The sequence below is a fragment of the Mercenaria mercenaria genome, chromosome 16, assembly GCF_021730395.1.
Source record: "Mercenaria mercenaria strain notata chromosome 16, MADL_Memer_1, whole genome shotgun sequence".
Taxonomy (NCBI): domain Eukaryota; kingdom Metazoa; phylum Mollusca; class Bivalvia; order Venerida; family Veneridae; genus Mercenaria; species Mercenaria mercenaria.
In genome coordinates, this window is record NC_069376.1 from 54,030,052 (window position 1) to 54,100,070 (window position 70,019).

At 34.8% G+C, this 70,019-nt stretch overlaps 2 protein-coding genes across 5 annotated transcripts; one reads left to right on the plus strand and one right to left on the minus strand.

Annotated features, from left to right (window-relative positions):
* Positions 1-6,500: 6,500 nt before the first annotated feature.
* On the plus strand, positions 6,501-33,578 carry LOC123540586 (T-cell-specific guanine nucleotide triphosphate-binding protein 2-like). Of its 4 annotated transcripts, none has more exons than XR_008367884.1 (8): positions 6,501-6,610; positions 18,954-19,071; positions 21,469-21,593; positions 22,972-23,115; positions 27,643-27,711; positions 28,927-28,995; positions 29,412-31,261; positions 32,152-33,578. XR_008367884.1 is itself a non-coding variant. In XM_053527105.1 (7 exons), the coding sequence occupies exons 3-7, from the start codon at positions 21,482-21,484 to the stop codon at positions 30,569-30,571; spliced, it is 1,554 nt and encodes a 517-aa protein (XP_053383080.1). In that variant the 5' UTR covers positions 14,520-15,070; positions 18,954-19,071; positions 21,469-21,481; the 3' UTR covers positions 30,572-31,783. The 4 variants fall into 4 exon arrangements, 1 of the variants encoding a protein (XP_053383080.1); XR_008367883.1 differs by lacking the exon at positions 6,501-6,610 and adding an exon at positions 14,520-15,070; XM_053527105.1 differs by lacking the exons at positions 6,501-6,610; positions 32,152-33,578 and adding an exon at positions 14,520-15,070 and having other exon boundaries at positions 29,412-31,783.
* A 4,482-nt stretch (positions 33,579-38,060) lies between these two features.
* Positions 38,061-41,146, minus strand: LOC123539880 (vitelline membrane outer layer protein 1 homolog). The gene is made up of 3 exons (XM_045324662.2): positions 41,024-41,146; positions 38,958-39,080; positions 38,061-38,309 (listed from the first exon to the last, which is right to left on the minus strand). The coding sequence occupies exons 1-3, from the start codon at positions 41,144-41,146 to the stop codon at positions 38,061-38,063; spliced, it is 495 nt and encodes a 164-aa protein (XP_045180597.2).
* Between the last annotated feature and the right edge of the window lie 28,873 nt (positions 41,147-70,019).

Here is a 70,019-nt window from a genome sequence, read left to right on the forward strand (position 1 = left end):
TATCTTTTAAAAAGTCCATCATATTCTGTTGGATTCCTAGTCATGTTGGTATTTATGGAAATGAAGATGCTGATACTGCAGCAAAGAAATCACTTTCATTAAATCAATCTAAATTGAAATTACCATATACTGATTTTAGGTCAAATATCAACAAATACATTTTAACTAAATGGCAGTCCTCGTGGAACAATGCTTCGTTCAATAAACTTCGTGAAATTAAACCTACTTTAGGTGAATGGCACCAAGGAAATAGATCTGTTCGCAGGGAGGAAGTTGTTCTTTTCTCGTTGTCGGATAGGTCATACTCGGTTGACTCATTCGTATTTGCTGAACAATGAAGATCAACCTGAATGTATACCATGTCAAACACCACTTACTATTAAACATATTTTAATCGACTGTATAGACTTCGATCCACAGCGCAAATCATACTACAATGTTGAATCTCTAAAAGAGCTGTACGAGCAAATTTCAGCCGACAAAATTTTGCAGTTTTTGACAGAAATAGGTATATATCATAAAATCTGAACCTTATTTGATTATTAATCACCGCTTTTATACTTTTTAATGTTTGCATTTGATTTTTTACACTATTTATGTATTTACGCTTTTACTTCAATGGTTTTATTTATGCTTTGCAATTAACGTAATCCATTTAACATTTTCTCGGCGATATGTGACCTTTTTGTGTCGATTCGCCGTAAAACCCAACTCATTCATTCATTCATTATTTATTTATTTACTTTTTTGATATACCTTAAACATTAAAACAAAGACAAATATCAAACAGGGAATGCCACGTACCAAAATCGCAGCCTCCCCAAAACGAAACCTACAGCACGCAGACGTGCACACCACAGACACACACACACATACACGTGCACACACACAAAGCCAACAAACGAGGACAAAACGAACAAACAAAGGAACACACACACACACACGCGCACACACACAAAGCCTACACAAGAGGACAAAACGAACAAACAAAGGAACACAGTGGGACACCACTGGGGAGCTTAAACCGGTTTATGGTGCGCACCCAACCTCACTCTTACCCCCACCATGTTCCAAAGACACGGGACAGTGTAAATAAAAGTAATCCCCTCCAGGTGAATCTCTAACACACGTAATGGAAACAAAAAGCATGGCATGTAAAACACAAAAATGCTCGTGTATAAAAATATAAAAAGCAAACCTTTAGAACCAAAAACGTATGTACTCAATGCCTTTTCAGAAGACAGAGCAACAAGAGAAACACCCTTAAGGGCCCGACGAAACAGGCCAGAAGACCGATATCAAAACAGTTCAGTCCTGGTAGGATTTAAAAACTGCTTATCATAGAGTCCTCCCCCTCTTCCGTCAGACACAATCAAAGAGGGAAGCGTAGTGTCCAACTGTACACGGGTTGAACACTAAACATGTGGTATGTCACAAAACAGTTGGGTCGTAACCTCTTTTAATAAAACGTTTTATAATTTTACCAAATACATTTGGAAAATTACCATGACCCAAGATCTTACTAAGTTTGTAAACCACATCCCCATAAAAAACGGGTTTAGAAATACCTTCTCGCAGAAGTGTCTTTAAATTACTATTGAATTTTAAAACTAAATCAGAATTACGATAGTAAAATTTAGCAAAATATTTACGCAATTTGTAATAACGGTAGCCTTGCTGAAGAAGTTTACTTGTAATATATAGATTACGTTTCATTGAAATGCTTGACATGACTACACGCTCTGGCAAACCGAATTAATTGAGAAATATATACCCCATAAGATGTAGCCTGAGGTACATCCCCATCCAAATGGGGAAACTTTACAATACTAAAGTTAAAATCATCCCTCTTGTCATAAATTTTGGTATGTATAATATTGTCATAAATAGAGAGATGTAAATCTAAAAACGAAGCATCAGTATCCGAATTGTTAGTTTTAATTAACTGAAGCTCCCTAGGATAAATATTACCCACCAATTGACCAAAAAACGGATTATCCATATTAAGAATATCATCCAGATAGCGTGATGTATTATTAAATGCAGTTATAATATCTGCCTGCGTATCTGGAGAAAGGCTCAACATAAAGTCTCTTTCATAACAATATAAAAACAAATCTGCGACAAGGGGTGCACAATTTGTTCCCATGGGAATACCAACTACTTGTCTAAAAACTGCATTCCCAAACCTGATGTAAATGTTGTTCAATAAAAGGGAAAGGGCTTTACAAACTTCGTCACAGGTCCACATTGTATAATGTTTAATAATATTGCTAGTAAAAAAAGCTTTATCAAAACTGCAAGCGAGAAATGTAGCATTCTCTCTGGCAAAAGTCTTTTGAATTAGGGCAGTTAGTTTGTCCTTTATTAAGTTATGTGGTAAAGTGGTATAAAGACAAGAATCAAGGCAATTTCAATTTATTTGGCCTTTATTTAGGCCTGATTATACATGGTTAGGCATCACTTCATTTGATGAAGAGTTATAATGAGGTACACAAAATCTTCAAGAAAGATAGAATATATATCATACAGCGATACTGTGAAAAAGATGGTATAGCCATACAAACACTTTTTTTGCGTAAAATACATTTGATGAAATGCTGGCGGTTCATCTTAAGATTGTCTTGTTAACAAGTTACAGTCCAACTTCCAACTTTTGCTAGCAGTCACCCGCCGGTATTTGCCTACTTGAATTTCACAAATTGTTAATCATTTCGAAAGATTAGGTTATCAATAACAAGATATAAAATATTATCAAAACTTAAGTATTTTCCCTTCTATGGCTATAATTTAAAACATCTTATGATTGACAGTCATTCAAAATTCGCGAGACTTCTACAAAAATATGATAATATATCAGGAGAGGCTGAAAAAGATCAGTACCCTTGTCATATAATCACCATTCTTGTGCAGTCATTCTCCCATGACTGGTTCTTAAACAAATGTTTGACAGTATGTGTTAACCAGGGTTCTCCATGTGATATCAGACTCATATTTTCCACTCAAAAATTTAAGCAATAAAATGAAAATTGATCTATAGGTAGCTTATAGTAAGGTATATGTTTATATTATTACTTGAAATAGGAAAACAGTGCTAGCTTATAAATAAAGTTGCGATGCAGTGAGATCAGTGTCATGGTGATAGAAAAAAAACTATTCTGAATTGAGATATTGAAATGCAACTCTGCCTTTTGGTAGCTTTAGTACGACCTTGGTACGAACTGCATATTCGCCCAGTTGGGGCAAGATCAATGTTGCCAAAGATAAAGTTTGCTCAGTAAGAAGTAAAAAATATACCAGATCAGCAATAAATGCTTCAAAATGTCTGTAACTGTTTTTTTCTCCTTAAGCTTGTTAACACAAGGGATTGCTTTTTAATTATTTTTACCATTTTTTCACAAATTTGTGGTAAATCGTCTAATTACAAATGATATAGGGTAAGAGCATTTCAGCCTCATTTAATTATCCCTGTCTGAAGGCGAAGGTATATTGTTTTGACATTGTCCATCGGAAATAAAAATGCGTATAATTCAAAAAGTACTTTAGCTAGAATCACCAACATCACATAATTATTAATTAGGACACCATTTTTGCTCACACAATAGTATTATTCCCCTTGCCTCGATAAAGTCAGTTTTTCCCCTTGATTTGGTTATGCTTTTGATTAAAAAAAATACCAACCTCAAATAATTATTAATAAGCACATGGTATTTCCTTTACTTTAAGTACTTCTCCCCCCACCCCTTGACTAAAAGCAGAGTTTTCCCCTTGATTTTGTAAAATATAAGGACTTTGTCTGCATCCAAGTGACCTTTTAATGTATCTTCTTTAAACTTTACACAAATGTTTATCAATTCAGAGCTGTGTTGCACACAGCCTGTTTGTCTGGATCACTTCAGTAACCAGCGTTATTGCCCTTGAATTGTTTTACAATCCATAAATGTCCACATAGCAAAGTAAATACATTGATGTCTCTTCATGTGGTGGTGCATGCACATCTTTCCTCAAAATCTTTACAGTTACAGCAGTGTTCAGTAATTCTCGCAAAACAAAGCAACCCATTGATGGATCTTAATGAAACTTAATACAAATATAGATCACTATAGGACAGAAGTTTTCCTCTTGGTTTGGTAGAAAATATATTAAAAAACCCGCAGCACTGTCCTATTAAACATAACATACTTACATGTGAAAATAAAATACCTTTCAAAATACAGCCTCCTCATTTTGTTTTCATTCACAAAAACAATGTTTTTGGCGGGGGATATAAATTCACTGAATTTGTTTGTTTTATTAGCTCATCTGAGCCAAAGGCTCATGAAGAGCTTTTGTGACTACTCTGTCCGTCGTGCATAGTCAGTCGTGCGTCCGTCAAAATTTCCTAAAACATCTCTTAGAAAACTACCGGACAAAATTACACCAAACTTCACAGGAATGATCTTTGGGAGCCCCCCCCCCCCCCCCCCCCCCCCCCCCCACCCCCACACACACACACATCCTTTCAAATTTGTTCAAAGAATTGAATACTGGTTGCCACGACAACCGAAAGGAAAAACTTTGAAAATGTTCTTGTTTCAAACCGCAAAGCATAGAGCCTTGATAATTTACATGTGGCATTATCTTATGGTCCTCTGTCAAGATTGTTCAAATCATGTCCCTTGATGCAAAGAGGGGTCACAAGTTTTCCTAGATTTATATAGGAAGCAACTTTACAAATCTCGTATAAAACCACAAAACCTAGGCCTTTAATATATTGTATGTAACTATGTAAAATTGCGGTCCTCTACCAAAATTGTTTAAAATTATGCCCCTTGGGTAAGAGACCCTGCCCCCGGGGGACAGGGGGGGGGGGGGGGTCTCAAATTTTTCATAGACTTATATAGGAAAAAACATTAAAAAAATTCTTGTCTGAAACTGCAAGGTCTTTGCTTTTAATATTTGGTATTTCGCATTGTCTTGTGGTCTTTTACCAAAATTGTTAAACTCATGGGTGAAAAGAGGCCAAGGCCCATGGGTGACAAGTTTTACATAGATTTATATAGGAAACAAATTTAAATATCTTCTTGCCTAAAACTGCAAGGCCAAGGCTTTTGATATTTGGTGTGTTGCCTTTCCTAGTGTTTCTTTACCAAACTTATTAAAATTATGTCCTGGGTGAAAAGAGGCCCTGTCCTGGGGGTACCAAGTTAAATATAGACTTATTTAGGAAAAAAATAAAGATCTTCTTGTCTGAACGTTCAAGGCCTAGGGCTTTGATATTCGGTGTGTAACATTGCCTAGAGGATCTCCAACAAGTATTTTCAAATTATTCCCCTAGGATGAAAAGAGGCCCCGCCCTGGAGGTCACTTTTTATATGAGGTATATAGGAAAATAGTTTAAAAAATTCAGATCATATTTCCTAGACTCAAATATAGGTACCTGATGACCCAAAGCGATTAGGGATCACTTGATTGTGACCTTGACCTACTTTCTTGCTTTTTTTAAGATACATCCTTGAAATTTGAATGACATGTACAGTTTACAATGTAGCACACCAACCTTAAAATTGTATTTCATTGACCATACATGTGACCTACTGATCTTTTTTGTTTATATTTTAGCATCAGTTTGATATTTGAAACATGTAGCTCATATTACTGCGGAGAGCGATCCAAGGTTATCATGACCCTCTTGTCTATATTCTGCATAAAATTAAAATGCTCTTGGTGGATATTTTAAGCAACCCGTCTATAATATTTTTCCGTTACAGCTTCTTTTCATTGTGAGGCTACTTTGCAAATCCGTGGCTCTGCAGCTGTATTTGGGGTGCTCAGTGCTTCTTCCAGGAAATCTGCCCTAACCTTTTACCTAATAAATGGTGAAATAGCATAGAAAGCAATCAAGCAACATAAATGCAGACCCGGTTTGATTGAGTCATTAGAAGTAATTGTAAGTGCAACAACTCTCACGCCCCTTACATCGGCTTAAGCGGAATTCTATTGCATAGATACTGGATGGACTCTAGGATCCTAAAGGACAAGAAAATAGAACAACACTGAATCCAAATACTGGGAGACTTTGCTGTTGTGAAACAATAAGATCTGTAAAAACATCCTTTGGAAACATAGAACACAACCAAGCAAATCAAATCGGTTTGATGAAGTTTATTCATAAGAGATAATGGAAAGTCAAACAACCCAAGCCCACTAGTACCGGCTTTAATGGCTTATTTATTAAACTTTATACAATAACTTCCTGATATCATATCATTAAAAGTCATTATAAAGCAAATTCATTTCAAATGGTTTAACAGGGATTTTACATTATTATTACTTCAACGGCTATGATACACACTTTATGACAGACATGTTAAACATGTTACATTTGGTAATCTGTAAAGTTAATTTACACCACAATTTTATCGTTATATTCTTTTGTGTTTTGCAATTGACAAACAAAGAAGTATTCATTTTGGTAGATCATTGTCAGTATACAACGATTTTTAGGCACAACGTTTGTGTTTGTTAAATACTTTAGATGATATAATTTATTGGACACAGAATTGAATAAGACATTTTTTGTTTGCACTTTGTAAATGCTCGGACGAAATATAAAAATGAATGCCAAAAGGTAAGACAGTTAAAATTTTACTGTGTTTTCATTTTGAATGCAGTTGTTTATGTGCAATTTTAATTCAGTTTAATATTATTTGTTTTTGTTTAACGGATATTGTACTTGTATTCATGTTTAATCAATATTTTGTCCATATTGTTCATCGGGATGGTCACTACACGGCCACACCCAAGAAATTGTGCAATGCCATCAACATTTATGTTTAACATTTATATTTTGTTTTATTTTTTTCAAAAGACATTCTATTAAATACTATAATTTTAACAACGCGTAAGTTAGTGAATCTTTTTAAAAATTGTTGAATTTCCGCTTGTAAGCAATAATAATACCAAATATAAACAACATTCTCATCCAACTTGAGAGGCGTTTGAAAGAAAAGAATAACACGTGTTCGTATCACATTATGCCCACACAATTTATTAAACAATTAATAGTTTATAAAAGCGAGTTATGAAAATGTCATTTATCGTAAGACAATTGTTATTACTATTTTTTTTAATTGTAAAAAGTGTAGTAAGCAAAAAGCGCACCTTCGTGTTATCTGTTAGGTTATATCATGTTGATCCTGGATCGCTCACCTGAGTAATATGAGCTACATAATTCAAATGTCAAATTGATGCTTAGATGCTTAAATATTACGAAAGTAGGTCAGAATGTCATATCAATGGTCACTGAAAGTCAGTTTTAAGATCGGTACGCAAAAATGTACATATCATGAAAATTTCAAGACTATATCTTATAAAAAAAGAAAGTAGGTCAGTTGGTCATATTCGTGGTCACTGAAATTCAGTTTTATGAACAGTCTGCAAAACGTAACATGTCATACAAATTCCATGGCTGAATCTTAAAGAACAAGAAAATAAGTCACATTCTTGGTCACTGTTCAAAATTAAGTTTTATGATCGGTCTGCAAAACATTATGTCATCCACATTTCAACGCTTTAACCTTAAAAACAAGAATGTAGGTCAGTAAGTCACAATGATATTCACTAAAAGTCAGTTTAAAATTGTTTTGCACCAACTGTATATGCCATCCGTATTTCAAGGTTTATCTTTAAAAAACACACACACAAACACACAAGAAAATAGTTCAGTAGGTGACATCAAGGTCTATGAACTTTAGTTTCACAATCAATCTGCAAAAATGTGCATGTGATCCAAATTTGAAGGCTTAATCTTATAAACAGGAAAGTAGGTCAGTAGAGCACATTCCACCTGACCCAGATTCAAACTTGATCTAAAGATCATAAAGATTAATTTTCTGATTAAGTGTTATAAAGATACAATCATAAATCAGGCCTTAAGAGTGTTAAAAACCTTTTCCTTCGATTTGACCTTGGTGACCTAGGTTTTGACCAAACCTGACCCAGATTTGAACTCGACCTAAAAAACATCAAGCTTAACATTCTGATAAAGTTTCATTAAGATAAAATCATAAATGTGGCTTCTAGAGTGTTAACTAGCTTTTCCTTTGATTTGACCTGGTGATTTAGTTTTTGACCCCAGATGACCCAATATCAAGGTTTTATTAAGATACGGTCATAACTGTGGCCTCTACAGTGTTAACTAGCTTTTCCTTTTATTTGAACTGGTAATCTAGTTGTTGACCTCACATGACTTAAAATCGATCTTGGCTTAAAGATCATTAATTTTAACATTATGACCAAGTTTCATAGAGATCATGCCATAAATGTTGCTTCTAGAGTGTTAACAAACTTTTCTTTTGATCTGACCTATTGACGTAGTTTTTGACCCCAGCGAACCCATATTCAAACTTGACCGAAAACTCATCAAGGTTGACATTTTTATTAAGTTTCATCAAAATACAGTCATTAATGTGGCCTCTTATGGGTAAATAAGCTTTTCCTTTTATTTGACCTTTGTGACCTAATTTTTGATCTCACCTGACCCAGATTTAAAGTTGTCCTGAATGTTATAGAGATTAGCATTTTGACCTAGTTTCATAAGATATGGTCATTAATGTGGTCTCTAGACTGTTAACTAGCTTTTCCTTTCAATTGACCTGACGCCCTAATATTTAACACACATGGCCCAGATTTGAACTTGACCTACTTTTTGACCCCACCTTACCCGGATTCATTTTTTTTTCTAAAAATGATCAAGATTAATATTTTGTCTAAGTTTCATAGAGATATTGGCCCAGTTGTTTAAAACTTTCGTTAAATTTAACGAATCGTTACGTTAACGGTCGTTTAATTTTGATTATTACGTTAGCTAACGAATTGTTAAATTTTCAGTTGTTGAAAGTGCCGTTAAAATTTTCGTCAGCTAACGAAGTGTTAAATCATTTAACGAATCGTTAAAACTTTTAAGGAATCGTTAAAAATTTAACAAGGACATCATATCCCATATACACCAGTTTTTACACTTCCTCTTATAACATTGAAAAAATGCTTCAATACCAAAAATTGTGTTACCTTTTGTGTAGCTTTTCATGTTGTCCATATTCCTGTATTTCTTGCATATAATTTGTATGCAGTCCCTCTTTCTGTTAACTAGTAATGTCACTGACACTTGTTTTTCTAGACTTTACTGACGACAGCACATTTAGTTGATTGTTGTTCTAGTTCAAATTACAAAACAACAAGTCAACACCATGTAAAGTGCCAGTAATTTTTCATGTTTTGTCACACGTTTTCGCTACCTTCTCTTTTGTTATTTTCCATAGTTTATCCACTTCGTAACCCAATATTACCTAGTTATTTGTAATACATCCACATTCAGATATAATTCTGTAAGTTATATCCAGGATAATATCCAAGAACTTTTTGTTATTCTTCCATTTTTAATGTTTACAGCAGACAAAATGTCACCTCAAATGAAGTACTGACTGGATTAACTCCCTTTGATTTTTGAGGCCCCACCTCGGGGTATATTTTTTTTTTGCTATTATCTTTAAGATAGTCAATTTGATTTGTGTCGTGTGGAAACTCTTATCACTGACCACTTGTACTTCTCAAATATTATTTAGGAATATAGAAACAATTATTTCAAGAATGACACAGATTTGCTTTTAAAATTAAATGTAAAGCAGCAGTTTATAAAACAAAAGGGAGATAATTATATGAGCCGCGTCATGAGAAAACCAACATAGTGGGTTTACCGTTCGCTAACAGTTTCTCTAATTGCAGTAGGCTTAGAAAGCGAGCAGCATCCGCGCAGTCTGGTCTCGATCCATGCTGGATGTAAACGCACTATGTTAGTTTTATCATGGTGCGGCTCATATAATTATCTCCCTTTTGTTGATCATGAAATGTTGATAAAGACTGTTTTAAAAAGACTTTTATTGAAATTAATAGAAATATACAACTTTAAAAACCAAGTTTTAGACAGAGGCGATAATCACAAAAAAGATGTAAAAATAAATAAAACATGCATTTTACAATTTGTACATAGAAATTTGGCTCTATTTTTTTCTAATTTTGTACATTTTAGTTCCTGTTTGAATATTAATTGTCATTTTTAATAATCACTCACTTTAGAAGATATACTTTAGTCTAGCAATTTAAACCAGAATTACTTCTCTAAATTAATAAGGTTTTTGAACAGAATATATTAAAAGTGAAAAATGTCATTAGATACAATCAAAGAAGTATATATAAAATTATTTTTTATAGCTCTTGGTACAATTGATTAAATGTGCATGGTCTGAAAGTGTAGCCGTGACCCTTAAGATAGGTGCCTGGGATTTACATGTGAAGCTCTGTCTCATTTTCAGGCAGAGTTTATGCTAAATAAAAATAAGAATGCCTAGAAATATTCATATTAAATTTGTCCTGCATGAACACTTTAGATCTTACATGAGACTTGACCCCCTAAGTGTTACAAGGGGTTTGAGCATAACAAATTGAGGCTATATATTTATACCAAAAACTGATAAAGATTGTTCCATACTACAATAAAAAGCTATTTTGGAATTTTGTTAAGAATGCAAATGTATAGTCTACAAAGAAAAAAATGTACTTTGCCTCAATATGTAAATTACAGACATATCTAAATACTATGAAACCAGCTTATAAGATTGAAATCTTATTCCAACAATAAAAATTTTAATTAGTATTTCCAACAAAATATATTTTTAACATTACCCAAAACCTCAGCTACATTAAAAACAATTTAAGTGTCTCAATGTCAGTCTGTTACATGAAAATTGGAACTTCAATTCCCAAATGCAGTAAAACTGCATGTTTTCAGTGATTATGACATTTAGTATTTGAATTATTTAGATTTCTCAAATGAAGTTACTTAAGGTTAAATTTTGCAATATTTGTCTATTTACAATGACAGAATCAATTTTCAACTTATTAATTTCCAGAAAACCATTTATAAATGACTTCACAATGATATCAAGTGCATATCAATTAAAGGGAGGTAATTTTACACCATACTGCAAAACATTGGGAATACAGACTTGTGTGATTGTTTTATTATTAAATGGTGGTCTAATCATCCCTTAGTGTATACAATTAATCAAATTGTTCTCTTTTATATTATTTGTAATTTAGAACCTGGTTGTAAATACAAAATTTCTCTGTCTGCCAGTAATAAGTATTACAGCCAGAATATTTAGATAAAGATTGTTAAAAGAATAAAAACCGAAACATAGAATCAGCCAAAGTAATTGTTGGAGTTAATAGAATATATTTAAATCCATTTCATTGCCTGTGATAAATATCACAAGAGTAATATTCCATGTTATGATTTTAGACAGAATAAAACCACATGGAGGTATATAAAATCATGAATTGTGAAAACATTAAATATCAAATGTAATATAGCTTTAATATTTCTGCTAAAATGCGGCTGATTTAATAATATGTGACCATAAATTTTTACCAGAATTATTATGTATCTATCAAATTATGTACACAATATCAAACTTTTTTTTGGACAAAAAAATAAGAATTTGGCATTTTTGAACTATATCATTCGAAGGTACAAAATGAAAAGATAAAAGATAGAACTGTACAAAAAATAAATAAAAAAAATTCCTAGTCCAAGTGTATGAATTTTTATTGTCTGCTTTCTTATTTCTTTTTTTCCAGTGAACAACAGACGACTCACAGTGAAACTGGAAATATGTGCCATTTTAAAATATATATTTATCATACTCTCAAATCTGTTGCATTATTTTGAGACAGTATAGATCAGACTAAACCAATGTCTATTCAGTAGGTAAAGTATAAGGAAGTAGACTGTTTGTGTAAATGTGGCACCTGACAGCATTTTACTTACTCCACCATTCATTACATTCTCTTACACATATGCAAAATAAAATTCTTTTGGTGTAATATACCTAGATGTAATGCATAAATGAGTTTGGACAGAAAAATAACTAAAATGTCCAACTTAATATTCCTTTCACTAAATCATTTGCATGCAGTACATGCAATTTATATCAACAGTTACTGTAATGTTTGTGGAAAACTTCAAATCCAAGCAGGAACTAGTTAAATACTTTGCCAGCGGACTAGCCTGTGACATGTCCAGGAAGCAGCAGCTGTGATTAAACAATGTTAAAGATTTCTCTATGTTTTATAGTTAAATTTAAACAATTTTAAACTACTATCCAGCAACTAACTAATTTCTAGCTGTAGAAATCCTGTATCTGATTTCTCCTTTTCAACTAATTTCTGTCCCCATTATTTTGCATGTCATGATCTTTGTGAGTGTAAGATTTCATAGCTTCACTATTTATGATTTATAAAATAACAATGATTTATATGTAAAAGGCCCTTGACTGCTCAAAATGTGTTTAACAAACTACTTAAATTCCGTATTATCAAAAATATATTGCCAGAATGCCTGTATATTAGCAACCTTAATTCATTTGCAAGTTCAACTTACAGCTGTAACAGAGATGTCTGGGTAAATCTAAATCATCAGACATTTAGACTGAAAAAAAGTATGATTATCAGACATTAGGTGTGATACAATAATTTAATTCACATGGCAGTCATTAAGAGTACTATTTTATATATATCTTTAAGCAGACATATAACAGCAATTTTAATTTTAGATCATGACTTAAATTTAAAACAAAAACACAAACTTTGATTTGCAGTTGTGGGGTGCTGGTGTTTAAAATGTAATAATAACCATAGTTATCATGGTTATGCTTATGCAGTATTTCTGGAGGCAGCATTTGAGTTAATAAATGAATAAAGTAATTCGGAATGAATAAAGTAACCATTTTATTAACATCTTAAGGTCATGCATATGGTCCTCTCTCAAAATTTCCTGCAACATCTGACATTGACTAGCTCCTGACTATGATATTTTTCTTTATTTTTTTTAAAGATGTGAATATAGCCAGTCTATATTATCCTAGGTCCAACATTACCATCACTTCTCTGAGACAATATCAGATTCTTTAAAATAGACTGGCACTAATTTTGTCACTATTATGGAAAACAAAAAAAAATCACAAAAATCTGAACTTTTGTGACAAATTCTTTACTATCAGTCTAGTGGCTAGCCTACCTCTAGGCATACAGACACTAAATAGAAAATGGCGCGAAAACAAATGGTAGTCGCATAATAGCAGATTCAAATAGTCCTCAGATATTTTGCTCTGAAGAGCCATTTTCCTTATTTTCTTTGCATTTATTTTGCTAAAATCACATGACAGATCTATGTTTGACATGTAGATAGCATTTTCATAATGAAATAAAAACATGACAATTTTTTTCATGGAAACTTAGATAATACACCACCAGTATAATTTGGGGTCTCATTTTTTAGCTGATTTGCAGTTTGTGTGTTTGACTGAAAATATTTTTCTTGCATCAAGCATGACCCCCACTTTTCTTTTGATTTTGATTTAGCACTGACAATATTCTTCAAAAAAAAATGTAGGTTACAGACATTTAAAATGGGTTCTGATGTGTGTTGCGGCCATTGGAAATAGGTCAATTTGATATAGAATAAAGAACAAAATCTATTTAGTGTGTTATAACCTTTAACCCTCTTCAGAACACTTACCATTAAGTAAGTACAGATACTCAACATTTATTTTGAAAGTGACTACAGTTGAACTGGTCTAAATGGCCACCTTTTAAGCAGCCACTTTTCTTAAACAGCCAATCACCTAACTTCCCAAACTGACTTCACATTCTTATTTCAACTTGTCTGAAGCAGTCACCTGCTTTAAACAACCACTTAATACTTCCAAAAAGGCATCAAAATAAAGAATAATAAATAAACAGTTACAGGAGATATACTGCCTCAATGGCTCAATGGTTATGTAAGGTGTTCAAGGACTCCGTTATTTCAGAAACTATTAACGACGAAGGTAGCGTTTTTAAGAGTTGCGATGCGTTTTTCATATATCACGCATACTTTCTTAATATATAGAAAAGGGTCATGCAGGGCCGTAGGTACAGGGGGGAGGGGATGGGTGCTGGCGGTCCCAACATTCCTAATAATTCGACCGATTATCGTAATTATCTTAGCAATTTTTTGGCAGCGAGTCAATTTTAGCTGATTTTCATAATGATGTTTCCTATGGTCCTGTCATAGGTAAAATCTTTCAATCCAAATGAAAACAATCGAAAATTGCAAAACCCAAATTTGTTAGTATAAATATGTGCGGAGTCCCGCAGATTCGTAAAATCAACACTAGGAGAATTACTGCAATGTGTCACAGTATCGCGACGGCCGCAAGTTAGATTCCAGAGTGTGGCAACTTTTAAGGCTGCATTATTACCTATATCTGAGTAATGCCCGTGTGTAATCAGTTCTGTGCGGAGATTAAGTTTGTACTAGTTCAACCCAAAGAACACTGGATAGGCTAATTGGCTACCGCAGTTAAACTCTATCCTACTTAAACTCGGTATCTGGTTTCAGAATATCTGCAAAAACATGAATTTAGTTTCATAATCTAAATTTAGAATTCCGCGAAAAATCAACGAACCGTTTTTCGGTGTAGCTGAATAACATGGATTTTGATCTATATTCTTTAGTAAGCGGGGCACGGAACAGGTGCGCGCTGAAAAGATAAACCATTTATTACTAAGTCTTAATTAACATTGAATATTACAAGGCACATATTAAATAGAGGATTTCTAGTCATTTTAAACCAAAACTAAAATGATGTATTCTAACTCTAAAACCTTTAGTAATTTATCATCTCAAGAGAAATCGAAAGTACGCTTCTTTCCCCGTTGCGTACCTCGCTTTCATATGAATGAGTGGATATCCAAATCTTTTCTGTCTGTACATCCTGTTTAATTATGATTTTTCTATGCGCAAAACATTATTACCTCTACGCCGTTTGTTGTTCCTTATTATAGAAAAATCGATTTTCAGTTACAATTAACTTCATGGAATTGCATATATTGAACAGCTAATGTTATATTACTATGGAAAAACGTGAGACACATTGCTGTAGACAGAGCTAGTAGCTGGGATCAAAATTTGAAAACATAAAATCAGGTATTTACTTAATATCTTTTGCGTTGTTTTCTTTTATTGTTGTTTGATGGTTTATTCACTGAATCATTAATTACGATTTACATGTATTCATGTTTTCTTGAGAAAACAGTTATTAAGACAGCATTTAATTTACGGACTAAGGAGTATAAAACTGACTTTTATTAATAGCATAAAATTTCGCAGCATTCGTATGTAGCAAAAGCACAAAATTAAATCTGGGAAGAACATCGGCGGGGACTGCATGATATACTCTGTGAAAAATGAACTCTGTGCCGATGGAAATTGGTGTAAAATGTCTATTTTTGTAGTTGTTTCATTTTCAAGTGTTGTTAAATTTGTTCCGGAATACTTTTGTGTGCTGTTTTTCAGATTAATATTGAGGTTGTATTGCACCACGTGGTTATGCTGATTTGCCTCGTACTAGTATTATGATAGGATTTTATTATAAAAACTTTCTAAAACGCCGAACATCTATTCCTAGCTTTGAGCTTTTTTCCTTTCATGACAAAAAGCAGGCCAGCAGCCTAAAACAAAATGTCAGTTCTTTTATGAAAACTGACCAATCCTAAACTGACTTATCAAAGTCATATTGCCCGGTAAGGCCGCGAACATCTTATATGAACAAAAAGAGTTCAATGACACGCACAGGAACAATCTATCGCAAGTAGGATATTTCATCAGTCGCTCCTCCCTAATTGCAGAAATGAGCTTAACAGTTAGGGAAACCTTGGATAATTGAGCCATCCACTTGAGTATTTACAAGCTTGTATATTTGAAACACTGGAAATATTTCAGAGAAGGGATACATGTTTTCATTCATTTTAAAGCAGAATGATCCTAATTGCTTATACAAATCACTCTCGATTCATTATTCCTGATGATATCCATCGCCGTAAGTATATGACAGAGGGGAAGCCTGATCGTTTTTTGTTTCTAATGCTGAGCGGAAAGCAATGGATTTTCTGGTACCTTTCTTAAGTCTTGATATGATGGAGCCAGGGATTGAACCCACGACCATGTGCACTCGAAGCAAACACTCTGCCACTAAGCTAACGAGGTGGAACTATGAAAGTTCAAAGGCCTTTTTTCATTGGCATATCACTGAGCTTCATCCCTGCCCTCTCGTAACAAGAGTTTAGCCATCCACTTTCTCTTTCTAGCTTTTATAAAGTTATCCATGTTGCTGAATTCTGTACATGTTATATGGCATTGCTAGTGGCTTTGGCGTATGTCCAGAGAAGGCCTAAATAGACAGTATTGAAATACTCCGAAATTCCTAAAATAGTGCCCCTGTTGCTGATAACATTCAGCATTGACTTTAGGATACACTTAACCATGTGACCATATCGTTTGGAAATCGGATCGAAAACTGCTGACGACTTCATAATATACAGATAATAACCTTGCAGGTTAGGTATAAATGAGCGGTTTGATGAATTACATGTTATACATGTGTTGTAGGTATCGGCATGTTCACTTATTTTATTTCTTTTTCTCAAATATCTATCAAATGTGGATACTGCGAAAATGACCTAGTATGATTTCTTGCAAGATATTCTAATGAATAACAAAAATGATTTGTAGAAGGAAGTACAAATAATCGCAACGCTCTTGGATCAATCGAAAAAAAAAATAAAACCGCATTACGACTACCGCCATATATGGAGATTTGCTCATGAGATGTAATGAAACGTGCAAAAACAGCTGACGCCTCAACCCGCTCATTCTCCGTCGCCGCCCCCCGCCCCACCACCTTCCTTCCACACTTTATTTCCCAACCGGTATTAGCCGCATTCTATTTATCTAACCTTGAATAAACCACGTGATAAGAGTCCAGGTATATGGTGGTATTTTACGATTGTCACATGGCAATTAAACACTTTGTATAAATTTATGTACCGACGCAAAACTTGATATCTTTTATAATACCTTCACCATACGTATTGTTGACTTTGTATGAAGATTGAATAACGCAATCTATAAGTGTGTAATAATAACATGCAAATAATAAAATCTATGGCGAAATACGAGACCCGGTGTAATTAATCATAATTCACAAACATTTGATCAATTATAAGTAACTTTGTCATTAAGGAGGTAGTATACCTTGTTATCAGCATGAATTCGAATTAATTGTACCGTAGCGATTTCTTGTATTTTCTGCAAGTTAATGTTTTAGCGGCTACCATCTCAAGTTCGTTTATCTCAAATTTTATCCAGGTTTGAAGTACATGATCCTTAAAAGGTATTTTATATTAAAAGATATGGAAAATGCGGATATTTAACACTTCTCGTGTGTGCTTTATTGATGATCATGTTTGGTGTTTTTTTATCTCGTTGTCACGTGATGTTTGCAAGGTGCTCGCTGAACGGAATTCCGTTTTCTATAAACCGGAAAACTCTTACTAGAAATAGCAGAAGAATGTTTTTATCATTTAGAAAAATACAATTTTCAACAGATGAAAAATGCATTATAAGAACTTAAATATGAAACGTAAAGGTGAAGTTCGGAAACGTTTGATATTTTAAAATCTCACAACACGATGTGTTCGATAGTCGCTTTGAAATGTATGCGTAGCTGGGTTCATGTTTCCATAGTAACGTATTTTCTCTCATTTTTTAACAGCTGTGTATGATAACGCGTTTTTCGACAGCTTCTTTGCCATTCTGTTAATGACCAACATGGAATATTAGGATACTATTATTAACAGAATACCGAACACTTTAAATGGTACGCTATTCATCTTGAGTTAAAAGTAACCGTGGCAACAGAGCTGTTTAAAGTATCTTATATCTTGTTTTTTATTGGATTTTGTTTTAGAAAATATTAAATAAAATGATCTCTTTCGTTTAATGTAGCTTCAAAACATTTGATTTTTAAAGTACGATATGTTCTAATTATCTGCATTTATCTATAGAAATTTCAGTACTTAAAATACTTACAGCAATACCCCTCGTCTGACTATTGTATGGAAAAATCATAGCGCTTGCAGTTAGTATTCTCGTGGATAGTGTTGAAATATAAAGCTGAAGCTAATTTCCTAACATAAACCAATGTCAACGCCTTTGAATTTTACGTTTAGATATATAGGTTACGGGATTCGTTTTCATAGTAATATTAATATAATTCAAGAAATCACCTTTTCTACAGAAATTTGAACAATAATAGATCTTAGGCTTAGTGTGTAAGAACCAAATTATCAATGGAAACAGAAAATAAACAGAAAGCTTGTTTATTAAAAAATAACCGTAATAAATTAACCTTTCACTCAACTATATTCCAATTACATCAGTTACCATCATCCATTTTCTTACATTCCGCATAGCATTTCGATATAACTGTATAAAAACGCAAAATATTAGTGACAGTTTAATGATTTTTTTTAATAAACTTACAAACATAATTAACTTGTCGTAAACCTTGTCGTAAATCGTCACTTAAGCTTCTGGTTGGGCATACGCACATACAAGTGTTAAAGGTATACTACCTCCTTAATCGAAATGCATTTTGTTCTAGAAACAGATCATATTTCCAGACCTCTTTAAAACATTTATTAGTCCTTGTTTGTTTGTTTGTTTTTGGTTTAACCGTTCAGTCATGTAACGGCAGGCAGTTCCTGGATTCTGTACCAGTACAAACCTGTTCACCGCAAGTAACTGCCAACTTCACCACATGAATTGTCGGAGGTGGAGGACGAATGATTTCGGACACAATGTCTTTATCAAATCGCCGCGGAGAACATACGCCCCGCCTGGGGATCGAACTCGCGACCCCGTGATCTGTAGACCAACGCTCTCCCTACTGAGCTAAAGGGCGGGTTTTATTAGTCTTTGGTATCTTAAAATTGTGCTTATGACTGTACGAAATCAATCTTCTTGATAGGTCAAAATGAGGGAGAAGTAAAGACGAATTAAAGCGACACAAGAGGTCCAAGGCGACTCTTTGCAGCGGCAGGTTAACACTAGTATTTACGTCAAAAGAAGTACATCAGGTATCACAGGTAAGCGATTCAATTTTTGCGAAGTACGATATTAGCTGTAAGAGGTATGATGACACTAAATGTAAACTTCACTGTTTAGAGCGAAGTTTTCTTTTTCTTTTGAGTGTTACATATTTCTTTGTAAGTGGATATATAAAAGATAAATCCCCAGGCTAGGCAGTGTCTTAATTCATATTAGTGTATGCAGATATTGCACGGCTGGGAATACATTGTCGAAACAACATTAATAAATCGGACATTTTTATAGGGAATAGATCTTACCGATTTTCGTCGCGGAAAGACGAAAATCGGGATCGATCTCTTTACGGTAGCATGCGGTATACCGAATGAAATACACTTAACAAAATTCCTAATTGGTCAGTTTATATTGTATTACTATTTTGTTAATAATACATGTATTTACAAGAAATTTTACATACCGACATTTCAGTAGGTACTGCAGTTAATTATTGATTTATTTATGGCGACTCACGGCCAGCGTAACCGCATTAGGCGTTTTGACCAATATTGCATATTTTGCACGTGCAGGGCATGCGCACCAATATGCACTTGTTAGTGAACATTTTTGGCATTACTGACAAAAGCCCTACTAGAACAACACATAGTAGTGTGAAATTGACACAAGAGCAACGCGCCCGGGCTGTCGGAATTTTACAACAAAACTCAAAGTCGGTCATTTCAATGAATTGTCCTTGGGTTAGATTTTGTCAAAAGAGCGCGGATGGTAGATAACCAACGATTGAAGGTTCTTGTAAACGGAAATAAAGTTAAAAATGGAAATAACCATCAAAGTAACAGCCACAAACAAATTATATCAAAATTCCTTTGAAATTGCAAAAATAATTACACACGTGTCGTAAATATGTCCCGGCTAGCAACATTCCGACAGCTCGGGCGCGTTGCTTTTGTGTCAGTTTCACCACGATATGTTTTTCTAGTAGGACTTTCGTCAGTAATGCCAAAAGTGTAAACGAACACGTGCATGTTGGTGCACATGCCCTGCACGTGCAAAATATGTAATGTTAGTCAAAACGCCTAATGCGGCCTCTTTGGCTGTGAGTCGCCAAAAATAAATTAATAGTTAGCTGCAGAACCTATTCAAATGTCGGTATGTGAAATTTCGTGTGAATACTTGCATTATTAACAGAATAGTAATACAATATAAACTGACCAATTAGGAATTTTGTTGAGTGTATTTACTATTAAATTGCAAAATGTGACCTTCCGGCATGTGCTTAGAGCGCTTGACTTCGGATGTTTTGGGAGAAATCGCCTTTTCCTTCTGACTAATAAGCGTCCACATAACTTGTCCCAACCGTAACGTCTTGCACATCAGTACAAATATGGGCAGTGTTGTTTCTATTGTAAAATCCTCCTTTAAAATGGTATGGAATCGTTGCTGTCATCGGACAATTCTTTTCAAATCTTATGTGATGAGTTGATGTAGGGTCGATTTCGGGTTGAGGCAATACCTTATTTCATACATCTTATTATAAATTACATTAATAATTTAATGTCCTTTTATCAGCAAATTATTTTGTCTTCTTAACTTTATTAAATGTTCTTTCTAATTATGTGAAATAGCGAATTGGTTCCGTGCGGTGAATATTTTAAACGTATTCAAGGTTATTAAAGGTATAGTATACTAAACCGCATATGTATTGTTATCATATTCAAAACTGTTTATTACGGAAATTACAGTCATTTGATATCTGTATACAAAGGTTGATGAAATATATGAGTATCATTACTTAAAAAATATCGCATAAATCTTTCATTCGAATTCGCGTTGTTATGTTGAAAAGCAGTGTGTAGAGCGGACAAGGTATTTCAAAATATAATTTAAAAAAGATTATAGTAATGGTGACTAATTCTAATAAAACAATTTGCACGGAGAAGAAAAGACTATTTGTCAATGTAAACAATATCCTGCACTTCTTCTATAATAATAAACATTAACACAGAGTTTCTTTTTTATGATATCTCCTTGATAGAACTTGCTTAATTCTAAAGTTGCAATTTGGTGTATATTGTAGACAACGAATTTATCAAAATAAATGCTAGGTATTGTATACAAAAACAAATGTAGGTATTGAATGGAAAATGTGCAACAACGACAAGTTAACGCCGACCCAACACGATTAGAACTCATTTGACGACTTTCCAGCTTTGGTGATTGCTGAAGACCCCAGGTGCCCCTTTGTGCGTTATATCATCACAATTTGCACTTCAGTGGAACTACCGACCTTCCTTAAGCCAGTTGGATGTGTGAGGCTTGAACCCACATCGGTTAGGAGTTAGGGATTCGAACTCGGTGACCAAAACTGATGTTATTTATGTTATTTACCAATTTTTACTTAATAATATATCTCTTCTTTCATTTATGTTACTTGAAAGGTACAACAGAGTAATGGCTGAACGTTATCCTGATAAAGGAAAGGTTTTTAAACTGACAGATTCGACAGGTTCAAAAAAGACAATCGTAAAGTATCAACATAACTACAAGGAATTCTCACTAAAATGTAATTACCTTTTATCATGACTATCATTGTATTTATTTGTCATTACCACAGGATTTCTTATTGCACATGTATCAAATATACCCCTTTACTGGCTATAAAATTACAGATTATGTATCATTTACTTTCGAGGCTCTCGACAGGCAAAATAATATATATTCAAGATGCGTATATTATTATTGTCTAAGCAAATAGTATTATTACTTTTTAGCTCATCTGTCACGTAGTGACAATGTGAGCTTTTGTGTTCGCCCTTCGTCCGTTCACAGTTTGTTTCTTGTTAACACGATAGAGACGTGCAATCAATTTTAATCAAACTTGCACACAATTTGTATTGACATAATATCTCGGTTCCTTTCGAAAACTGACCAGATCCCATTATATTTTCAAGGTATCGTCCCTTAAAGGGCAAAATTTGCTATTTTGGTTTGTGAACACGATAGAGACCACATTTTGCAATTGATTTTAATCAGTTTTGATCACAACTTGTCTTTGCATTATATCTGGGATCCTATATGACCTTTCTGTGTCGATTCGTCGTACAACCCAACCCACTCACTCCTTTCAAAATCTGGCCAGATCCAATCATCGGTGCCAGAGTTATGGCCTCTTGAAGGGCCACAATTAGCAATTTTTGCTTTTGCAGCCATATAAAAACTTCATTTATGGTTTGATATAGTACAAACTTACAAAATATCTTAAACAACAATAGATCTTAGATTCCATGATGAATCCGTCAGATCCAATCATATGTTCCGGCCCCTAAAAGAGTCAACTTTTGTTAATTCTTATCTTGTAAGCAAAATGGAAATGACATTTTACTTCATTAAGTCACTATAAGAACTCGTTCCTTTCGTAACCCTCAGATTCGTTCATGAGTTCTAGAGTTACTGCCCCACAAAGGAGCAACATTTTCTAGTTTGGCCCTTTCAGCTATATAGAGGTTTCATTAATGCTTTGATTTGATACAAACATGCACAGAATGATTATCTTGATGATCTCTAGGCAAAATTAGAAATTTGATCATATGAGGTCAAAACCTAGGTCACCGGGTCAAATAAAAGAAAATTTTGTTAACACACTTGAGGCCACATTTATGACCCTAGCTCTTTGAAACTTCATCAGAATGTTTAGCTTGACGATTCCTAGGCCAGATTTGAAACTAGGTCATGTCGGGTCAAAGACAAGGTTATCACTCAGATCAAAAGTAGAAACTTATTAACATTGAAGAGGCCACACTTTTGACCCTTTCTTCATGAAACTTGATCAGAATGTTTATCTTGACGATTCCAAGGCCAAGTTAAAAGGTTAGCGATACTGGGTCACATTGACCCTCTTATTTATATATATGATCGTTTCTGATATTGATTCTGTCATATAGGTAAGCAAAAGTTTGGCATACCAGAAAGAGAGACTATTACTTTTGAAACAGAAGACGGCTTTGAAATTGACGAAGAATCCATACCGGAATTTGATAATTTTTCGATACTTGTTTTGCGTCAACAAAAGGCATCCGTTTGTAATGGTAAGGTACTCGGCATATTAAAGTGTGAAATCAGCTATTATTTTCTAGTATTGTTATGATATCATAAATGCGCAGAATAAAAGATCAAAACAATACTATTATGTCATTAATCTGTGCTAAGACTGATAATTAATTAACACATTTATTTTGTATTGATCAAATGAAACTTTGACGGTATAATTGTGTATATTTGCTTGTAATATATATTACCTGAACATTTTCTTCTCTACGCATTTTGTTTCATTTCACAAAGTACGTGTCTATAAGATGAATACGAAACTTCTATTATTTACATTCATATATCCTTTCCGTAGCCGCAACGTAATAAAATGTTGGTCGTTTCACGTTTATAACACGAAATTCATTTTAAAAACGCTTCCGAAAGGACGAGGTCTGAAGCTATAAAATACGGAAATATTTGACATTCGAGGCATATTCTGACAGACAACACCAAAACGAACCGTCTGAACGATTTGACGAAGTTCGAGGTATTACCATCACCCTTACGTCGTTACGGACCCCTAAAGGATTTGTGTTTTTTTTCTTATTAAATACTTTTCGTAGATATAAAGCTTTCTTGTCGTTCAAAAGCTCAGGTATTTCCAAATTGTAGGAAGGTGCTGAAAACTGATTCCACATTAGTAGAAAACAGTCTACGCGCACACATATTACACGGGGTGACCCCTGCACGTGAATCCCGGCTATAGACTAATGTAAATGCGACTTTCCATTTCAAGTTTAGCCAGTGTAGTTTCGTGTTCTTTACTTCCGGGAAAAGCTGAAGGTCGTCTGCGTCATTTTCTGTGTTGTCAAAAGCCTACTTACGCCTGGCGAGATTGTGTATATATGATATTTATATTTTATTGATATAATGAAACTTTGACAGTATAATTGTGTATATTAGCTTGTAAAATATTATATTAGCTTGTAAAATGTATGACCTGAACCTTTTCTTCTCTTTACGCATTTTTTTCATGGAATATTTTCTCCGAAGTGTATCTAGTGAATATCTGCTTTTAAATGTTTTGTCCGAATATTTGTAAGTTATAAACAATTTTTTGAAAGTGGCGACCTCAAATCGAAAGTAACTTTTATTATCATTCCACGTAAAAACTCTTGAAGGACATACGATTTATGACTGGTCGTTCTAGACAGAATATTATATCTGCACCTTATCTTTTAGCTTTTTTTAAGATAATAGCTCAGCAGTTGCAGTCTAATACTAAAAATGACTATTGTCATTACGTTTAGGATCTGTACGCATTATAGGTATTCAAATACATGTTTGTTTTAGACTTTAGTTAAGATTAAGGTTATATAGATATGATTCCGATCATGGCATTTCAATTTTAATACTGGATAAACACACATTATGCTCATTCAAACGGAGGTTAAAGGGATGGAACTCGGCTTGTATAGTACCATCGTTTTACAGTATGCTAGCTGACTGATGTCTCTGAAAGAAGCCAAATGCAAATATCATGGGCAATCACTCTAATTCAGTATCTTATATCAAGGCGACCACCACTTTCGTATAATTACATTCGTAAACATTTATATAATTGAAGGGGTCCGTGCAAAAAGGTACTTATCTCCATTTTTGGTAAAAACTGAGTTAGGGCATTTGTTGCATAAAAAAGAACATTCCGCATCTGATTAGCTCCCCCACCAGCGTATTCTTCTGCTTAAAACTGAAAAAAATGCTATTTCATGTATGCAACATTGGGTCTAACTCCACAACGAGTAAATATCAGAGAGTATAGGGCTTTGATAGCTGTTTCCGATAATAAAAAGATCACAAGCCTAATGTAAATATACTATATCAGTAGTTTCAAAAGTCATCAGGTATTAAGATCTATTATTCCACGGACTTGGAACCTTTGTTGCATAACTTTTTTTGAGTTAGATCCCTTGTTGCATAAACATAAACGACAAAAACAAGATTTTTTTATTATAAAATTTATATAAATAGTGCAGTATACACGAAACTTTGTAATATGACTGCTTAAATAGTATACAATCTATAGCTGCAATAATTTTGGGAAATATCACATTTCACCAAAATTTTACAAAAATGCGTTTTCTCAACATTGTTGCGAAATGGAGATAGGTACCTTTTGGCAGGGACCCCTTCAATTGCTTCATCTCTCCGTGTACCTTTTTTTATAAAACTGCCTTGCAGCGGTATGTTTCTGTACAAAAGATCTTATGAATTAAACGTTTTCTGTAACTACCTATACTTTATCCCGTATTTATATGAGCAGAATTAATTTGCTCGGAGACCGATGGAAAAAAATGTTAATGCACTAGTGTAATAAAGCTTTGACGTCGACGTCGTTTATAGTATAAGAGATGATGGTCAAATTGACTTGTAGATATTGTAAAAGAAAGTAGAATTCTTGATGTTTCTACAGGAAAAACTAACACGTCATAAAAAGAATATTACATTTGTGACTTAGTTACATGTGTTAATTTGTTTCCGGAATACTATGGAGACGTAGTTTATAAAATTCGGAAAATAAAACTTAGCAATTATTTTAATCAAATATTTGTAAAATTGGTTAAAAAGTTTATCAAAAGAGGATACGATGCGAAAATCGTGAAGCACAGTGCATGTTTAGTGACTGACCCCTCTACAGTTAATTGCTACGCTTTCCTATTTGATGGTGCGATGACTAATAAAGTGTGTGTAGGACTCCTTGATGCTTTTCTCCTAAATCCTACATACAACGGACGGAGGAAGTTGATTTTTGTCTTACAGTTTTCTTAGTCTTGCCCTTAAAAGTTAGGCTCATGTTGCTCTGACTTCAGACAAGTTGTTGAGTACATTGGTGTAATTAGACCTAATATTTACTTTAATCTTATGTTTTGCTTAATTTATATGTTATTTTTGCACTAATGTTAGAGCCTTTCTCAGCGGGAATATTATGTACATTGGGTTGTTTAACTTGTTGAAAATAGGGTAAGTGCGAGGTTGGCATACCCTAAACGCGTTTAAATCTCCTGTTTCTTTTATAAATTTATATAGGTTACTAACTGTTCCAAGGCGGTGCCCCTATTTTCAACTGGTTGTTTTGTCTGTCTTGCATTGTCTGTTGCGTATGTTTTCTTGTTTGTTGTAAGCGTATTTCCTCCTTCCTCACTCCCCCTATTGCCCCCTTCTTTCCCTTGCATTTACGCTTCTTTTTGCATCCCCTCTCCCTTTACTTTGAGTAAGTTTTCGTAACCCCACCACCTTGTCTTTGCAGCCGGAATCCTAAGATGGTATTTGATTGTTTTTTACTACATGTCTTTGTGCGTTTGTATGCTTGTGAGTTTATAACGGTGCCATTCTGTTTTCTTATGTGTTGCTAGTCCGTTTGTCTATGTTATTAAGTTGGTCGTAGTTGGGTGTTTACCTTTGGTACATGAGTGTCTGCGCTATTGTGGTTTACGTTGTAATATGACTGTTATTAAAGAACATGGCATTCCCATGTATATTTGCCCATGCCCAACTTTCCCCTTCGGGTTCCTTTCGCCCCCCACCCCCGGCACCATTACCTTTTCCTTCCCCTCCCCATCCATATTTAGCATAAATTAATATTTACTTGTTGGATGTTTGACGCAACCGTCTGAAATATTTTTCCATTACAGCTTCTTTTTGTTGTGGGCCTACTATACAAATGCGTGGCTCTGGGGTTGTGTTTTAGTGCTCTGTGCTTCCAAGAAATCTACCCTTACCTTTTATCTTTTGTACATTGACTTTATTAAACTCGTTCAATAAAATTGATAAAATTCTCGACAGAGCCTCGCATTTTATTATAATTTTGAACAACTCGTTTAATAAATTCATTATAAAAAGACACTCATGTAATATCCTCTGTGTATTGGGTGTCTTGAAGGAATGACAATAATATCTTGTAATTATATGGAGCAATGGGTCTAACAGAAACGTTAAATCATACAAAATGCATAGCGTGAATGAAGTAAAATATCAAAAATGAGGGCTTATTTGCTAGGTCTGGTAAGACAGAAATTTCATGCGAATGAAAAGCTTACCTACGACATTGTGTCTGAAATCATTCGTCCTCCACCTCTGATTCATGTGAATCATGTGGGGAAGTTGGCAGTAACTTGCGGGGAGCAGGTTTGTACTGGTACAGTATCCAGGAACACTGCTTAGATTGACTGCCCGCCGTTACATGACTTAAATACTGTTGAAAAACGGCGTTAAACCCAACACAAACATCCAAATTATGTGCGAACGACATTTGTACATCTATGCGTGCGTGAGGACATGTAAGCGTGCGTGTGTTTGAGATTTGTGTGACAGAATTTTCTTTTATCCTGTATGAAAAAGTCTTTTAGACGGTGATTCATACCCGCTCTGACCATGTTACTTCAGATTAATTCAATGTCATCTTTATTTTTTGCCAGATGCTATCTATCTATTTACCGTTCCCTGTCGTAGAAATGACATGGTAGTTCACGCGTTTAAAGCAGTGTCTAGTTTCTGTGTTGTAGTAAACTCGATATTTTCTTTGATAGAATATACTGACGAAATTGGTATTGCGTCCGATGAGTGGTCAGACCCTGCCGTAGAAGACATAACAGCAGGTATATAAAGCATAGTTTTGCTCAATTTGTAAAAAAATGCATAGCGTGAATGAAGTACAAATATCGAAAATGAGGGATCATTTGCTAGGTCTGGTAAGACAAAAATTTCATGCGAATAAAAAGCTTACTTACGGCATTGTGTCTGAAATCATTCGCCCTCCACCTCTGATTCATGTGGGGAAGTTGGCAGTAACTTGCGTGGAACAGGTTTGTACTGGTACAGTATCCAGGAACACTGCTTAGGTTTAGGTAGTTCTGCACGTTTGTTAAACCGGAAGTGATGGCGTAACGTCATTTTTCCGGAAAACGTAGAATAAAGACTGGATTCGGCGTACGGAAATGAAAATCATTTTATGAATTAATCGCAACCAGCGAGTTAATTTATTACAATGGCACTGTTGCTATATTTCTAAAGTCAAAATATGATATTAAAACATATCACATGTTAAATAATTCAAAATAATGTCTTAAAATTAGCGCGAAATGTCCGGTTTACTTTAATCATGGTGAAATATCTCAAAAATAAGCACACGGACCTATACATTTTATTTTATTAAATTACAGGCCATGCCTTTATTTACAACTGTGAGAAGTTTCATCAAAATCTACATTGTAGAAAATTTTCTGTTCGCGAAAATGTTACGAAAATTATGATTTTCCCATAGACTCCCATTATGAAATATTGCGTGAGGTCCCTATTTTTCAAATCAGTCTAGCAAAAAATCAAGCACACGACCCTATCTTTTTTAATTGCTTAATTTTCTAGGTATATTCTGAAGTTTTGAAAAATCAGAGTTTAATCAAATTTTACATTGTAGAAAAAAATTCGATCCAAACGTGCAGAACTACTTTAACTGCCCGCCGTTACATGACTGAAATACTGTTGAAAAACGGCGTTAAACTCAACACAAACATCCACATTATGTGCGCACGACATTTGTACATCTATGCGTGCGTAAGGACATGCAAGCGTGCGTGTGTTTGAGATTTGTGTGACAGAATTTTCTTTTATCCTGTATGAAAATGTCTTTTAGGCGGTAATTCGTACCCGCTCTGACCATGTTACTTCAGATTAATTCAATGTCATCTTTTATTTTTTGCCAGATGCTATCTATCTATTTACCGTTCCCTGTCGTAGAAATGACATGGTAGTACACGCGTTTAAACCAGTGTCTAGTTTCTGTGTTATAGTAAACTCGATATTTTCTTTGATAGAATATACTGACGAAATTGGTATTGCGTCCGATGAGTGGTCAGATCCTGCCGTAGAAGACATAACAGCAGGTATATAAAACATAGTTTTGATCAATTTGTAAAAAAAAAGTTTTAAACCTGAACAGAAAGCAGGAAAGGAAAGTTTTCTATAAGTGTATTTTTGTATGTATTAGAGATATTTCATGATCTTTAATTATAGCTCGGGCCATTCAGATATAATTCGGATGTTATTATGGTTTTTCAATTCTATTTGATAAAGACCCAAAATACCGCTTCAAACATACTGCTTAATATACAAAATATATTGACCACGTAGGGTTTTACGTAGAGCCACATCTTAGATGCAAATTAGGCTATGTCAGTGACTTAATCAAAGGCTAAATCATTTTCCTTAATGCAATATGTTTTATTATCTTATCATATATGTCATGACGATAATAAAACTGATAATTTCCTGTATTAAACCTTAAAGCCTTTTTCTTTAGGTGCTAAGGAAATAAAACGAAAATTGAAGGAACATGGAGATGAGAACGTTGAGGAAAGTGTACGGTCTAGCATTGATGAATGGAAATCTTCGTCTTTGAATATATGCGTCATAGGCTCTAGCGGAAACGGAAAATCATTTCTAATTAATGTACTACGTGACGTCAAAGATCCGAAAGATAAATCATATGCCAAGAGTGGTACGACAGAAACAACATACGAATGTAAAGATTACCCACATCCAAAATATAAAAATATTATATTCTGGGATGTTCCGGGAGTCGGATCGCCGAGATTTCCAAAGGAAACGTATTTATCCAATATCAAGGTAGATCGGTATGATTTCTTCCTTATATGTTCTTGTAACAGATTTAAGGAACACGATTCATGGTTGGCCGAAGAAATAAAGAAGAGACAAAAACGTTTTTATTTTCTCCGAACAAAAGTTGACCAGGACATAGACTGTGCTTGTCGTGAACAAGGCGTAGAGTTTTTAAACAGGCAAAATGAGCTTGCGACCATCCGAAATTATTGTGAAAGCTTTCTTCCTGATAATGCACCCTGTTTTTTGATTTCAAGCTATCATCCGACAGATTATGATTTCCCATTACTTTTGAAACGTCTTGTTGACGATGCCCCTTTGGAACAAAAACATGCGCATGTTCTCGGTCTATGTTTAAGTTCTAAAGAATCGATTGAAAGGAAAGCAAAATGTCTTGAAGGAGAGATTTGGAAAACTGCATTTCTATCAGGATTAGGAGGTGCTGTTCCCGTACCTGGCATTTCTGTCGTGATGGATATAGTGCTAATTTGCGACACTGTTAACTCATACAGGGAACATTTCAAATTGACGGATGAAGAAATAAACACATTTGCCGTCAGTACCGGCTTACCACCAGATTTATTTAGAGAAGCTGCTGGTTTAATGCTGAGACCAGCTATGTTTACACGATCTGGTATCGCTAGTTTAATGGCGTCGTATGCAATTGAGTCCGCTGTTGAGGAAACTGCTATTTTTGTTCCCGTGATAGGCTCTGCTGTTGCTGGAACATTGTCTTACATTGTAACAAGAAGAATTTTAAAGAAAATTCTTAATGCCTGTAAAAATGACGCCTTGAAAGTGTTTAATTTTGTTGCAGCACGGCAGACATCTATTGAATAGGTTTAAAATAACGTTTTATAGACAGATAACTTTTGCAGAACCAAAAAGGTCCAGATTTGATACTGATTAAACCGGTGCTAGGGGGCGTGGGCTGTGTTCCATTTTACATCCTGCTAATGAAAAGACTCGTTTAAACCGAATCTGCAATTTTCACTGTCTGCCTTGTTCTCGGTGCTTCAGAGGGATCTACTTTTAAGATTTTATTAACCCGACCTAACAATATCCTTTCTTACTACTGTAGATACCCCAGCACGACTTTGCCTATCCTATCTCTTCGAAATGCCCGTAGAATTAGTGTTTGTTGAGTATTTTTATTTTCAAGGTATTTTGGTTTTAACCAGAATTCCGTTCAAATAACAATGTTAGGTTTTAGTTGACTGACTGATGTTTTATGTGCATCCTATTCTTTGTATCAAAAATAACTTTATAATTGACAAGAACTTTGAGACCTTTAATGTTTATTCTTAAAGTGAGCTTTAGCTTTCTTGGAACATTTGTATTTGTTTTGTGGTAAATGTTGATGTTTTATTTTTTTTATTTTTTTTTTTTTGGACGGATGTGAGAAAGAGATGTTGCCAGAATTTGATGTGTCAAGAGATCCAGACGGGTTCGATATTGCATTCTGATTACTGAGGGTGATTTTTTGCTGTAGTGGGTTCATTTTTAAAGCCATAGTTGAAGTGTTTAAAGGTATGTTTTAGAGATTCAGGTACTTATTTTATTAAATAGATGTCAATTAAGATCAAACGTGGTCAATCCTCAGTTATTTATGCTAAACTATTACCAGAATAGTTTTAATGAAACAACGAAGTTTTCACTTTTGTTTTTACCAGTAAATTCAACAGTGTTTGTTTACATTGTATTACATATGACGAAGGTTGTTCACATACTTATTGGAGATTGATATATATTTAACTATAGGTAGACCACATGTGATTATAGGATTAGCCGTTTTATTGATACACATATAGGGACATCATGCACCCATTAATTTTGTTAACAGAAAATCCTTACTAACAGGTAAATGACCTTTGTGGAGAAGGTCAGTTTTCAAGTTTTCGACTGAATAACTTGACATTAGAATATCCACATTAAAATTGATTTAATTCATTACACTTACGCGCATTGATTATTAAAATTATCGACATTTGTATTTGACAACATTTGGCGTGTATCGTATTGTGGACCTTTATAGTGACTTTAAATAAAAAAGCATTTACAGACACTCGCACTGCTATCACTTTTTCCTTTCGATCTTATATAGAATCATTTATAGTTTGGCAATGAAACCATCAAACTTTATATTCAATTATTGATTACAGGCTTCTGACCACAACAGGAACTTTTATTTTGTTTTATTCTAGGTATTCCACATCTAGTTCAAATAAATATTTTATTGTAGCACCACAACTTTACGCTTACAAACCATATACAATTTCAGAAAAAGTGTCTTTGAAAATGCTACGTTTTGACAGTTTAAAAAATGGTTCCGTTAAAAGGTTTTACATTACCCTTTGCATTAATGGCAATGTAACATACACTTTGCAGAACTTTTTTTGATAATTTCGAATTTTTCACAGGTTTGAAGGTTTGAGACACATTTGTAGATTAAATCTATCCTGCAAGTAAATATACAACAACAAAGGGATTCAAACAACAAAAGATATGCTTGTAACTTCCGAAGATTCATAATCTGTGATAAAACCATTAAATAAAATAACTATAATCTGATGCAAGATCTCCAAATATCCTTGACACAAGAAGTTAACCAAGATAGCAAGATCTGCTTACAGGACATGGAAGGACAAAGCTAAAACAGATAAAAGAGTTATGTTTCTTGCATTTTAAGTTTATAACATTATATTCAGTACTGACGATGTTATCAAAATGTACAATTAAGTGTATTGCGTGCAAAAAGATTATTGAGTTATAAAACTGCTGATTATACCTTTCAAAACGCGAACGCGAAATTTGCAAGTGATTTTATTAAGCTCTTGCAATTGCAACAGGAATATATAGTCAGATGAACGAAGAAATATTTTCACATATTGTTGGCATAAACGTCTGACCTACATATTTGGTATTTTTCTCAGATATACCATTTTAACAAAATCTGTAAAAAGATCTTTTGGAAACATGGAATGCAACCAATAGGAACAATAGCATAATAAGTCTGCCAACTGTATCATGTGTGTAACAATTTAGATACAAGAATTGGACAAACAACAAACAATGGTATGGATATATAATACGAAAACTTAATCTATATTCGAAAGATGGATATCAAGGTTCACCAAGCTAGATAAAACATTCACTTACTATTATTTCCCGCGAAAAGCGGAAGCATGTAGTTTTCGGGTACGTCTATCCGTTCATACATAGTATTTCTTTGTAATATGAATACTAATAGACCTTTCTAACGTAAACGTAAATCGGAAATGGAATACTGAATTCGTAAATGTTATTTGCAAATAATGGTCTAAGGGAGATACTATTGCATTACTATTGGATGAAATTGTCTCCCCTAGACCACAAATTAGCCTAAAATTTTACGAATTCAGTATTCCGTTTCGTAATTACGTTTACGTTAGAAAGGTCTAATACGCATAAACAATTATATTAATCTCTTCATTTTTACATGATAATTATTATCGGTTTGCTGAAATTTACAACACAACTTGTGTCATTAAAGGCTTCTGTCTGAATGTGCTTATAACTGTAGGAAAAATGCTTAATTATTTTTACTCTTGGTTCAGTTCGAATATGTACGGAATAGTTGAGGTTGAAAATTTTTACGGAAGAATCTATACAAATGTATCTGAGTAATCATAGTTCTTATCAGCCTTTGTCTTTTCATTTCCTGACATCGGTTTTCACAAATAAATTTTTATATCGTTTTCCAAAACCAAAGTCTGGACGGGGAAAAGGATTAAAGAAGAGGAACATTCTGCTGATCAAGAACAGAATGGCGGCGTGAGAAAACAGTTGAGAAGGACGGATCGGAAATGTCAACATAACCACTAAATATGAGCCACGAGACTGCAGAAGAGCACAAAACATAGCGTTTGCAATATTCAAACGAGATAACAGAAGTCATTAGAACAATTGCATTGACTTCAAGAACATATTAAAATATTCACAAATAAATGATACAAGCACTAATAACGTAGTTAAACAGGCATATTAAGAAATAGCGAGATGTGGTGGTGATCCTTTTTACCTGTACCTACCTGATTTTGTGTGAAAAAAAATCGTCAATAAGTTGATCTTGCCATGTTTCTTAAAGATGGTGTCAAACTGTCCCAGTACAAAAATAAAATGGTTTCAGTTCGCATACATATAAATTAATGAGAAATTTAGATTAAGCCAACGCGCGAATTTACGGTCATGGGGTAAAAAACAAAATCAGACTTGTAGCTACGCTGTTTTCCTTTGTTCTAGTCGCATGCGTTGGCTACATCGTCAGAATGTCAAGCAAATTCAAACAGTTTCCACACCGGTTTCTGTCAGTGACCTTACTGTACATATTCGCTCAAATGTAAATTCTGATTTTCCTATTATCATGGAAAGTTTATTGCCCACAAACTGGGTTTAATAAAAGTAATCGGATTCAGTTTACCCTGCAAGTAACACATAGGGTTCCTTTTTCGTAGATCCTTTCGGCAGAGAGAGACACAAAATCTTATCCAAGAAATACTGCACGAGGACATTTTGCAAAATAAGAAGTTATCAAACAGAAAAAGCTGGAAACCACAGCTTGCCCAAAACGCCAGAAATGAAAATGTTGCTGACTCGAGATTTACCTAATTACCAACTAGCAATCTCACCTGTAACTTCAAAAGATTATGAAGGTGCACTTTCTGTTCACACAGATTAGTGAGAATCAGAATGTCTATCAAAGTATTTTATAAACGGATTTAAATTTAGATAATGAAGGTCCATGTAAAAATATTTGAAGTCGGCAGATGATAATCCTACAATTGTTAAGAAAAATAGAAAAAGGGATAAAGTTAAGCTGTGTGGTTGGCCCATTTATCAATCGACCGATAAGGAAATTCACGAATGCCGACTACCGCATTAGTGCCAAAACGGCATCTAACTAATACAGATGCACACACCAATTGTCATATCCGCTGGTCAGTTCTCTTAAGGACTATAGATAAAAAATGCTATTCCGATCAGTATACGAAATTTGATAGCGCCATTCAAATGATTCATGAGTTGTGAAACTGTTTCTTCTTGTTTAGATGATGTCTTATTTTGTAATGTTTTTAACTTTGGTTACGTCTAACATGTCTATCGGCAACAACTGCTTGTTACTATAATACTACAGGTACCAGAAGAGTAAAGCAGTAACTATTAACAATGACGAATTTTGAATAGGAATAATTCGGATACCTTGAAAATGTAAACTAGCCTCGAAATCCATGCAATCATAATTTACAATGATAGATAGTCCAAATCCTGTCTCTAGGTCAAATTTAAATCAAGTCGGTGTTACTGCCAAAATTTATCGAAAGAGGAATTTAAGTCCTCTCTTTAAAGATCCACAATGTTAATGTTTATACGTCAAATATCAAATGTCCGAACTGGTAATCAGATATTTCCAGAGTGGACATTGTCTTTGTCCATATCATTTTGCAGGCCAGTGAGAGTTGATGCTGAAACCATTCGGTTGGATACAATTGTTTAAGCTTTTAATCATTATTATTGAATGTGCGAAATACACCCGATCGTTTTATGAGCTACCACAAAAAATATGGTTTCTCCTACAATAAATATGGAAGAATTATAAACATTGAAAATTCTACAGAAAGGCATATATTTCCTGTACACCTCGATAAAAATCTGATGATATTTGGATTTAAATTATACATTCTGTTGCTACGAAAGGGAAAATATGACAAATATGCTTACATAAACAGTCGAACAGTCTAAATACTGAACGTAAAACGCACATTGTTTAAGGTTAGATACAAGGTTAGTCGGGAGATTTGTCAAAACAATAATTGAATGAACAAATTGTTGACCACAAATGAAAATAAGTTCGTTTTACATTATAGGGCACTATGTATCAAAGTCTCATGAACTTAGAGAGCACTAGCTGTTTTTTTTTTTGTTGTTGTTTTTTTTCGCAAACGTTAATCATGGCTCGAAAGTGATCTTTCAGTTTCATTTGGCTCGCAGTGCAATAGTCTGGCTACCAAAACGAAGTGAATTTTAAATAATCAAGGACGAAATTTCTCCGTTTCTTTGCACCTTATTTGTAGACCCAAAACACAGTATTCTGGACTTATTTTTTGACACCTTTTAACAAAATGGCATGCTTTCGTAAAACATTTAAAATGATCTTGTGAGCATTTATGACTGTCTCGACATTTTATTGCATTGCTGAAGACAGTAAAAGGGCGAGGATTAGGGAAGTTTTCAGCACAACACAAAAACAAAGCAATAAGTACAAAATACACGCAAGCCGAGATGTCAGTGGCGAAAATGTCTTTGATTCCGAAATTTATGGTCTCTGAATTCCGTCTAGCATCGTACGCCAACAGAAATGTTGAAGGTTTAGAAGCATTGACTGCTTTAGGTTTAGTTCATAGGAAACACGCAAGATCATTGCTGAATCGAATGTAGTTCAAAAGTCAAAAAAGAACGTATTATAATAAAATACAAGTCATCAGAAATACTTCTCAACATCATTTTTTTTTCAAGTTAGAATTTTGCCCAGTACACATGTGTAATGTTGAATAATATTGATACGTGCAAAACATTTTCTTTTAAACATTCGACAAGAGGCCATAATGGACCTTTACCACTTACTAAAGTTGTACACCTAAGACAGAAAGAAATAGATACATTCTGCCAAAAAAACTTGCCTGCCGATCCAGCGAAGAATAAATTCGAAGTTTTCTACTCAGCCATGAAGGAGGGAAATAGACCGCCATGACGCCAATTCAATGATGGTATTGGGTGGAAGCATTGACGTTGTTAAGTATATTTTATATTCCATGTATGACGAAATCAATGAAATTGAAAATCTTTAAAGGGGTTAAGGAGATACAAAATAAACACAAAATGGAGGGCACAAACCTTTGACCTTGAGTTGTGACATTGACCTCGAGTCGACTAGGCTGACTTATCAGTTTTGCATATCGGCTTGATAGGTGATTCTTTGACACAAGTTTAATGAATATCTTTTAAGAGGAGGTTTGGCCGACATGGCTAACAAATAAATTCTGCACATCTTCTTGATGAGGTGATTTTTTTACTAAAGTTTCATGAAAATTCTTCAAGGTGTTTAAATTATATGGAGCGGACACATTTGTGACGGAAGGAAGGGCGGGCGGACGGAGACCATTCCTATAACCCCCACCACTCGTGGCGGGGGATTAAAATCAGACCAGTGGTTTTGACTAGATGGCATTTGAAGATTATTTTATTTCTAGCTCTGGTGGACATGGTTTTGGTGAACCAGTATACATGTAATTTAACACATTTGGTAAAGATAATCAATACACCAGATTAACAAGTGTCATTTATGTGAAATTATTTAGCAGCTTCTGACAATAACATTTTTAAAGTTTTCACTATATACATAAAGGATAAAGGTACCACGTCCCCTGGCAGACATTGTTTTCTAAATGGAATAATATGAAAATTTTAAGTAGACTCTCATCAAAGGATGATTTGTGTGAAATGATTTTAAAATCCGATAATTGGTTACGAGAACATGTCGTTCGACAACTTATTTACCTTTAGCTCTGACCGCCATGTTTTTACGAATCAAAGAAACCTTCGTAAAGACCCATCAAGGAACACTTGTATAAACTTATTTTAAAATCAGACCTATAGTTTCTGACAAGATATTTTTAAGGTCGCCTCTGTATACATACAAGATGACCACGCATTTTCGCGTTTGACACATCGAATTAATTTGAACAACCTTAGTAAAAAAATCCAATCAAATGTTGCGCAAAAGTAATTTGAAATTGATAAAGAAGATTTTGAAAGTTACCACTGCATGTATATGCATATAGCGGAAAGCTGTTTTTTACAAATCGGAATAATTTGGTAAAGAATTAACAAATAGTCATTTGTGTACAAAATCGGATAAGCAGATTAGGAGATGTTGTTTGAAGAATGTTCTACTTTTAGCTCTGGTGCCGTTAGCAAACTTTAGAAATGGAGTGCGCAAGGAACACCCAGTCATAGTTTCGTCAACTTCTACTATTAAAATGGTATACAATAAAATCTGAAAAGTAGATGTGTATACATTTTCACGCACGTGTAGTCTGTTTTGGCGGCTACATTCTATGAACATTTGATTTGATCATGTTGATTTGTCTGGTTTACTGGTTTAGTGGAGTTTACTGTTTGTATAATTTCTAAAACTGAATTGAATTTCATAATAGAGTAGGAATTGTAATAGATAATTAACTGCAAGATAGATGACAAGATACATTTATTTTGTCGAGAATAATTTTACATGTTAAGTGCAGAAATAGAAGTCCACGTCATTAAGGGCGGTATCGTCGTCCCAGACCCGTGGACTCTCTATTTTTGTTCTTAAACCACAAATGGCAGAATTTGGGCCACAGTCTGCGCTGAAGGAGCCATATGTACCCCAGGACCCTTCTTCTGGATCTTTTGCAATTACATAGGTCTGACTATTACCATCAAAGCTACGACATTTAAATCTGACAAAGTTTGCTGTTGAATCGTCTCCTGAAGTTCCGAGCTAAGATACAAAGAACATCTCATTAGTTTTAATGGTTTGTTGTGCGAAAACTTAATCTGTTTATCGCTAAAAAATTCTTGGTTATATAATCATAAATGAACAATGAAGTGCAATGAACGCGTAATTTTTCAAAGAATCTGCATTACCTGCTCGTCTAAGCTCAAACCTTCAGGTCTACAATATATTTCAATGTTTTGCAATTAACGCAAGCAAACAGATACTTTAGGTATGGTACGAATCATCTTATAAAGCTAATGAAAATATACGCCATATCTATCATAGAGGAAGAACACTCCGGGTGTTATCTCTAGATTTCTTTTGGATCCGACAATGAAATAAAGACTTAATATCGGTCGCAGTTGTCCAATCGCCTTCTAGTCCGAACGCCCGCTTGTCTGAAAGCACGCCAGTCTAAGGCCGAAATTGAAGAATGAAAATCTAGCTACCTTTACCTCAAACCAAACCATAAACTGCAATTACTTGAAAATACCATAATTCTATAAATATTGACTTCGGCCACCTAAGTAACATCCATATCCAAGTTAACTACAACATACTGTAATAAATGAAGATGAGCTTACCTATTCTTCTACTTGCAAGCTGAAAGCAATCAGTACATCAGAACCTGAACAATACTGTTTCTCCTACCCAATCTCCCCACTGCGACTGCTCTGAAGTCACAGCCCCAGCAGTACCGCCATTTTGCGATTTACATAAAATCTTGATTGCATTCAAAGAGCTGCTATCCCAGATTCCCATTTGTGGTTCAATCTGTGAAAAAGAAAGATATTAAGAAAGGTCATTACGTTTATAAAAGAGGCTGTTTTCACTGATTATGGTTTTTAAGTCTAATTTTAGTATGCTCAGAATTATTTCATTTTAAAAAATACTTGTGAATTCAAAAGTAGCTGATAACGTTTAAAAAAATGAATGATTGATAAATCTGCCTTTTTTACATTGTCGCACGATTTTTTTTCTTTAAAGTATTTTGCAAGGTAGTAAATGTATGTCCTACAAAATTTCCAAGGAAAAGGTTCAAACAATGTACAGCTGTTGATAAAGCAATCAATTTAGAACCACACAACAACGTTATTGTACATGTGTAGAGTTATACGTACATACCCAGATAAAGCTAACTACATTGCATTAACCCAGCTTCCGACTTTTGACAAAGTAGTCCTTCAACGCTCATTACGCGCACAAGATTCGATCTTTGTATGTGAAAAATGTTAATACTAAGTAATGCCATTACCTTTAGAAAAGCGGCAATTTTCACTGACAAAGGTAGACTAAGTCCAATTTTGATGGCCCAGAATTATTTGATTTTAAGAAATTTGTGAACTGAAAAATAGCCTGAAATAAAGCAGCTAATAATGTTTTTATGATTGATCGACGTACGTTTTTACATGTCCGCATGATTAAACAATTTTATTCCATAAAATATTTTTCAGGTAGTAAACGAATGTCCTACAAAATTTATGATAAAACAATATTTAAACAATGACGTCCAAAATTTGATAAAGCAGTAAATTTAGCATGACACTACAACTTAAATATAGTATAATACGTCACTCAGTTATTTTATCAGAATTTATTAGTAATTAAAATTTTACTTTGGCAATGATAATAACGTGCATGGAAAACTTCAGTCAAATTCTGTAAGTCAAATAAAGTCCTTTTCGAATAAATTCAACTATGAGTTCTCTAATTTGGTTATGAAAGTACGTTTGAATAGAAGGATGGCTTATGTGAAATTTCGATCCAATATAACTATGAAGTTCTTTAAGATACAGCTTGACAAATAACTGCACTTTTCTAAGTAAAAAAGCGGGTCATACTTTGATTTGATTTTTAACTATTATTTTTTTTACTTTGTACTTAAAGTGTTTTTAAAACATAGACAAAAAATATTCTACAGTGTCTCTTAAAATAATAAAAACAATGGAACAAACGTACCGATGAAAATATAAGAAATATGCTTCAGTACGAAATACAGACGCTGATTTTCAGAATAACCGGTACTCGATATTAATATATGACATGGCATTAAAACTGTTTCGGGAAACAAAATCAATCACATACTTTACTTTCATTATTAAAATGTTAAATTGAACATTTGCAAACATTACTACCTAAGTAAGCTTACAGGAACGGTATGACCTTTAATTGTGTCGTTGCAACGTTAAACACAGCAAAAACAAGAAACAACTCGACGTCACTGCTTATAATTTTGCACCCATAACAAACATTATCAAATAACGATTCTTACATGGCTAGATCTGATTGCTAATTAAACTCGAAGAGAAACAAGCTCTGTATATTCTGCGATAAACAACGCTTTGACGCGCGGACCGGTAAGAGAGCATTATGACGTTAAATTACCACATGACGTCTGGTTTATTACTACTTGGATAAATGATGCTAAGTAAGTTTTTGTATCAGAATATTTCAATGACCATGTAAGAATTAAAACAATCAAGGTCTTCTTGTAGTGTACTTTGTCTTATAATTTACCACAGTTTATCGTTCAGATGCTTAGGTATTTAAACACGAGGGCTTTACTCTGAACCATGATAAATCAGGCTGCAAACCACTAGAAGGCCCTGATTATTTGAGTGATATTTCCCCGATGAATCACTGTTGATAATGTGAACTCTGGATAGTTCTTGCACAAAGCAGCCCGTCCTTCTAGTTTGACAGAAAAATAAACTTACTTTCATGTCATATCCATAGGCGTAAGTCCCTTCAGCAAAAAACTCAATACTGGCCCACTCTCCCCGAGGTCCTCCATTCGATACTGTCAGTTTGGTTGTATAACTCCGACCCTCTATCGTCATATAAAATGGCATAACTTGATCTTGTATTGTAAATTAGTTTTGATTCTAATCGGGTTCATATCTGCTACTCACACAACAATTGTCTGCTTCTGTACATGTATAGTAATATGATAGTGACAATCTAGACAAATTCTAATGTAAAAAGTTCATGCACATATGCCATAGAGGCACCGAGAAAGAGTGCTACCGCATTTCATCTAATATTTTATGTACAAGACATTTTTGAATCAAAATGATTTAGCAGAACGGTGTAACTATTACATTCGCTCACACTGGATTATTATTGGCGTAGAATAACTCATTAGACGTCTACGTTCTCCTACGTTATTCCACAGGACATGTTACTTCCCATGTTTTCACACTAAGTCTTCTTAAGGTAGTTCTGCACGTTTGGATAGAATTTTTTTCTACAATGTAGAATTTGATTAAACTCTGATTTTTCAAAACTTAAGAATATACCTAGAAAATTCAGCAAATAAAAATAATAGGGTCGTGTACTTGATTTTTTGCTAGGCTGGTTTGAAAAATATGGCTCTCACGCAATATTTCATAATGGGCGTCTACGGGAAAATCATAACTTTCATAACATTTTTGCAAAAAGAAATTTTTCTACAGTGTAGATTTTGACAAAACTTCTCACATTTGTAAATAAAGACATAGCCTATTATTTGATGAAATAAAATGTATAGGTCCGTGTGCTTATTTTTGAGATATTTGACCATGATTAAAACGAACCGGACATTTCACGCTAATTTTAAGACATTATTTTGAATTATTTAACGTGTCATATGTTTAAATATCATATTTTGACTTTAGAAATATAGCATCAGTGCCATTATGATGAATTTACTCATAGGTTGCGATTAATTCATGAAATGATTTTCATTTCCGTACGCCGAAGCCAGACTTATTCTACTTTTTCCGAATGAATGACGTTACGCCATCACTTCCGGTTTATCAAACGTACAAAACTGCCTTAAAGACCGTTACGCGTTGACGTCACGTCGACCTATATTTGGCATCATGCATAAGCCAGGAAATAGTGCTACCCAATTCCATCTACTTGTTTACATAAAAGACATATTAGTATAGAAATAATATTTAGCAGAACCATATCTCGCAAATAAGAGTCTGTTAAACGCCGCGGGTATAATTAACCTGGGCTACGCCCTTGTAAAATCATTTTTCAGGCGTATAACTTCTTCGTACGATTCCGATATGTAGAAACATAGTTGTTTTATATTAATTCTAAACTACGTGAACAAATTGCATCGACTAGGCAATTAGAATGATAATATTCTTGTTAAAATTATACAGTGGTAATCAATGATTACAAAAATAATCTTCTAAACTTGTTAATCATCATAAAGAAATTCATATTGACGAGTAACAGAACATGAACCAGTTGTTTTATCTTCAATATGATTTCTTTCACTTGCATTTCAATGTATCATAAAATCAGTTTTTGACAGAATGTTGATAAAACAAATTGGAAATAAATTGGAAATAAATTTTGCATCAGACATAAATCTTTCAACAATTTTTTGTCTAAAAGATGCATGATTTCATTTTTGCTTACGAGGACATTGAATTGTGAATATAGTCATGAGGTACCAAACATACGTATGTGTAATAGATTGAACCGGATAACCTATATAGCTATAAGTGTTAAGTAATTTGGTTGAGTCATAATATGTTTTCTCACTAAACTTTGAAAGAAAAGGTTTGTCTTAGTTTCTGAAAATTGTTTATCCCGATAATGCCTCGGTCACAAAACCGTACGATATCCGTACGGTTTTAAAAACTCGTACGAGTTCACCAATTTTAGAATCCTTAAGGTCTCTGTACAATCATAGCGTCTTGTCACAGATCTTAAGGGGATGCAATCGTAGGTTATACGTACGGACATCGCAGACAAGTCATGCGGAGCTCGCAAGGAGTCCGGTCGTACTTCGTACGGTGCTCGTTGGTTCGTACGGCGCTCGCACGGTGTCCGCGCATTCCTATTTTAATACCACCTTGAATCACCAAAGAATTCGTGCGGAGCTCGTACGGCGATCTTAACGCCTTGCGATCCCCTTGTCGACGTCGCACGTTCTTGTTAATATCGTGCGGACATCGTACGTTGACCGTGCGAGTCCCCTGCGATAGTCGTGCTAGCATCGGCAAGCCTCGCAGTTTTCCAATTCACACGGACATCGTGCGAAGCCCGTACGAGCACTTCCAAGGCCCGTGCGTTTTCCGTACGGGGCGTTTGCGAGCTGCTCCCGACTTCTAAAATCTCTACGAGCTCGTAGAAGAAACATTTTCACCGAGTTCTTGAGTCCTCTACGATTCCAAAACGTCCGTACGACGTTCGTACGAGTCCACGATGTCCGTATGGACGTCGTACGAGTTTGCCAAAATTCGACTGAAAACCTACTCGTACGGAGATTGTAGCGTTCTTGTGACCAGGGTATAATCTATCTGTATCATGTGTACATAACATTAAGTGTATTTATTTTTGGTAGCCTGAAAGTTGACTAACTGGTAAACAAAAGTTCCAAACCTCACATAACGAAAACAATATATATGGAAAACGACAGATTCAATTTACCTGCATTATTCCAAATTCATCCAAAGAAAAGGAAAATTGTATATACGATAGGTTTGAATATCATTGCTAGCGTCCTGTTGTGATACAATAATTAACGTGACAAACCTCGTAGAATATATACTACGTGACGTGTCTAAGAACGAACTAACCCGTGTCATAACAAACTATCAAAATGAGAATCAGAAAAAGAAACATCTGCATTGTTTCAAGACTCGTTTGTAATAGAATGTCCTCAAAGTCAGACTGCCGTGACTGACAAATATAAAAAAGATTGAGTCGTTTGAAACAAAATACATTAACAAATGCAAATTGTTATTTTAAACTGTTCCAACACAACATCAAACCATTGCATTTACATACATATTAAGATATTTAATTTATAAACTGTTAACAGACAATCCAATTTCAAATAAATTCCATTGGCAAAACGTTTAAACAAACAGTGAGTCTTTAACTGTTTAATTATAATTGCAAAAGAAGTCAAATAACATCATGTTTTCTGAAACTCTGAGGCAAATTAAAACTTCGGTGCGCTAAGAAAATGCTTATTTGCGAATCAAAAGACTTAAGAAAGCATTAATGCCATTATTACAAGGAACAATAAACTTTCATCTAGCACTAAACTTCATCTCATCTCAAAAAACTAGTGCTAGTCTATATTATCGTTTTAAACTGGACTTTCATTTATTATGTTACTTTCGCAACAAAACATCTCACCTTCATAATTGTAATAATTTAAGTGACTAAGTGTTATTCAAATACAAGGATATACGTGTATTATTTTTATTATAGCTACTAATTTCACTCATTTAGTTAAAATAATGATAACACAGGCCAGCCTTCAAAACGTCTAAAAAAGTCGAATTTTTATTGGCCTATATCATGGGTTCACATTCAGGTGTCACTTGGACGTTTTTATATTTTATTCCTAATAGCGAGTCGGGTTTTTACCCTTTTTACGATTAAAAAATATCTACATGTAAGAGTTTTATTATAAAAAAATATTTACACGTGGAAAAAACACCAATCCAACAGGGGTGAGTTATGGAGCAAGGGTTTACAAATATATTTGTATTTTAATACCTTTGCTATCTTAATTAAAAATCTAATGATGTAATACTAATATGGAAAGATTTTCAAGTGGCCCCGTTTCACTGTTTATTCCCTATCTTATGTAACGTTAAATATATTTTCTGGCACCCTAAATTCGTTAACGAAATTATCAAGTGTTTACCGATGTTTTTAGAATACAACGTTTTAAAGATATCAACACTTAGGTAATTCATTACTAGTTGCATTTTCTGCTATCATGATATATAATACAAAGATACCATAGCATCAATATCAGAAAACATATCCTTATTTCCATTAAATCATATCATAAATTCATTTTATGACATTTGAAAACTATTATGTCAATACGTTATTTAATGCTAAACTAAAGCGTTGATACTATTACAGAGATATCAGCAAAGACAATCATTTTTAACAAAATAATAGCATTCATTTGGTCATACTAAGATGAATTTGGCAGCAGCTATAAGTTAAAAAAATCATACCAAACATCGACTCACTGTGATATATAACGTGGGTGAAGGATGGGCATACGTACAAACAAACAAAAATATATCCTTCTAAAATGAGATCAGAAATAAACATACTGAAAAACGCATTTCCTAAGGAATGGAAAAATCAAAAGACTCTCATTTGACTAAAGTTAAAAGAAATATAACCTTCCCTGAAATAAAAAGGAAACCATTTACTGAAGTTACCAATAGACCTTTCTAACGTAAACGTAAATCGGAAATGGAATACTGAATTCGTAAATGTTATTTGCAAATAATGGTCTAAGGGAGATACTATTGCATTACTATTGGATGAAATTGTCTCCCCTAGACCACAAATTAGCCTAAAATTTTACGAATTCAGTATTCCGTTTCGTAATTACGTTTACGTTAGAAAGGTCTAATAAGGAAATATATATGGTACATGTTAGCAAGAAAATTGAATCACCGTATATTCACAGGTTTTGGGAAACAGAAATTGGTCATCAAATAAACTGGAATGCATTTTATTATTTTTAAAACAAAATTATTCCTGACAATAAAATCAAACAGCTAAAATATGAATTGATTCCTCGTATTGTTGCTACAAACTTGAATCTTTTTACTTGGAAAATAATAGATAGCCCGAACTCATTGTAATTGCATTGAAGACAGTTGTCATTTCTTCAATACTATTAGGTTATTTAACATTGTTCTGTACAATACGGAGATATATTTGGACGAGTACCCAGCTGAGAAAACCATATTGGACGAGCCGCTAGGCGAGTTCAGTATGGTTTTCTCAGCTGGGTACGAGTTAAATAACCTTTTTATTCTATATCTGTTTTATCTTACTATAATAATAGTTTAAATTGAAAATGTTTCACTGAATACAATGTATTGTATTCCTGCCTTTTCTAGTTTTTCCCAGCTTGGTATGAGTGCAAATATATATTATACAGGACAATGTTAGACCTTAAATAACCTTTTTGTTCTATGTTTATTTCACTTCATCATTAAAAAAGTATATGGTGCAACCTCCCTACAACAGCCATTTTTTTGGCGATTTGGGTGGTAATAATACTTGGCTGAGATATTATGCCCACAAACATTATCAGCAAGTTTGGTGAAGATCGGATGAAAACTGTTCGACTTAAAAGAGCGACAAGGCTAAATTCCCCGTTTTTCGAGTAATTCAAGGACTATAATCAAAGAGTGCCTGGTACAATTTGGCTGGTTATCGAAATTTGCCGAGATGTAATGCCCACAAACATTGTCAGCAAGTTTGGTGAAGATCCGACGAAAACTGAATTATAGAGCAGACATGTTTTGGATGCTGACCGCCCGTCCGCTGCCATTCATAATCTTCTCCATTTTGTTTCTTAAATAAAAACTGCTGAGGTAGCTATTCAGACAGTCAGAGCTGATACCAATTTCTAGGTTTGGTCCGGAACGGCTTCTTTTAGCGACTTTTCAAATATTCCAACATCTGATGATCCTTTTTACTGTATTTTTAAGTTTTTGATATTAACGAACGTTTTAATATCTAAATCAGATAGCATTGTTATCCCTTGAATCGTTTTTGTGTGTTGTAAACAAAAAAAAACTCAAATTAAATCCAGATTTCAAGACGCATAATCAAACTCTGTACATAGAGCGCCTACTTCATCCGATTTACATTCGGAACATTTTCGCGCATTTAGGGCTTTATCGTATGTTTAACATGGGACTGTTGAACCGTCCAAACAGAAAATACAGGATTTTTTGTACGCGCGTGCGTCCAAATACAGAAAATACAGGATTTTTGCACGTGCATCCAAATACCGTAATATATTGTACGGTCACGTGTTGCAAATGAACGTTCGCAATTGGATAGATAAAATAGGTATAGAATAATTGCAGTTATTTATCCGATTTCTAAAAGATCGTTCATAAAGCACTTAGTAAGTGTGGTTTAAATAAATCGGACAAAAATATGAAAAACATAGCAATTGGTTACAAAATTGATAAAAAAAAGGATACCAGGATATTGATATTTTACTCAGTATAATAACATACTGTATTTACAAGACATTATCTCTTTAGCGAACGAAGAAAGAAATTTATTAATATGATCGAAATATTACACACTGATATATTAACTGTTGTTAAATATTTGTCAAGAAATAAATATTATAAGTTACTATTTCTTAAAACAAATCTGAAGGCATTAGAATACTATTGCCAAAGAAATTATATGTACTGCTTATCATTTTGTTTGGAGCATATAAACCATCTTCTATATTACTAATCATACACATTTGTAAGTTATATTGCGAACTTCATTTGATGTTATATTGCGAACTTCATTTGTATGTTATATTGTGAACTTTATTTGATGTTATATTGCGGACTTTGTTACTAACCATGCTGTTTTATGAATAAATTTGAAAAATAAAAAAATAAATGAAATCATATACAATGTGCATTTTATTTGCATTTTCATCATAGGATGAAACACGACTGTGTTACTAGTAGTTAAAACACGCCGACCTAGCCGCTCACAGCAGGGTGACTTAACATACACTGACATTGAGAGAAGTTTGTTTGACATTGTCAAGGTAAAATACTCTTTGTAAAACAAATGAATGCTGTATTGCCATGCAATACTAAGTCCCTTACTGGAAGGCAACTAATTTTCTCTACTGCAGTATAACAGTATGTACTGATATCTGTCAATGATGTTTTATATGGGATTTCTTTGTCAATTATAAAAAAGTTATAATATAAGTTATAACAACAAAGGGGAGTTAATCCTAAAAAATCTATTTAATATATGTCCACAGAAAACTGTTTACCAGGTAAAGATAAGTCAAAATACTCCTAAAAACTGGATGTAACCTGCATTTTGTACTACAGAAAAGTGGTTTCGATTTTTCCCTACGGCCAGTAATAACAAGAGAGCCATGATGGCCCTATATCGCTCACCTGAGTTAAGCTGCTTGCTAGAACAAATTTCTTTAGTAAAGCTTCAAAAACAAAAAAAAGTAAGTCGGTAGGTCAATATTCATGGTCACTGAAAGTCAGTCTTAAGATTAGTGTGCAAAATTGTACATGTCATCCAAATTTCAAGGCTGTATCTTAAAAAAAGTAGGTCAGTAGGTCAAGGTCACAGTCTGGTGACCCTTATCACGCTGGGTCATCAGGTAAATATAATCAAACAGTCTAGGAAATATGATCTGATCATGTTTGAAGTATTTTTTCCTATTTAACTCATATATCAAGTGACCTTTGGGGTGGAGCCTCTTTTAACCCCAGGGGCATAATTCGAACAATCTTGTTAGAGATCAACTAGGCAATGATACATACAAAATATCAAAGGCATAGGCCTTGAACTTTCAGACAAGAAGTATAAGTCTATGTAAAACCTAGGACCTCCAGGGCAGGGCTTCTTATACCCCAGGGGCATAATTTGAACAATGTTGGTAGTAGACCACTTGGCAATGCAACATACCAAATATCAAAAGCATAGGCCTTGCAGTTTCAGGCAAGAAGATTTTTAAAGTGTTTTCCTATATATGTCTATGTTAAACTAGGGAACCCTGTGGCAGGGTCTCTTTTCAGCCCAGGGGAATAATTTGAACATTCTTGGTAGAGGACCACAAGGCAATGCTACATACCAGATATCAAAAGCCTAGGTCTTTTGGTTTCAGACAAGAAGATTTTTAAAGTTTTTTTCCTATACAAGTCTATATAAACCATATGACCCCCCTGGGCGGGCCATATTTCATCCTAGGGGAATCATTTGAACAATCAAGGTAGAGGCCTATTATATGATGCTATATACCAAATATCAAAGCCCTAGGCCCTCTTGTTTTAGACAAGACGATTTTCAAAGTTTTTCCCTATATAAGTCTATAGAAACAATGTGACCCTCCAGGGCGGGGCCATATTATAACCTTGGGGGATAATTTGAACAATCTTTATAGAGGCCCACTAGATGATGCAACATACTAAATATCAAAGCCCTAGGCCTTATGGTTTTGGACAAGAAGATTTTCAAAGTTTTTCCCTATATAAGTCTACATAAATCATTTGACCCCCGGGCGGGGCTATATTTAATTCTAGGGGGGTTATTTGAATAATCTTGGTAGAGGCCCGCTAAATGATGCTACATACCAAATATCAAAGCCCTAGGCCTTGTGGTTTTGGACAAGAAGATTTTTCAAGTTTTTTCTTTCGGTAACCAGAGGTCTGTACGGAATTCAATTCTTTGACCATTTTTTAAACACCATCCAAGGATCACCCCTGTGAAGTTCCATCAAAATTGGCTTGGCGGTTTAGGAGGAGATGTTGTGTAAAGGAAACTGTGGACGGACGGACGGACGCCGGACGGTGAGCGATCACAATAGCTCACTCTGAGCCTTTGGCTCAGGTGAGCTAAAAAGTTACAATATAAGTTATTTATAGTAACAACTAAGGAAAGTAGTTCTAAAACCAAGGGTTCCTCATGGTGGTGAATAATTGTGCCAAGTTATATCAAAATCCCTCCATGCATATAGAAGAAATGCTCCGGACAGTCATTATTGAATATGACTTTTGACCTCTAAGTGTTACCTTGACCTAGGACCTGATTCTTGCGCAGAACATCCCGTCTCATGGTGGTGAATATTTATGTTAAGTTACATCAAACTCCCTACATGCATGAAGAATAAATCTTCAGGACAGTCATTCTTGTATCTGACCTTTGGCCTCTAAGTGTGACCTTGACCTTAGACCTGGTTCTTGCGCATGACACTCCGCCTCATGGTGGTGAGAATTTATGCCAAGTAATATTAAAATCTCTTGTTGAATGACAGAGTTATGAATCGGACACAAAACAGACCCTGTTCATGCCATTGACCTTTGAGCTAGGGGGTCTGAAAGTTGTGCATGACACATCGTCTTATTATGAGGTACATTTGTGTCAAGAAAATATTAAAATCCCTTCATGAATGAACAGGAAAAAAGCCCTGTTGGCCTCCAATTGTGACCTTGTCTTTTGAGCCAGGAGTCCGGGTTTTGCGCATGACACGTCGTCTCATCATGGAAAACATTTGTGCCAAGTAATATTAAAATCTTTTGATGAATGACAGTTATGTACCGGCACGAAATTGTGGACGGACGGGCGGAATGACGGACGGAAAAGCGCATTCCTAGTTCCCGAAACTGGTTTTCAACCAGTAGGCAACTAGTAAAATCCTCTCACAACTGGTTTATGTTTAGAACAAGTGGCATACGAATTTTTAAAAAGTATACAAGTACATACAAAATGATACACAAGGAGTAACTTGTCTAAGACGCTTTTAAATATTTAACTTAGATTTTCAGAGTCATATCTTGGATATCGGGAAATGAAAAATATATTTCAGACAATGATAGGTGTTTTTACAGAATCAGCTGAGCTGTGATCTGCTACTTAGAATAACAGAAGAATCGCCACACATCCGGTTTGTCTGAATGAATATTTATAGAAATCGTTCAAAGAAAAATATATAATATATCACACTTCTTAATGTCTATCGCTCAATGGTACTGCTTAGAGTAAATGTGTAAATTAAATAATTGATAATTCAAAATTATATTGACTTTTGCAAAAATACTTAGTTAGATGTTCATACATATTAACATATACATTTTGTAAATTTAAAGGATAATAGTATATTAAATAGTATAATACACGATACATTACTAATAATATATTTTGAGATTACGGGTTCTAAATCAGTTGAAAATGCGTGATATTATTATTATTATTATACCAGATTTATATAGCGCCCTTTTCATGATAAACACGTTCAAAGGCGCTTTACAGCAACTGCAGCCACACTGGGCGCGAAATCATCCTCTGCTAGTACAGACACAGAGCGATCTGACCAGAGGGACAGAGTGAGACAAAGCCCCCACAGAGAGATAAGAAATCAGATACAGGCTTGTCCGGCTAACTTAGCCTAGCTCGTTGCGAATAGACAGCCTGGTTCTTTAACGTGCCCAGTGTATAGCACTGATACACGCAAGGATTGCCTGGGTTCCTGACCAGTACACCTCTAGCTAGATATATTCTAAACGTACATTATATTCCTTCTGTTGCCTTTGCGTATGTTAGGGTTTCACCTGGTAATGATAACTTTTGTTTACACTGTCCTGTGACTTTGGAACATGGTGGGTGTGAGAGTGGAGTTAGGTGCATCATAAATCGGTTTAAGCTCTGCCACTGACCGTTCCAAGGCGGTGTCCCACTGTGTCCCTTTATTTGTTCGTTTTGTATATATATATTTGATTATAGCTGATTTATTTGTGCACGCTAAACAACCATAGGTTATAACATTTACATATTTTTTTCAAGCGATAAACACAGTATAAGAATACCGTATATTGACTCGAGAAAAATCCTCTCACATTAATTGAATACAGTGCACATTGCACATATATTACATTCAATGATGGCAAGCATTGAATATACGCATATAAAGATGCAATGTATTATATTGAATTAGGCTTTTTTGTGAAATTTTGAAGTATCTTAACTCGTCGTCAAAGAGTAGAATCTTTCAAGAGCGAGATGTACGTTATTTAGATGCGTCAAGTGGAGGCTGCATTCATTTCGCTGTCATTGATTTGATTATTTTTCTGTAATTATTGCACATAAAGTTGTCTTGACTGTCTGTTAGCCGATTGTGAGGAGATTGATAGTTTTGTGAAATATTTGCATTTTGTTTAATGTATTGTTTTCAATTTATAATACTTAGTGAATAACGTTGAATTTCTCGATAACTTTCTCTCCACATACTGTTGACCAATTATCATCGTAGCTTTTCGTGTCACACCATTACAATAGACGTGAACTATTTGATATTGAAAAGCAAGCCCGGAGGAAATCTCTTCCAAGTGTAACTCTTTTAACTACAATAAAACAATTAGGTATTTTAAAATACAGAGGTACAAGAGGGGGTAAATATAAAATAACGTCAATATTGGATGCCAATGAAGGGATCCATTTGAATCTGATGCAATCACAAACATACTTCGAAAACGAAATGGGTTTTACAAACATTTTAAACTGTACGGACGACCAAAATGTTGAAATTTAGCAGCATGACACAAAAATGTTATTAAATATGCATCCAATAGAATAGGAATAGGAAGACGTGAGAAGAAAATGCATGTAATGTAGTTTCAATCCAAGATCTGTCAAAAATAAGACAATTTCTCTGTGTGATTATATAGTCTCACTTAGACTGAAACTATCCCAGATAAAACGTGTATTGCCGAACTTGTACCAAATGGTTATTCAATTAAACATGTTGTGCGGTGCGGAAACAGCCGTGACTCTCTTATATAACTATGCATTTACTCTCCATGTTATTGCATTTAGTCGTGACAAAGATTTTAAACAATTTGAATACATTGATTGTAGTTTGAGCATTAATGGATTTTCTACAAGAGTGACAGTGTTATATACACAAGGGAAACAATCTGCTTATAGAGTGAAATCGTTGAGTGAACACCGTAGGTCAATCATAATCCTGTCCATGTTATATTAATGCAGTTGAAAAGTGAGCTCTCTATGTTACCTGCTATACAAGATAATACAGTCATGCATCTAACAGCTCTGAAATTGTTTAATTTGATTTTCTCATATTTCTAGATATTTTACCCATACTTTGATGCATATACATTGGTAGCAGAGATTATTCTCTTTCTAGCAATAGCGCTCTCAACATATTTTACCTTGTGAAAATCTGTGTTTTAACGTTTTTTAAAAATATATATTATAACATATTTACCTAGCGCCTTTTTCATGATAAACACGTTCAAAGGCGCTTTACATAGTGAAAATGCAGCCTTTCAGGGCACAAAATTCGTCCTCGGCTTTCAGAGGGACAGAATGAGGCAGAGAGAGAGAGAGAGAGAGAGAGAGAGAGAGGGAGAGAGAGAGGGAGGGAGGGAGAGAGAGAGGGAGAGGGAGAGAGAGAGACCTGTCCAGCTAACTTATCCTTGCTGTTTGCGGATAGTCAGTCTGGTTCTTTAACGTGTCCGACGTATAGCACCGATACATATGAAGCAGACTTTCCTAGGAAGGACCAGTGCTGGCCTTTCAGTTAGTGGAAGACACTCAAGAGCATCTCAGAAATCCGTGCCTGGACCGGGATTTGAACCCAAGACCTCTGGATTGACAGTCAAGCGTGTTACCACTAGACCACCGGGCCACCCCAACTGCTGACCGTTACAGTAATTTTGCACGATTATTTTATGACTACACATAAAAAGTGAATTGTTTGCATGAGATACTATGTACCTTGTCACCTCAGCCTAGAATAAAGTTTATATTTTTTAGACTGTGTCCTTGAATGCAGTTAGCTACATATATATTTAAAATAGATAGTGCCTACTTGAAATTTGTACTTTTTGTTCCAGTGCCCTAGATATAATTCAGACGATTCCACTCCTCAGTTCATTAAACTAGTGTCAGAAGGTGGAAATTTACAGGCTGACAGCAATAGAAATTCGGAATATCATGTCACCGGGTAGGAAAAATGTGCATTCATAAAATAAGTGAAAGCCGGACCCTTTGGATACTGGTTAGATGCTCTACCAATGGAACTAGGCCGGTTAAATATTTTCTCACTGACAAGATGCTCTGCCAACTGAGCCGCTAGACCACGTACACATTTGGCCAGTTTTTCAACTATTAAGTAAAGACTTAAGCTCCGATTTAAGCCGTGTCGGATATATTTACAATGCTCAAGTTAGCACGTGAATAACGGGGCTCGACAAAAGTTAAACCTTCAATTGGATTTTTCTACTTTGAGCGGTGTCAGCAATGGCTTATCTTTCTATTGTTATTTTAAACCTGGGGCATAGGTGGTTTAAGAAAAGGAGTCGGAATATTTAGTAAATGGATTTAAATTTCCAGCATGAAGTTAAAGCAGAAATGCTGCGAAGGGAGGGAATGATACGGGACTGAGCAAACCCTTTCGTTATGTACGACGATTTTGACTTTTGGATAGATTTCGTCTCAGTAAAACTTGTTTTAGAGATGTTTTACTTTATAAGAAAAAACTTAAACCAACGGCGACGCCGATGCCGACGCCGACGCTGACGATGCGGCGACTGCAAAGGCTCTATTTTTATTCCAAAAGTCGAGCTAAAATGTTACAGATTCAACTCTTCAATTTTAACTTTACTGAATTCGCTACGTTTGTACACGTTTCAAAATATACGTGCAAGTATAAATATATAAGTGCATGTAATTAATTATAATTACATGTAACGCAAAAATATGTAGTTGAACATATATATATATATGGATACGCACGTCTACATATATCCGTCTCCTTTCAATGACGTGTGGATTTTGAAATTCATGCATTTGCAAGTGCAGTTTGAGTACCTATACAGATTACTATTACATTAAATTTACATGCACGTGTTTTGTACATGAAAGGAGGAACATTTAGGAATAATGAAAACAATAAGACAATGAGCAAACATAGGAATGCTTGTAGTCTTACCTTGAATTAAATTCACCTTTTCCCAGCATTTTTTTTTTCATTCATTAGACGGGCGCTAGTGCTTTTGTGTTTTAATGTGTCTTTGTATTTTTCTATGATTTCTATGAGACTTTCTTTCGCGAAAATAGTAAGTCACCAAAGTAACACGTTTTATATATGTAAAAATACAGCGAAACGGTCCGATGACTGTATCTACATGTTCATAGTGTGTGACCAAGGCTTAGCTAATACATCGCAAATATACCCGCCGAGTATTAGTGAAAATCCGTTAGGAAACAAGGTTGAGCGATGGCTTAACTAATACTGGTTTTAGCCTTTCTTAGTGCTAGAGTTGAAAAACTGGCCAATTCTCTTTAAATTTCATAATCGAGTCGTTCTCCGTGAAACAGTTCAAAATTATGTCAGTATTTTATGGATTTGATGTTTTTCTTCATCTATTATCCCGTCTGTCTGTCACACTATCTTGTGTACGCAACTCATACAGTTTCTATAAAGTTGGTAAACGGCATCAACATGAAGTAGACATTCGCATACTCTTGGGAGTTTTATGTATATTATTGTTTCATTAGTTAGCCTCTTTTAAGCTCGCCTGAACGAAAGGTTTAGGGTGAACTATTAGTGTATGTGAATGGTAACAAAAACGTCTATTTACAATCAAGCTTGGTTTTGAAGATTTCGCTGACATTATAGAACCACTGCCAAAAAAACTGGAAATTAGATACAGAAACGGAAAACAGCACCTGAAATACAGTGTATTGGACATCGGACAATTTCAACTGGTCTTCTGCACTTAGGGAGGTTGCAATCTCAGTCATTATTTTTGTAAGTGATTACCTGAATAAACTGGGTTAATTGTGGATAAAATTAATAATACTGCAGTACTTTCTATAGCTAAACGGACACTCAAATCAATGAAGTAAAGTACAATAAAAGGCGATTAACGTCTATACATTTTTTATGTTAGGTTGAATCTTCGATGTAAAAATTAATGGAACAAGCAATTGAATTGATGTCTTCGATACTGAACACGAAAACTTGCAAAATACAAGTCTTAAATTGAACTAACGGAGAGAAACTTTCTGAAATGATAGAAGCAACAATACAGTTAAAACAAATAAAATCGCAGAAAGGTATTGGTGAAACAAAATTTTAAGTAAAAGTATTAGAGAAATCAAAGAAAACACTTTTGCAGGAGTCAATCAAAAGAAAAAGGATTTAGTAAGTCTATAGGGGACTCTGAGTATTGTATAATCACCCCTTGGATATGGTGCCTGCTTTGTAATTGTGTCTGTTGGCAGTTTCTGTTATATGCAGGCTCCGTAACCTCAGATCCCCTTTCTAAATTCCTGCTCATCGTTTTCTCGTTTAGGGCAAACCATTAATTGAACTGGGAACCATAAGCCCTTTGTCATGGAATTACACACAAGTGTATCGTTGAAGGTTCCATATGCACCGCCGTATGAACACGTCTGCGGATGTCTCTTAAATTTTTTTTGCACTTGTAATATGTGTTAATGTTGAGTTCTGCTCAACCCGGGGCTAGAGGCCGTGGACGGTAGCATGCATTTCCACTACCATCCATGAACAGGCTCAATCAAACCGAGCCTGCAACATTTTCAGTTTTGTCGTGGAGTTTCCACTTTTTCTATTTTATTTCAGTATATTGTATCAATTACTATATTAGATCTATATTAAATGAAGTACGTGCCAGTGAAAGTCAAAATAAAGAGCAAGTGAGGTTGAAAGATCAATATATTAGCTTCTATAAAAAGAGATTGAATGAAAATGAAGACATAGTAAAAACGAAAATGAAACTTTTAAGGGAGCATATGATAATATTGATTATCTTAATATGTTGTTACATGACTGACCCACCTGATATTCAGTTGTTTGATTATAACAAAAACATATTTAACAATGCAACTGAATGTGTCATGAAGTTAACAGATAAGTTATTTTAGCCGTTTTATCGTTGAGTGGCAGAAATGTTTCATCCGTCTCAACAATTAATCGGGTTGTTGATAGTAAGTTAGCAATTGCGCCAAGGTATATCCTAAATCTAGCACATTATATTCTAAGAAAATATCGGAAGTGTATCCAAACATACTTGCTAACAGATGAAAAGGAAAACTATTTTACTGGTTTACGGAATCTTACTTTTTTGGGTATTGCTGGACTAGTGGTAAGTCATTTTATAGATATATTTTTAAATGAAGTTCCTCTGATGCAAAAAAGGAAAGAACAATAAAAAAATAATAGAAAATTTAATTAGAACCGGCGCGTTCACTGCATGTTCTAAACGAGAACACCAGTGTTGTGTCTAAAAATAGATTTTTTCACGAAAACGTTCACCATGCATCATGACGTCAGCAACAAGCGTCTAAAATTTGGCGGAAACTGGCGACAACAACAACGAAAAGTTCTGGAAGGATACAATTCGGAATAATGTATTGCTTTGAAGTATTTTTCCAGCAGTTTAACACCTTCATGCCTGGAATACTTTGTCCGTAATTTATATTAGTTCCATCCGTTATATTTTAGTTGGATAGATCTCTACAAAGCAGATAGATGTTTGAAGCAGCACAGTTGTAGCTGTTGTTGATGTTTCCATTGTAGGATATAGGCCAGCATGAGATGGGTTGCTGGAACTTTTATTTTTAGTTACATTTAAAGTAGAGATCTATATGTAGTTGCCATTGACTGCTCATTCTAAGGGTGTAGAAATCTAACTGTCTGATAGATCTGCACTGTCTAAAAACTGAAGTAACATTGTAGATCTACTGGCCTACTGTAGGATTAAACATTTTTTACATAAACTTACAAAAATATGAAACAGCACAGATTTACACACCATTCAGAAAACACGCCTTCCATTGTAACAAAAATGCATATCTAGTAGTAATTATAAAAGAGGCACAGCCTAATTCTGGCGCCAGACATGCATGCAACAGAAATAAATCATATAAAAATATTTGCAAGTCTTAATTCAGCCGAAAATATTTGGTATTCCCTGCAGAAAATAATAGGTTATGTAAAACAACATTTTGATATATAGATCTAGATCTATGTTGCAGTACCATAAAAATTTGATATGCCATGCAACTCTCTTAGCTGTAAAATTTATGGGTTGATAGTGATATTTTTACAGAAGGCTGCTTTTTAAGTTTGTTGATTTTTTGTGCCAAAACCGTGCTTCTATTACTACGGGAGGTATGAACAATGAAACTGATGTAGAATTTGCATGTAATATGTGCTGCTTTATGGCAGTCTTTTAACCAATTTCGCAATCATACAGTACGTTACCACAAAGATGATCCAATTTTTCTGTAACATGCTGCATTGGAGTCTGTGCTTTCACAACTCGCAAATGGAACACATTTCGATCACATTTATCTCGAAAACATGCTGGTGTTGAGTTATCTTCGGATAATGACAGTAACATATTTATAGTTGGCGACATCTCTGATTCAAGCAGTCAGATTCCATTCAACAGTTTAGAAAAACTGAAACATCAAAATGCCTTATATACTCTTCCACTGCAAGTCAATCATAACGCATCAGAAACTGCAGTTGACAAAATAGTTTCTTCAACCAGCCTGATTCTTGACCATCACACAAAGTATATTAAACAGAAAATTGCAGAAGCTCAAGCCAGCAGAAATATTTCAGCTGACTTTCTTGAAGATATGTTATTGATGAAATGTTGCATTAGTTGGATACAACAACAAAGCAATATAGCTTCTATACTTCAAATGATCATTTAGGCTATTTTAAGCCTGAACAAGTTGTTCTTGGTACTTACTATTAAACAAGGTGGCCAAGATGGCCCTAGATCGCTAACCTGAGAAACACACCAGTAAATTTCATGGAAACAAATAGTCTGGTCAATTTTCATTAAAATTGGACCAAACATGTGGTCTCTTGAGTTTAAAGAAGTATTTTCTTAGATATGACCTAGTGACCTAGTTTTTGACCCAAGATGACCCATATTCAAACTTGACATAGATTTTATCAAGGCAATCATTTTGACTAATTTCCATGAAGATCAATTGAATACAGTCTCTATCGCATACACAAGGTTTTTCTTTGATTTGACCTAGTGACCTACTTTTTGACTTCAGATGACCCATTTTCAAGCTCGACCTAGATTTCATCAGGGCAATCATTCTGACATAAATTTATAAAGATCATTGAAAAACACAGCCTTTATCGCATACACAATGTTTTTCTTTGATTTGATCTAGTGACCTAGTTTTTTTATCCCAGATGACCCATATTCAAACTTGACCTAGAATCTATCAAGGCAATCATTCTTACCAAATTGCATGAAGCCTCAATTGAAAAATACAGCCTCTATTGCATACACAAGGTTTTTCCTTGATTTGACCTAGTGACCTAATTTTTGATCACAGATGACCCATTTTCGAACTTAGCCGAGATTTTATCAAGGTTATCATTCTGACCAAAATGCATATAAATCAATTGAAAAATATAGCTTCTATCGCATACACGATGTTTTTCTTTGAATGACCTAGTGACCTAGATTTTTACCCCAGATGACCCATATTCAAACTTGACCTAGATTCTATCAAGGCAATCATTCTGTCAGTGACCAAATTTCATAAAGATCCATAGAAAAATACAGTCTCTATTGCATACACAAGGTTTTTCTTTGATTTGAACTAGTGACCTACTTTTTGATCCCAGATGACCCATATTTAAACTGAACATAGATTTTAACAAGACCATCATTCTGACAAAATTTCATGAAAATCAATTGAAAAATGCAGCCTCTATCGCATACACAATTTTTTTCTATAATTTTACCTAGTGACCTAGTTTTTGATACCGGATAACCCATATTCAAACTCAACCTAGATTTTATCAAGACAATTATTTGACCAAATTTAATGAAAATCAATTGAAAAATACAGCCTCTATCGCATACACAAAATATTTGTCTATGATTTGACCTAGTGACCTAGTTTTTGACCCCAGGTGATCCATAATCTAACTTAGTCTAGATTTCATCAAGGCAATCATTCCGACCAAATTTCTAATGAAGATAAATTGAAAAATACAGTTTCTATCACATACACACGTTTTTTCTTTGATTTGACCTATTGACCTAGTTTTTGATCCCAGATGACCCATTTTCGAAACTTGCCTAGATTTTTTCGAGACAATCACTCTGACAAAAATTCATGAAAATCAGTTGAAAAATACAGCCTCATTTGCATACACAAGGTTTTTCTTTGATCTGACCAAATTTTTGACTCCAGATGATCCATTTTCGAACTCGGCCTGGATTTCATCAAGGTTATCATTCTGACAAAATTTCATGACGATCAAAAAATGCATTGAAAAATACAGCCTCTTTCGCATACACAAGGTTTTTCTTTAATGTGACCTAGCTTTTGACCCCAGATGACCCATTTTTGAACTCGACCTAGATTTTATCAAAGTTATCATTCTGACGAAATTTCATAAAAATCAGTTGAAAAATACAGCCTCTATCGCATACACAAGCTATATGTTGACAGACGATAGACAGATGATATACGACGGACGACAGACAGACAGACGCCGAAATTTGAGCGATCACAAAAACTCCCCTGAGCAATGCTAAAAATAGATGGGAGATATATTGTAAAAAAACATGGATATTTTGTGCCATTCCAAAAGTCTGTCAGCAACATGCTTAACATGCCTAAGGTGTGGTACCATATACAGAATACACATGTTTATTTATGATGAATATATGTATGACATCTGTGACGAAGATTATATTCAAGGTTATGCACTTTTTCATCGCAATCCAAATGCCTTACAGGTGATTTTGAATACAGACGACCTTGGAATTATCAACCCGCTTGGTACCCACAAAAAAACAACATAAAATAACAATTTCTTATTATCATCTAGCAAACATACCACCACAGTACAGGAATACAGTTGTTCGCCATTGCAAAGACTTCACATGTGAGGGTAAATGGTCTGAATTTATTACTGAGGAATTTTATTTCTGTTATAAACAGGATGTCGGGTGAAGGCTTGTACATTAAAAAACAAAGACAAATATCAAACAGGGAATGCCACGTACCAAAAACGCAGCCTCCCAAAAACGAAACCCACAGCACGCAGACCATAAACACACACACACATACACACAAAGCCAACACACTAGGACAAAACGAACAAACAGAGGAACACAGTGGGGCACCGCTTTGGAACGGTCAGTGGCAAAAACACCACTGGGGAGCTTAAACCGGTTTATGGTGCGCACCCAACCTCACTCTTACCCCAACCATGTTCCAAAGACACGGGACAGTGTAAATAAAAGTAATCCCCTCCAGGTGAATCTCTAACACACGTAATGGAAACAAAAAGGCATGGCATGTAAAACACAAAAATGCTCGTGTATAAAAATATAAAAAGCAAACCTTTAGAACCAAAAACGTATGTACTCGATGCCTTTTCAGAAGACAGAGCAACAAGAGAAACACCCTTAAGGGCCCGACGAAACAGGCCAGAAGACAGATATCAAAACAGTTCAGTCCTGGTAGGATTTAAAAACTGCTTATCATAGAGTCCTTCCCCTCTTCCGTCAGACACAATCAAAAAGGGAAGCGTAGTGTCCAACTGTAAACGGGTTGAACACTAAACATGCGAAGTTGACAGTGTCTTTCAAAAGATTCATGGTGCTTTAGTGTTAGTTCCGGCAGACACATTAGCTGCAAATTGGCTAGGTCAGTTTAAGGAAGGTGTTGGATTTGCGTTCAAAAATTGCAGGGTGTGTGAAATATCAACAAATGATATTAAAAAGCAGCTGGTATGGTGGACCATAATCTACAGTTAAGAACAGACCAAGGAAAGGTGTGCATCACTATCCACTGGTGCTCGTAAGTACTGGAGTCAAATGTAAAAGCCCCAGCCAAATTCCCATATCACTGGAAAAAACACTGGTTTCCGGACAGTAACTCCTAAAAGGCTTGACAAATTTAAATATTTTTATTGGTAAACAGGGGTAACATCATAAAGTACAGGTCAAGTTCAACTTCGGCTACATTCCACTTTTTTTTTACGTAGTTGTGGCCACTTTCAAACTTTAAATTTGCCAAACTCTTGGTTTCCAGACATTCCACCTTCTTGTGGCCATTTCTTTCTTTTGGTTGCCTTACTTCTGTGACAAGGCCGTATTGTGCCATGGTGTCATTCTTCACTTCTGTAACAGTTCTATTTTTGTTTTCTGACAACATTAAAGCAGCACAATTATAACCTGTAATTATGCCTGTGTTCAAATGCATGAGTTCTGTAACGAAATTCAAATATTGCGCAGTATTGTTCCGCGAAAGAAACGATTGTATATTTCTCTATGCAAATAATAACCTTTTTATTACATACTCGTACTAGATCTACTCTTAAATTATATTAATATTTGATATACATGTAAATGTGTTCTTTAGCCTGAGTTAAACTAAAAATATTGTCGTTAAATAACTTTTGAGTGAGACGACCATGCATGAAACTGACATCACAAATGACGTCACGACCCACCTGATAAGAAATTTGAACATCAATTGATATATGGAAAAATATTAACATTTTAGGTTCTATTGAAACTTAACAGAGTTTCTATGTCCCCGAAGGTGTGCGTATTAAAATTGCACTGTCCGTCTGTGTGGCTGTTTATCCGTGTAAATTCTTGTCTAAGCTGTATCGTCATCTAAAAAGGAGCTTTTAGCTCGACTATACGAATTATGAAGAGCTATTCTACTCGGCCCGGAGTCAGCCACAGGTGCCCGTCCAGTCTTGGTGCCCATATGGGTGCCGCCCCCTCAAAAAAAAAAAAAATTAAAAACACTGTTTTAAGCCTAAAACGAAAAAAAAAATTTGAAATTTTTTTTTTTCCCTATATATACTACCCTGCTGCAATTTACACATCATGCATTTATAACATAGTAAACACTCCTATTCTACCTAGTAAACAGCCTTAAATAACTTGCATTTAAATTCTAAGACGCAAACAACGGAAAAGGTTTTCTACTTTCGTTTTGAAACAAAATGGCCGATCGTCACTGTTATTTTGCAAGTGTCTAGACAATTTGGCTTGTTTGAATTTAAATGTAAGTTATTTAAAGCTGTTTACTAGGTAGAACAGGATTGTTTACTATTTTATAAATGCATGATGTGTAAATTGCAGCAGGGTAGCTTGCATTGGTACTGAACTGGACATTTTGGTTGTTCCACAGCGTGTCCTAGTAAACCTCCATAGCGTTACGGCAACACATGCACCTTTTCCATATAAGAGTATATATAGGGGAAAAAAAATTTCAAAAAAATTTTTTTTTCGTTTTAGGCTTAAAACAGTGTTTTTATTTTATTTTTTTTTTCAGGGGGGCGGCACCCATATGGGCACCAAGACTAACCGGGCACCTGTGGAGTCAGCGTCCTTCCGCATCTGTACTTTGGTTAAAGTTTTGATGCACAAGTTTTCTCTTTATCTTTGTTATTACTAGATGGACTTACTTAAACTTAAAATAATTGTTCCTCATCATCACCCAAATTATATTCAATACGGGTCATAACTCTGGCAGCAATATTAATGATTATTCCCCCTTTTTACTTAGAATTTCAGATTAAAGTTTTGGTGCACTTTCACTTTATCTCAGTTATTACAAAATGGATTTGATTCAAATTTAAAACAGTTCATGTTGTTCCACAGCATATGACACAAGTGGTCCATTACTCTGGCACCAATTTTTCTTGAATTATGCCCCCTTTTTACTTAGAATTTAATGTAAAGTTTGATGCATTTTCACTATATTTCTGTTATCTCATAAGGGATTTTATTCTAAAATTAAGTGTGCATTATTACCACCTACATTATTTGACACAAGGACTATAACTGTGACACCTGTATTTAATGAGTTATCCCCCTTTTGCACCTACAATTTTAGGGTAAATATTTAATGCACTTTCACTTTATCTCTGTTAGGCCGTTATTTTTTATTCTTCGTTTTATAAACCCTCCTGTAGTTGAGCATCTAAAAGTAGTTTTGTATATACAAAAGTAGTATACCTGTCTTATTATGATTTAATGAGTCTTTATATTAAATAGATTCATTGAAACTATGCTATATCTGTACAAAATTATGAAAGAGCCTTCAGCATGTAGGTAAAAAATTAAAACTGTTGCTTACAAACTTTGAAATTGATGAAAGACATAAGGTATCTTTAAGGAAAATTTGAGAAAGACTTTATATAATAAATATTTGAGCCGCGCCATGAGAAAAGCAACTAAGTGTTTGCGACCAGCATGGATCCAAACCAGCCTACCAGTTTGGATCCAGACCAGCCTACGCGGCTGGTTTCAAATGCATTATGTTGGTTTTCTCGTGGTGTGGCTCATTTCTTGCGGCTTTTGACATGGTGATATATTTACAGGAGCACCAGGAAGAATGGAAAAGCCAGAGAAAAGTAGTCATGTTTCACATACTTCTAAATGAGACGAGGGCCCATCGGAGTGAACAGCTTCAAAACAGTAAACGTCTTTTAAAAGAAGCCATAGATAGTGCCCCTTGTTTTAAAGATGGAAATATATATTCAGTTATGATTTACTGCAGATCCAATTCTTGTTTGTTGTCATATTTCAGATGAATGCGCATTGAAATGTAACAGTGTACACCTCAGAAGTATGAAGCATTTTAAGTATATAAATTGTCTCAGTGCAATTACAATAATCCAGAGGTCTCAGTTGAAATGTACTAACTTGAAAAATGTCACATACATCTTAGTACATGGTTTGTTGTGTCAAAGGTCAGAACTGATTTATAGCTCCCAAGTGTTCTGGTGTACTGTGGCTCCTATATTGTTTTGTTTGTATCATGGTAGGTCAATATGCTTATTGGTTAAACAAGGAAGAAATCAGTAGTTGCATAGTTTGATATGTCATTGTGACATAAATTTGGTTTGAATTTAAATATTACATAAGGAATGTAACTGATAAAAGGCCCGCAATTCTTGCTTTACTATGCAGACAGTAAAATCCGTCTTAAATGTAATATTTCAGGTCCTCTATGAGTTCCGACAAAGTTATGGGGAGAAGAGATTAGAGAAGACAATACTGAGCATGGAAACGTTAATAAGAACCTGTCATGTAAAAATGGGGAAGCCATTAAAAGATGACATGTTCAGTGAAGATAATGAAAATGTTAGAAAATTTGTCTTTCATGAAAATTGGTCAGAATGTTCACCTTGATGATATCTAGGTCAAGTTTGAAACTGGGTCACGTGCAATCAGAAACTAGGTCAGTAGATCTAAAAATAGAAAAACCTTGTGACCTCTCTAGAGGCCATATTTTTCATGAGATCTTCATTAGTATTGGTCACAATGTTCACCTTGATGATATCTAGGTCAAGTTTGAAACTGGGTGACGTGGGGTCAAAAACTAGGTCAGTAGGTCTAAAAATAGAAAAACCTTGTGACCTCTCTAGAGGCCATATTTCTCAAAGGATCTTCATGAAAATTGGTCAGAATGTTCAACTTGATGATATCTAGGTCAAGTTTGAAACTGGGTCACGTGGGGTCAAAAACTAGGTCAGAGGATCTAAAAATAGAAAAACCTTGTGACCTCTCTAGAGGCCATATTTTTCATGGGATCTTTATGAAAATTGGTCAGAATGTTCATCTTGATGATATCTAGGTCAAGTTTGAAACTGGGTCACTTGCAGTCAATAACTAGGTCAGTAGATCTAAAAATAGGAAAACCTTGTGACCTCTTTAGAGGCCATATTTTTCAAGAGATCTTCATGAAAATTGGTCAGAATGTTCACCTTGATGATATCTAGGTCAAGTTTGAAACTGGGTCACGTGCAATCAGAAACTAGGTCAGTAGGTCTAAAAATAGAAAAACCTTGTGATGTCTCTAGAGGCCATATTTCTTAATGGATCTTCATGAAAATTGGTGAGAATGTTCAGCTTGATGACATCTAGGTCAAGTTCGTAACTGGGTCATGTGTGGTCAAAAACTAGGTCAGTAGGTCGAAAAATAGAAAAACCTTGTGACCTCGCTACAGGCCATATTTTTCACGAGATCTTCATGAAAATTGGTGAGAATGTTCACCTTGATGATATCTAGATCAAGTTTAAAAGTGGGTCACGTGCCTTCAAAAATTAGGTTGTTAGGTCAAATAATAGAAAAACCTTGTGACCTCTCTAGAGGTCATATTTTTCAATGGATCTTCACGAAAATTGGTCAGAATTTTTTATCTTGATGATATCTAGGTCACATGTGCTCAAAAACTAGGTCACTATGTCAAATAATAGAAATAACGACGTCGTACTCAGTTCAACACTGGGTCATGTGGGGATAGGTGAGCGTTTCAGGACCATGATGGTCCTCTTGTTTCCAATGGGGCCGGGCAATTAGCCAAAAACGTTCTGAAAATATACGAGCGGCCAATCCGATGAACAACTTTTTAATTTGGTGAGGCCTTAATGAGTTAACATAATGAGCATTAAAGCCTTTATAAAATATGATAGAATGGTGTTTTGCTTAAAATTATTCAAATAACAGTGAGAGCTATTAATTCTTCTCATTTGGGCGCTGTTGAGGCATTATCTTGGTAATTATTTCATGTATTACAAAATGTAATGCAACGAAGTTCAAATGAGGCTTTTCAATTATCCAAGTTAGAAAGCTCCAGGATTAATTCAAAATGAAAAAGAATATATTTTTATACTGCATGCAAGGTGCAGCTCAGAAATCACTAAGATGTAAGCTTCAAAAATGAACATTGCAAATAGTTTGGCAAATTTTCATTGTTCAGAATACCGGTAATCTGAACTATTCTATGCTATTAAGATAAAAGTTACTCGGAAATCAAGTTCTTGCTTCCAAAAAAAAAAAAATGTACAAATCCTTCCTGCATGAAGTGTACTTCAGACTTTTACCTAAAAAAATTCAAAGCATAAACACCAAAAGAAAATGAACAAGTCCCTCCCGCGTATATGAAGTTTACTTCAGACTTTAACTTATAAAAAAAAAACTAAGTATAAATGCCAAAAGAAATTGTACAAGTCTTTCCCGCGTATATGAAGTGTACTGCACAAATTTCAAAGTATCTGCGGTGTACATGCAGTGTATTATTTTCTTCTACAAGTCCCTCCTGCGTACATGCAGTGTACTCCTTAAATTTTCAGAGTCTGTGCTGCGTACTTGAAGTGTACTAGTGACCTCCTGCGTACATGCTGTGTACTCGTCGAAATAGTATGCGGCATGTACGCCACAGAGGCTTGCTTCTGTAAGGGTAGAGTTGTTAACTGCTCAAACAATAAGTCATCTTCTGTTTTTAATTGTTGATGGACTTTTCAGTACCTCTGTCTACATTAAATTCATTATTTTGGTCAAAATCCACTCATCCAGCAGGAGGAGAACAATTATGAACGAAACTTTTTCTTGAAATGTGAAAGTTATGTTCCTTTTATTAACACATACACAAGTCTCCTGTTAAGTGTTTTCTAAACTTCTATCTGTGCAACAATGGTGTTTCTTTACTTTCACGAAGTTACTTAATTTAAAGCACAAAGCTTCTTTTTACCTCATCTGATTTTTTGAAAAAAAATGAGTTATTGTCATCACTTGATCGGCGTCGGCGTTGCCTGGTTTAGTTTTATGTTTAGGTCAGCTTTTCTCCTTAACTATCAAAGGTATTCTTTGAAACTTGCAACACTTGTTCACCACCAATAGCTGACCCTGTACAGCAAGAAACATAACTCCATCCTGCTTTTTGCAAGAATTATGGCCCCTTTTGGACTTAGAAAATATCAGATTTCTTATAAGTTTTATGTTTAAGTCAACTTTTCTCCTAAACTATCAAAGCTATTGCTTTGAAACTTGCAACTGTTGTTCACCATCATAAGTTGACCCTTTACATTAAGAAACATAACTCTATCCTGCTTTTTGCAAGAATTATTGCCCCTTTTGGACTTAGAAAATCAGATGTCTTGGTTAAGTTTTATGTTTAGGTCAGCTTTTCTCATAAACTATCAAAGCTATTGCTTTGAAACTTGCAACTGTTGTTCACCATCATAAGCTGACTCTGTACATCAAGAAACATAACTCCATCCTGCTTTTTGCAAGAATTATGGCCCTTTTTGGACTTAAAAAATCATGGGTAGGACAATTTTTCTACTATACAAAAAAATCAGATGAGCTTCAGCACCCACAAGGCGCTGCTCTTGTTTAATTGCGATAGAGGCTGTATTTTTCAACTGATCTTCATGAAATTTGGTCAGAATAGTTACCTTGATGAAAGCTAGGCCAAGATCGAAAATGGGTCATCTGGGATCAAAAACTAGGTCACTAGGTAAAATCAAAGAAAAACCTTGTGTATGCGATAGAGGCAGTATTTTTCATTTGATCTTCATAAATTTTAGTCAGAATGATTACCTTGATGAAATCTAGGCCAAATTTGAAAATGGGTCATCTGGGGTAAAAAACTAGGTCAAATCAAAGAAAAACCTTGTGTATGCGATAGAGGCTGTATTTTTCAACTGATCTTCATGAAATTTGGTCAGAATGATTACCTTGATGAAATCTAGGTCAAGTTTGACAAAAGGGCCATGAAGGCCCTGTATCGCTCACCTGACCTTTTGACCTAAACGTCATCAAGATTAACATTCTGACCAAGTCTCATGAAGAAACAGTCATAAATGTGACCTCTAAAGTGTTAACTAGCTTTTCCTTTGATTTGACCTGGTGACCTAGTTTTTTACCCTACATGACCCAGATTCGAACTTGGCCTAAAAATCATCAAGATCAACATTCTGACTAAGTTTCATGAAGATACAGTCATAAATGTGGCCTCTAGACTGTTAACAAGCTTTTCCTTTGATTTGACCCGGTGACCTAGTTTTTGAGCTCATATGACCCATATTCGAACTTGACCTATAGATCATCAAGATTAACATTCTGACTAAGTTTCATGAAGATACAGTCATAAATGTGGCCTCTAGAGTGTTAACAAGCTTTTCCTTTGATTTGACCTAGTGACCTAGTTTTTTTACCCCACCTGACCCAGATTTGAACATGCAATATAAATCATCAAGATTAACATTCTGACTAAGTTTCATTAATATATGGTCATACATGTGGCCTCTACAGTGTTAACTAGCTTTTCCTTTGATTTGACCTGGTGACATAGTTTTTGACCCTACATGACCCAGATTCAAACTAGACCTTGAGATCATCAAGATTAACAATCTGACTAGGTTTCATGAAGATACAGTCATAAAGGTGGCCTCTACAGTGTTAACTAGCTTTTCCTTTGATTTAACCTGGTGACCTAATTTTGACCCTACATGATCCAGATTCAAAGCGGATCTTGAAATCATCTAGATTAACAATCTGACCAAGTTTCATGAAGATACATTCATAAATGTGGCCTCTACAGTGTTAACAAGCTTTTCCTTTGATTTGACCCGGTGACCTAGTTTTTAACCCCAGATGACCCAATATCGAATTTTTCTATAATTTTATTGAGGGCAGCATTCTGACCAAGTTTCATTAAGATTGGGCCAAAATTGTGACATCTAGAGTGTTAACAAGCTTTTCCTTTGATTTGACCTGGTGACCTAGTTTTTGACCCCAGATGACCCAATATCAAACTTATTTAAGATTTTATTGAGGGTAAAATTCTGACCAAGTTTCATTAAGATTGGGCCAAAATTCTGACCTCTAGAGTGTTAACAAGCTTTTCCTTTGATTTGACCTGGTGACCTAGTTTTTAAACCCAGATGACCCAATATTAAACTCATCCAAGATTTTATTGAGGGTAACATTCTGACCAAGTTTCATTAAGATTGGGCCAAAATTGTGACCTCCAGAGTGTTAACAAGCTTTTCCTTTGATTTGACCTTGTGACCTAGCTTTTGACCACAGATGATCCAATATTGAATTCATCCAAGATTTTATTGAGAGTAACATTCTGACCAAGTTTCATTAAGATCTGGCCAAAATTATGACCTCAAGAGTGTTAACAGTCAAATTGTTGACAACTACGGACCGACGGATGCCGACGGACGAGGGACACAGGGCGATCACAATAGCTCACCTTTGAGCACTTCGTGCTTAGGTGAGCTAAAAATGGGTCATCTGGGGTCAAAAACTAGGTCACTAGGTCAAATCAAAGAAAAA

Excerpts from the sequence above, each read along its gene's own strand:
- LOC123540586 (XM_053527105.1), top strand. The coding sequence starts at position 21,482 with ATGGCTGAACGTTATCCTGATAAAGGAAAGGTTTTTAAACTGACAGAT. Across the intron at positions 27,712-28,926 it reads CGTAGAAGACATAACAGCAG|AATATACTGACGAAATTGGT; the intron begins GTATATAAAGCA and ends TTTCTTTGATAG. Across the intron at positions 28,996-29,411 it reads CGTAGAAGACATAACAGCAG|GTGCTAAGGAAATAAAACGA; the intron begins GTATATAAAACA and ends CTTTTTCTTTAG.
- LOC123539880 (XM_045324662.2), bottom strand. The coding sequence starts at position 41,146 with ATGACGATAGAGGGTCGGAGTTATACAACCAAACTGACAGTATCGAAT. Across the intron at positions 39,081-41,023 it reads CCTATGGATATGACATGAAA|ATTGAACCACAAATGGGAAT; the intron begins GTAAGTTTATTT and ends TCTTTTTCACAG. Across the intron at positions 38,310-38,957 it reads AGTCGCAGTGGGGAGATTGG|CTCGGAACTTCAGGAGACGA; the intron begins GTAGGAGAAACA and ends TTTGTATCTTAG.